The sequence below is a fragment of the Castor canadensis genome, chromosome 11 (genome assembly GCF_047511655.1).
Source record: "Castor canadensis chromosome 11, mCasCan1.hap1v2, whole genome shotgun sequence".
NCBI classification, from domain to species: Eukaryota; Metazoa; Chordata; class Mammalia; order Rodentia; family Castoridae; genus Castor; species Castor canadensis.
The window spans coordinates 107,421,893-107,493,981 of NC_133396.1; the positions used below are offsets into that span (position 1 = coordinate 107,421,893).

General features: G+C 38.2%; 1 long non-coding RNA gene and 2 pseudogenes across 1 annotated transcript; 1 reads left to right on the top strand and 2 right to left on the bottom strand.

Moving 5' to 3' along the window:
• Positions 1-23,241: 23,241 nt before the first annotated feature.
• Positions 23,242-38,505, bottom strand: LOC141414099 (uncharacterized). Its single transcript, XR_012439190.1, has 3 exons — positions 38,464-38,505; positions 27,738-27,869; positions 23,242-25,552 (listed from the first exon to the last, which is right to left on the bottom strand). It is a non-coding gene; the product is annotated as an uncharacterized lncRNA (long non-coding RNA).
• Positions 38,506-50,207: 11,702 nt separating this feature from the next.
• Positions 50,208-51,545, top strand: LOC109703312 (DNA replication licensing factor MCM4 pseudogene; annotated as a pseudogene).
• A 7,028-nt stretch (positions 51,546-58,573) lies between these two features.
• Positions 58,574-63,144, bottom strand: LOC109703313 (DNA replication licensing factor MCM4-like; annotated as a pseudogene).
• Positions 63,145-72,089: the final 8,945 nt, after the last annotated feature.

Here is a 72,089-nt window from a genome sequence, read left to right on the forward strand (position 1 = left end):
ACCCCTCCCTTGTGTGCTCTCGCTTTTATCATGTGCTCACAGTCCAATACCATTGTTGTGTTTGCCCTTGATCTAATGTCCACATATGAGGGAGAACATACGATTTTTGGTCTTTTGGGCCAGGCTAACCTCACTCAGAATGACGTCCTCCAATTCCATCCATTTATCAGCGAATGATAACATTTCGTTCTTCTTCATGGCTGCATAAAATTCCATTATGTATAGATACCACATTTTCTTAATCCATTCGTCAGTGCTGGGGCATCTTGGCTGTTTCCATAACTTGGCTATTGTGAATAGTGCCACAATAAACATGGATGTGCAGGTGCCTCTGGAGCAACAGTCTTTTGGGTATATCCCCAAGAGTGGTATTGCTGGATCAAATGGTAGATCGATGTCCAGCTTTTTAAGTAGCCTCCAAATTTTTTTCCAGAGTGGTTGTACTAGTCTACATTCCCACCAACAGTGTAAGAGGGTTCCTTTTTCCCCGCATCCTCACCAACACCTGTTATTGGTGGTGTTGCTGATGATGGCTATTCTAACAGGGGTGAGGTGGAATCTTAGCGTGGTTTTAATTTGCATTTCCTTTATTGCTAGAGATGGTGAGCATTTTTTCATGTGTTTTATGGCCATTTGAATTTCTTCTTTTGAGAAAGTTCTGTTTAGTTCACATGCCTATTTCTTTATTGGTTCATTAGTTTTGGGAGAATTTAGTTTTTTAAGTTCCCTGTATATTCTGGTTATCAGTCCTTTGTCTGATGTATAGTTGGCAAATATTTTCTCCCACTCTGTGGGTGTTCTCTTCAGTTTAGAGACCATTTCTTTTGATGAACAGAAGCTTTTTAGTTTTATGAGGTCCCATTTATCTATGCTAGCTCTTAGTTGCTGTGCTGCTGGGGTTTCATTGAGAAAGTTCTTGCCTATACCTACTAACTCCAGAGTATTTCCTACTCTTTCTTGTATCAACTTAAGAGTTTGGGGTCTGATATTAAGATCCTTGATCCATTTTGAGTTAATCTTGGTATAGGGTGATATACATGGGTCTAGTTTCAGTTTTTTGTAGACTGCTAACCAGTTTTCCCAGCTTTTTTTGTTGAAGAGGCTGCTATTTCTCCATCGTATATTTTTAGCTCCTTTGTCAAACATAAGTTGCTCATAGTTGTGTGGCTTCATATCTGGATCCTCTATTCTGTTCCACTGGTCTTCATGTCTGTTTTTGTGCCAGTACCATGCTGTTTTTATTGTTATTGCTTTGTAATATAGTTTGAAGTCAGGTATTGTGATACCTCCTGCATTGTTCTTTTGACTGAGTATTGCCTTGGCTATTCGTGGCCTCTTGTGTTTCCATATAAATTTAACAGTAGATTTTTCAATCTCTTTAATGAATGTCATTGGAATTTTGATGGGAATTGCATTAAACATGTAGATTACTTTTGGGAGTATCGACATTTTTACTATGTTGATTCTACCAATCCATGAGCATCGGAGATCTCTCCACTTTCTATAGTCTTCCTCAATCTCTTTCTTCAGAAGTGTATAGTTTTCCTTGTAGAGGTCTTTCACATCTTTTGTTAGGTTTACACCTAGGTATTTGATTGTTTTTGAGGCTATTGTAAATGGAATTGTTTTCCTACTTTCTTTTTCAGTTTGCTCATTGTTAGTGTATAGAAATGCTAATGATTTTTCTATGTTGATTTTATATCCTGCTACCTTGCTATAGCTATTGATGATGTCTAGAAGCTTCTGAGTAGAGTTTTTTGGGTCTTTAAGGTATAGGATCATGTCGTCTGCAAATAGGGATATTTTGACAGTTTCTTTACCTATTTGTATTCCTTTTATTCCTTCTTCTTGCCTAATTGCTCTGGCTAGGAATTCCAGTACTATGTTGAATAGGAGTGGAGATAGTGGGCATCCTTGTCTGGTTCCTGATTTTAGAGGGAATGGTTTTAGTTTTTCTCTGTTCAGTATAATGCTGGCTGTAGGTTTGTCATATATAGCTTTTATAATGTTGAGGAACTTTCCTTCTATTCCTAGTTTTCTTAGAGCTTTTATCATGAAATGGTGTTGGATCTTATCAAAGGCTTTTTCTGCATCTATTGAGATGATCAATTGGTTTTTGTCTTTGCTTCTGTTAATGTGGTTTATTATGTTTATTGATTTTCGTATGTTGAACCACCCCTGCATCCCTGGGATGAAGCCTACTTGGTCATGGTGAATAATCTTTTTGATGTGTTGCTGAATTCCGTTTGCCATTATTTTGTTGAGGATTTTTGCATCAATGTTCATTAAGGAGATTGGCCTATAGTTCTCCTTTTTGGAGGTGTCTTTGCCTGGTTTTGGGATAAGTGTAATACTGGCTTCATAAAATGTGTTTGGCAGTTTTCCTTCCCTTTCTATTTCGTGGAACAGTTTAAGGAGGGTTGGTATCAGTTCTTCTTTAAAGGCCTGATGGAATTCAGTAGACAATCCATCAGGTCCTGGACTTTTCTTTTGGGGAGACTCTTGATTGCTGCTTCAATTTCATTTTGTGTTATAGGTCTATTCAGGTGATTAATTTCCTCTTGGTTCAGTTTTGGATGATCATATGTATCTAGAAATCTGTCCATTTCTTTTAGATTTTCAAATTTATTTGAATATAGGTTCTCTAAGTAGTCTCAGATGATTTCCTGGACTTCCATGGTGTTTGTTGTTATCTCCCCTTTTGCATTCCTAATTCTACTAATTTAGGTTTTTTCTCTCCTCATTTTAGTCAGGTTTGCCAGGGGTCTATCGATCTTGTTTATTTTTTCAAAGAACCAACTTTTTGTTTCATTAATTCTTTGTATGGTTTTTTTGGTTTCTATTTCGTTGATTTCAGCTCTTATTTTTATTATTTCTCTCCTTCTATTTGTTTTGGGATTTGCTTGTTCTTGTTTTTCTAGGAGTTTGAGATGTAGCATTAGGTCATTGATTTGGGATCTTTCAATCTTTTTAATATATGCACTCATGGCTATAAACTTTCCTCTCAAGACTGCCTTAGCTGTGTCCCATAGGTTCCGGTAGGTTGTGTTTTCATTTTCATTGACTTCTAGGAACTTTTTAATTTCCTCTTTTATTGCATCGATGATCCATTGTTCATTAAGTAATGAGTTATTTAGTTTCCAGCTGTTTGCATGTTTTTTGTCTTTACTTTTGTTGTTGAGTTCTACTTTTACTGCATTGTGGTCAGATAGTATGCATGGTATTATTTCTATTTTCTTATATTTGCTGAGGCTTGCTTTGTGCCCTAGGATATGATCTATTTTGGAGAAGGTTCCATGGGCTGCTGAGAAGAATGTATATTGTGTAGAGGTTGGATGAAATGTTCTGTAGACATCTACTAGGTCCACTTGATCTATTGCATATTTTAGATCTTGGATTTCTTTATTGATTTTTTGTTTGGATGACCTATCTATTGATGATAATGGAGTGTTAAAGTCTCCCACAACCACTGTGTTGGCGTTTATATATGCTTTTAGGTCTTTCAGGGTATGTTTGATGAAATTGGGTGCGTTGACATTGGGTGCGTACAGATTGATGATTATTATTTCCTTTTGGTCTATTTCCCCTTTTATTAGTATGGAATGTCCTTCTTTATCTCGTTTGATCAATGTAGGTTTGAAGTCTACTTTGTCAGAGATAAGTATTGCTACTCCTGCTTGTTTTCAGGGGCCATTGGCTTGGTAAATCTTCTTCCAGCCTTTCATCCTAAGCATATGCTTATTTCTGTCGGTGAGATGAGTCTCCTGTAAGCAACAAATTGTTGGGTCTTCTTTTTTAATCCATTTTGTCAAACGGTGTCTTTTGATGGGTGAATTAAGTCCATTAACATTAAGTGTTAGTACTGATAGGTATGTGGTGATTCCTGCCATTTGTCTTAGTTGTTTGAAGGTTTGATTGTGTGTACCTAACTTGATGTTACTCTCTACTGTCTTGCTTTTTCTTATCCTGTGGTTTGGTGCTGCCTGCCTTTTCATGGTTAAGTTGGGTGTCACTTTCTGTGTGCAGGATCCCTTGCAGAATCTTTTGTAATGGTGGCTTTGTGGTCACATATTGTTTTAGTTTCTGCTTATCATGGAAGACTTTTATTGCTCCATCTATTTTGAATGATAGCTTTGCTGGGTAGAGTATCCTGGGGTTGAAGTTATTTTCATTCAGTGCCCGGAAGATCTCACCCCACGCTCTTCTTGCTTTTAATGTTTCAGTTGAGAAGTCTGCTGTGATTTTGATGGGTTTACCTTTGTATGTTACTTGTTTTTTCTCTCTTACAGCCTTCAATATTCTTTCCTTAGTTTCTGAACTTGTTGTTTTAATGATGCTATGTCGTGGAGTAGTTCTATTTTGATCTGGTCTGTTTGGTGTCCTGGAGGCCTCTTGCATTTGTATGGGAATATCTTTCTCTAGATTTGGGAAATTTTCCATTATTATTTTGTTGAATATATTACGCATTCCCTTCGCTTGCACCTCTTCTCCTTCTTCGATGCCCATGATTCTCAAGTTTGGTCTTTTGATGGAGTCAGTGAGTTCTTGCATTTTCTTTTCACAGGTCTTGAGTTGTTTAATTAATAGTTCTTCGGTTTTTCCTTTAATTACCATTTCATCTTCAAGTTCTGAGATTCTGTCTTCTGTTTGTTCTATTCTGCTGGATTGGCCTTCCGTTTTGTTTTGCAGTTCTGTTTCATTCTTTTTTCTGAGGTTTTCCATATCCTGGCAGTTTTCTTCTTTATTGTTGTCTATTTTTGTCCTGAGTTCATTTATCCATTTATTCACTGTGTTCTCTCTTTCACTTTGGTGTTTATACAGTGCTTCTATGGTTTCCTTTATTTCTTCTTTTGTTTTTTCAAATTCTCTATTTTTATTGTCTTGGAATTTCTTGAGTGTCTCCTGTACATTTTGGTTGACCCTATCCAGTATCATCTCTATAAAATTCTCATTGAGTACTTGTAGTATGTCTTCTTTTAAATTATTCTTGTGTGCTTCATTGGGTCCTTTGGCATAGTTTATCTTCATTTTGTTGGAGTTTGGATCTGAGTTTCTGTTCTCTTCATTCCCCTCTGGTTCCTGTACTAATTTTTTGCTGTGGGGAAACTGGTTTCCCTGTTTTTTCTGTCTTCCCGTCATTGTCCTTGGTGTTGTTACTGTCCCTGTACTGTGTGTAATTAAGTATTTTCTAGCTTGTAATAATAACAATGGTAATATTTAGAATGCAAGAGTGAGCTGAGATGGAAAGCAAGAAGTTAAAGAAAAGGGGAAAACAAATATACAGACAAGAGGGAGAAAGCAGAAGAAGGTATCAGACAAGAGAGTTTCAAAGGTATAAACAGGGAGTGTTAGTGTACTAATCGACAGTAAGCTGAACAGACAATAGAGAGACAGAAAGAGGATTGAAAATCAAAGATAAAAAAAATAAAAAATAAGTAAATGAAAGTAATATCTATATATAAAAATGAATTAAAATAAAATGGACAATAGAAAATTAAAAAAAAAAACCAAAAAACTTCCAAGTTTATATGCAATGCAGTTTCAGTCTTAATAATTTGGATGTCCGTCTCAATCTCCAGTCCTGGAGTTGGTGCCTCAGATGTTGTTCTGTAGTTGTCTCATCAAAGGGGATGCATAAAGTAGAACAAAACTACACACTCACACACACACACACACACACACACACACACACACACACACACACACAAAGCCCCACCAAGTGTCCCCAGTTCAAATGCAATACAGTTTCAGTAAGTTTTTCGGCTTGCAGGTGTAATTCGGTTGTTCTCTCATCAAAGGTAGGGAGAAAAAGAAAAAAAAGCATTGGAGACAGTTCTGAGAGTGGTGTCTGCAACTGTGGCTTGCCTGCCTGCTGCTCTCAGCCTGTAGCTGGTGGCGTTATTTATGCAGATCTCTGGGGTGAGGTAGCACTCACCTGGTCCCACAGGCTTTGTTTGCTCAGAGTTCTCCTGTGCGGGAGCCTCTGCTACAGGCTTTCCCCTTTCCAAGCACTGGGAAAGGTGACAGTGCCCCCGCGTTGTCAGGCCTGTGTGTTTATTTACAGTTCATGTGGGAGGTGGGTCTTCCCCCCTCTCCTCTGAAGTTTTCCTCCCACTGCCACTTTCAGAAGCTTTCCTGCTCCTGCTTACTGGGTGGTGCTGCTGCTCCTGCCGGCCGCCATGTTTGTTTACAGTTCACGTGGGAAGTGGGTCTTCCCTCCTCTCCTGTGGCGTTTTCCTCCCTCCTCCACTCTCACAAGCTTCCCCGCTCCTGGTTGCTGGGTGCGCGCCCAGCTCCTGCCAGAGCCTCTCCGGCCCTCCTGGCTTGTTTATTTATAGTCCCAGGAAGGATTCCCTTCCCCCAATCTTCAGCGCTAAGGGCGCTCCACCCTCTTTCCAGTGTGTCTTAACTGTTCTTATTGCTTATTACTCAGTTTCTCTTTTTTTTTTTTCCCGGGTGGAGGTCAGTCTGTCCAGGGGGCTATGCTGCTCTGGCCCAGGCTTGTCTGTGGGGCTAACGTGGTACCGCAAAGCTCACCTGGTCCGTGTCTTCCCAAGCCGTATGGGCGCCGGCCACTTCGGCCCCGGGGGCCCTCCTCGTTTCTCCGTTTAACGTGAAGTGGAGATTCTCTGCGCCGGCTGGAGATGTGGAGGGATCAAAGTTATGCCTTTTCTCGGTGATTATGCCTGCAAAGTGTGTCTCCAGCATCTCTCCAAGATTTCACTATAGGAGGGTCGCTTTCTGCTTCCTACCTCTAGCCGCCATCTTGGAATTCCTCCACTGTTTACTTCTGTCAATAAGATGGGTCTCTTGTAAACAACAGATTGTCAGATCTCCCTTTTTAATCCAGTTTGCCAAGAAGTGTCTTTTGATGGGGGAGTTGAGTCCATTGACATTCAGTGTTAATATTGATAAGTGTGTGGTGATTCTGCCATTTAGTTGTTTTTGTTGTTTAAGGGTTTGATTGTGGAAATTCCAAGATGGCGGCTAGAGGGAGGAAGCAGAAAGCGACCCTCCTATAGTGAAATCTTGGAGAGACGCTGGAGACACACTTTGCAGGCATAATCACCGAGAAAAGGCATAACTTTGACTCCTCCACATCTCCAGCCGGCACAGAGAATCTCCACTTCACGTTAAACGGAGAACCGAGGAGGCCCCCGGGGCCGCCAGTGGCCGGCGCCCATACAGCTTGGGAAGACGCGGACAAGGTGAGCTTCGCGGTACCGCGGTACCCCCACAGACAAGCCTGGGCCAGAGCAGCATAGCCCCCTGGACAGACTGACGTCCACCCGGGAAAAAAAGAGAAACTGAGTACTGAGCAATAAGAACAGTTAAGACACTCTGGAAAGAGGGTGGGGCGCCCTGAGCGCTGAAGATTGGGGGAAGGGAATCCTTCCCGGGACTGTAAATAAACGAGCCGGGCGGCCGGAGAGGCTCTGGTGGGAGCGGGGCGTGCCCAGCAACCAGGAGCGGGACGCTTGTGAGAGGAGGGAAGACCCACTTCCCACGTGAACTGTAAATAAACACGCAGGCCTGACAATGCCGGCAGTGGCACCTTTCCCAGTGCTTGGAAAGGGAAAAGCCTGTAGCAGAGGCCCCCCTCCCTCGCACAGGAGAACTCTGAGCAAACAAAGCCTGTGGGACCAGGTGAGTGCTAGCTCACCCCAGAGATCTGCATAAATAATGCCACCAGCTACAGGCTGAGAGCAGCAGGCAGGCAAGCCACAGTTGCAGATACCACTCTCAGAACTGCCTCCAGACGTGTTTTTTTCTTTTTCTCCCTACCTTTGATGAGAGAACAACCGAATTACACCTGCAAGCCGAAAAACTTACTGAAACTGTATTGCATTTGAACTGGGGACACTTGGTGGGGCTTTTTTTTTTTTTTTCTTCTGTGTGTGTGTGAGTGTAGTTTTGTTCTACTTTATGCATCCCCTTTGATGAGACAACTACAGAACAACATCTGAGGCACCAACTCCAGGACTGGAGATTGAGACGGACATCCAAATTATTAAGACTGAAACTGCATTGCATATAAACTTGGAAGTTTTTGGGTTTTTGTTTTTTTTTTTTTTTTTAATTTTCTATTTTCCATTTTATTTTAATTCATTTTTATAAATAGATATTACTTTCATATACTTATTTTTTATTTTTTTATCTTTGATTTTCAATCCTCTTTCTGTCTCTCTATTGTCTGTTCAGCTTACTGTCGATTAGTACACTAACATTCCCTGTTTATACCTTTGAAACTCTCTTGTCTGATACCTTCTTCTGCTTTCTCCCTCTTGTCTGTATATTTGTTTTCCCCTTTTCTTTAACTTCTTGCTTTCCATCTCAGCTCACTCTTCCATTCTCAATATTACCATTGTTATTATTACAAGCTAGAAAATACTTAATTGCACACAGTACAGGGACAGTAACAACACCAAGGACAATGACAGGAAGACAGAAAAAACAAGGAAACCAGTTTCCCCACAGCAAAAAATTAGTACAAGAACCAGAGGGGAATGAAGAGAACAGAAACTCAGATCCAGACTCCAACAAAATGAAGATAAACTATGCCAAAGGACCCAATGAAGCCCACAAGAATAATTTAAAAGAAGACATACTACAAGTACTCAATGAGAATTTTATAGAGATGATACTGGATAGGGTCAACCAAAATGTACAGGAGACACTCAAGAAATTCCAAGACAATAAAAATAGAGAATTTGAAAAAGCAAAAGAAGAAATAAAGGAAACCATAGAAGCACTGTATAAACACCAAAGTGAAAGAGAGAACACAATGAATAAATGGATAAATGAACTCAGGACAAAAATAGACAACAATAAAGAAGAAAACTGCCAGGATATGGAAAACCTCAGAAAAAAGAACGAAACAACGACAAAACAAAACGGAAGGCCAATCCAGCAGAATAGAACAAACAGAAGACAGAATCTCAGAACTTGAAGATGAAATGGTAATTAAAGGAAAAACCGAAGAACTATTAATTAAACAACTCAAGACCTGTGAAAAGAAAATGCAAGAACTCACTGACTCCATCAAAAGACCAAACTTGAGAATCATGGGCATCGAAGAAGGAGAAGAGGTGCAAGCGAAGGGAATGCGTAATATATTCAACAAAATAATAATGGAAAATTTCCCAAATCTAGAGAAAGATATTCCCATACAAATGCAAGAGGCCTCCAGGACACCAAACAGACCAGATCAAAATAGAACTACTCCACGACATAGCATCATTAAAACAACAAGTTCAGAAACTAAGGAAAGAATATTGAAGGCTGTAAGAGAGAAAAAACAAGTAACATACAAAGGTAAACCCATCAAAATCACAGCAGACTTCTCAACTGAAACATTAAAAGCAAGAAGAGCGTGGGGTGAGATCTTCCGGGCACTGAATGAAAATAACTTCAACCCCAGGATACTCTACCCAGCAAAGCTATCATTCAAAATAGATGGAGCAATAAAAGTCTTCCATGATAAGCAGAAACTAAAACAATATGTGACCACAAAGCCACCATTACAAAAGATTCTGCAAGGGATCCTGCACACAGAAAGTGACACCCAACTTAACCATGAAAAGGCAGGCAGCACCAAACCACAGGATAAGAAAAAGCAAGACAGTAGAGAGTAACATCAAGTTAGGTACACACAATCAAACCTTCAAACAACTAAGACAAATGGCAGGAATCACCACATACCTATCAGTACTAACACTTAATGTTAATGGACTTAATTCACCCATCAAAAGACACCGTTTGACAAAATGGATTAAAAAAGAAGACCCAACAATTTGTTGCTTACAGGAGACTCATCTCACCGACAGAAATAAGCATATGCTTAGGATGAAAGGCTGGAAGAAGATTTACCAAGCCAATGGCCCCTGAAAACAAGCAGGAGTAGCAATACTTATCTCTGACAAAGTAGACTTCAAACCTACATTGATCAAACGAGATAAAGAAGGACATTCCATACTAATAAAAGGGGAAATAGACCAAAAGGAAATAATAATCATCAATCTGTATGCACCCAATGTCAACGCACCCAATTTCATCAAACATACCCTGAAAGACCTAAAAGCATATATAAACGCCAACACAGTGGTTGTGGGAGACTTTAACACTCCATTAGCATCAATAGATAGGTCATCCAAACAAAAAATCAATAAAGAAATCCAAGATCTAAAATATGCAATAGATCAAGTGGACCTAGTAGATGTCTACAGAACATTTCATCCAACCTCTACACAATATACATTCTTCTCAGCAGCCCATGGAACCTTCTCCAAAATAGATCATATCCTAGGGCACAAAGCAAGCCTCAGCAAATATAAGAAAATAGAAATAATACCATGCATACTATCTGACCACAATGCAGTAAAAGTAGAACTCAACAACAAAAGTAAAGACAAAAAACATGCAAACAGCTGGAAACTAAATAACTCATTACTTAATGAACAATGGATCATCAATGCAATAAAAGAGGAAATTAAAAAGTTCCTAGAAGTCAATGAAAATGAAAACACAACCTACCGGAACCTATGGGACGCAGCTAAGGCAGTCTTGAGAGGAAAGTTTATAGCCATGAGTGCATATATTAAAAAGATTGAAAGATCCCAAATCAATGACCTAATGCTACATCTCAAACTCCTAGAAAAACAAGAACAAGCAAATCCCAAAACAAATAGAAGGAAAGAAATAATAAAAATAAGAGCTGAAATCAACGAAATAGAAACCAAAAAAACCATACAAAGAATTAATGAAACAAAAAGTTGGTTCTTTGAAAAAATAAACAAGATCGATAGACCCCTGGCAAACCTGACTAAAATGAGGAGAGAAAAAACCCAAATTAGTAGAATCAGGAATGCAAAAGGGGAGATAACAACAAACACCATGGAAGTCCAGGAAATCATCAGAGACTACTTTGAGAACCTATATTCAAATAAATTTGAAAATCTAAAAGAAATGGACAGATTTCTAGATACATATGATCATCCAAAACTGAACCAAGAGGAAATTAATCACCTGAATAGACCTATAACACAGAATGAAATTGAAGGAGCAATCAAGAGTCTCCCCAAAAAGAAAAGTCCAGGACCTGATGGATTCTCTGCTGAATTCTATCAGACCTTTAAAGAAGAACTGATACCAACCCTCCTTAAACTGTTCCATGAAATAGAAAGGGAAGGAAAACTGCCAAACACATTTTATGAAGCCAGTATTACACTTATCCCAAAACCAGGCAAGGACACCTCCAAAAAGGAGAACTATAGGCCAATCTCCCTAATGAACATTGATGCAAAAATCCTCAACAAAATAATGGCAAATCGAATTCAGCAATACATCAAAAAGATTATTCACCACGACCAGGTAGGCTTCATCCCAGGGATGCAGGGGTGGTTCAACATACGAAAATCAATAAACGTAATAAACCACATTAACAGAAGCAAAGACAAAAACCACTTGATCATCTCAATAGATGCAGAAAAAGCCTTTGATAAGATCCAACACCATTTCATGATAAAAGCTCTAAGAAAACTAGGAATAGAAGGAAAGTTCCTCAACATTATAAAAGCTATATATGACAAACCTACAGCCAGCATTATACTTAACGGAGAAAAATTAAAACCATTCCCTCTAAAATCAGGAACCAGACAAGGATGCCCACTATCTCCACTCCTATTCAACATAGTACTGGAATTCCTAGCCAGAGCAATTAGGCAAGAAGAAGGAATAAAAGGAATACAAATAGGTAAAGAAACTGTCAAAATATCCCTATTTGCAGACGACATGATCCTATACCTTAAAGACCCAAAAAACTCTACTCAGAAGCTTCTAGACATCATCAATAGCTATAGCAAGGTAGCAGGATATAAAATCAACATAGAAAAATCATTAGCATTTCTATACACTAACAATGAGCAAACGGAAAAAGAATGTATGAAAACAATTCCATTTACAATAGCCTCAAACAAAATCAAATACCTAGGTGTAAACCTAACAAAAGATGTGAAAGACCTCTACAAGGAAAACTATACACTTCTGAAGAAAGAGATTGAGGAAGACTATAGAAAGTGGAGAGATCTCCCATGCTCATGGATTGGTAGAATCAACATAGTAAAAATGTCGATACTCCCAAAAGTAATCTACATGTTTAATGCAATTCCCATCAAAATTCCAATGACATTCATTAAAGAGATTGAAAAATCTACTGTTAAATTTATATGGAAACACAAGAGGCCACGAATAGCCAAGGCAATACTCAGTCAAAAGAACAATGCAGGAGGTATCACAATACCTGACTTCAAACTATATTACAAAGCAATAACAATAAAAACAGCATGGTACTGGCACAAAAACAGACATGAAGACCAGTGGAACAGAATAGAGGATCCAGATATGAAGCCACACAACTATGAGCAACTTATGTTTGACAAAGGAGCTAAAAATATACGATGGAGAAATAGCAGCCTCTTCAACAAAAACTGCTGGGAAAACTGGTTAGCAGTCTGCAAAAAACTGAAACTAGATCCATGTATATCACCCTATACCAAGATTAACTCAAAATGGATCAAGGATCTTAATATCAGACCCCAAACTCTTAAGTTGATACAAGAAAGAGTAGGAAATACTCTGGAGTTAGTAGGTATAGGTAAGAACTTTCTCAATGAAACTCCAGCAGCACAGCAACTAAGAGATAGCATAGATAAATGGGACCTCATAAAACTAAAAAGCTTCTGTTCATCAAAAGAAATGGTCTCTAAACTGAAGAGAACACCCACAGAGTGGGAGAAAATATTTGCCAATTATACATCAGACAAAGGACTGATAACCAGAATATACAGGGAACTTAAAAAACTAAATTCTCCCAAAACTAATGAACCAATAAAGAAATGGGCAAGTGAACTAAACAGAACTTTCTCAAAAGAAGAAATTCAAATGGCCAGAAAACACATGAAAAAATGCTCACCATCTCTAGCAATAAAGGAAATGCAAATTAAAACCACGCTAAGATTCCACCTCACCCCTGTTAGAATAGCCATCATCAGCAACACCGCCAACAACAGGTGTTGGCGAGCATGCGGGGAAAAAGGAACCCTCTTACACTGTTGGTGGGAATGTAAACAAGTACAACCACTCTGGAAAAAAATTTGGAGGCTACTTAAAAAGCTGGACATCGATCTACCATTTGATCCAGTAATACCACTCTTGGGGATATACCCAAAAGACTGTTACTCCAGAGGCACCTGCACATCCATGTTTATTGCGGCACTATTCACAATAGCCAAGTTATGGAAACAGCCAAGATGCCCCAGCACAGACGAATGGATTAAGAAAATGTGGTATCTATACACAATGGAATTCTATGCAGCCATGAAGAAGAACGAAATGTTATCATTCGCTGGTAAATGGATGGAACTGGAGAACATCATTCTGAGTGAGGTTAGCCTGGCCCAAAAGACCAAAAATCGTATGTTCTCCCTCATATGTGGACATTAGATCAAGGGCAAACACAACAAGTGGATTGGACTATGAGCACATGATAAACACGAGAGCACACAAGGGAGGGGTGAGGATAGGTAAGACACCTAAAAAACTAGCTAGCATTTGTTGCCCTTAATGCAGAGAAACTAAAGCAGATACCTTAAAAGCAACTGAGGCCAATAGGAAAAGGGGAACAGGTACTAGAGAAAAGGTTAGATCAAAAAGAATTAACCTAGAAGGTAACACCCACGCACAGGAAATCAATGTGAGTCAATGCCCTGTATAGCTATCCTTATCTCAACCAGCAAAACCCCTTGTTCCTTCCTATTAATGCTTATACTGTCTCTACAACAAAATTAGAGATAAGGGGAAAATAGTTTCTGCTGGGTATTGGGGGGGGGGATCGGGAGGGGGTGGAGTGGGTGGTAAGGGAGGGGGTGGGGGCAGGGGGGAGAAATGAACCAAGCCTTGTATGCACATATGAATAATAAAAGAAAAAAAAAAATAAAAATAATAAAATAAAAATGTTAGCTATAATTACCACATAAAAAAAAAATAAAGGTGTACTGGCTATGAGTTTAAAAAAAAATAAAAATAAAAATAAAAATTTTAAGTTAAAAAAAAAAAAGGGTTTGATTGTGTGCAGTCATATCAATGTATTTTTTATTTTTCTTCTCTTGTGGTTTGATACTTCCCATCCTCTCATGGTTTTGTTTGCTTTCATCTTCTGTGTGCAGAATTCCTTGTAGAATCTTCTATAGTGGTGGCTTGATGGTCATGTATTGTTTTAGTTTGTGTTTATCATGGAAGATTTTTATTACTCCATAATTTTGAATGATTGTTTTGTTGGGTAGAGTATCCTAGGGCTGAAATTATTTTCATTCAGTGTCCAAAATACCTCACTCCATCCATGCCCTTGCTTTTAAGGTTTCTGTTGAGAAATCTGCTGTTACTTGAATGGGTTTACCTTTATACATTATTTGCTTCTTTTCTCTCATAGGCTTCAATATTCTTTTTCTGTTCTCTGTGCTTGTTGTTTTAATGGTAATATGCCATGTAGGTTCTATTTTGATGAAGTTTGTTGGTACCCTGAAGGCTTCCTGTACCTGAATGGGCAAAACTTTCTTGAGATTTGGGAAAATTTCTGTTATTATTTTATTGAATATATTACATATCCCTTTGACTTGCACCTCTGCTCCTTCAATGCCCGTGATTCTCACATTTGGTCTTTTGAGGGAGAGCTGATTTCTTGCATATTCTTTTTATAGCTCTTGAATTATTTGACTAAAATTTCTTTTATTTTTTCTTTAATTTCTAGTTTATCTTCAAGCTCTGAGATTCTGTTTTCCACTTGTTCTAGTCTGCTGGAGTGGCCTTCCACTGTGTTTTTTGTTTGACTAATGGGACTATTTATTTCTAGGATTTCTGTTTGATTCTTTTTTCTGAGGTTTTTCATATCTTTGTTCAACTCCTCTTTTATGTTTTGTCTTGTTATCTTTAATTCATATATCTCCCTTTTTATAGTAACTTTTGTTTCACTTTGATGTTTGTTGAATTCCTCTCTGAGTTCCTTTATTTGTTTCTGTGTCTTCTCACGTTCTTTATTTTTGGTGTCTTGAAATTTCTTGAGTGCATCCTGTACATTCTGGTTAAGCATGTCTAGTATCTTCTCCATGAATTTCTTGGTGATATCTTCCAAAATTTCTCCTTTGAGTTTTTTATGTGGGTGTCACTGAGCTCCTTATCATTGTTTTGTTGGGGTCAGGAACTGGGTATCTATTTTCTTCATTGCCCACTGAATCCTGTATTGAATTGTTTTTTTGAGGAGAGTGGTTTCCATTCCTTTCTCTTCCCACACTCCATTTGCTGCTGTGCAACTATGTTTTTGACAGGCTAGTTGGTGGCTTTGATTGCCTGATTTCTTTCTCTGATTTAATTTTTGTGTTGTGACTGACTTGGTTGTTAGTTAGGTTGATGTGCTCTTTCTGGCCCTGGCCTGGAGGTATAATATAGCAATAAAAAATTCACAAGTTCCATGCCAGACCAATTGTTTACATATTTATAGAAAATCCTTTGATGATAATATTTATAAACAATGGGAATTGGGGTGGGTGATGATTATTAGGCTAGTTATAGATCTTTGGGAATTGGTAAAGGTGGCACTAAAAGGGGGGGTGGGAAAAGGTTGGGTAGGTGGGGATAGAGGTATGGGGGCTGCTAGGTTTTGTGGCCTTTGTGTGTGTTTGGGTGTATTTCTGATGTTGTAGTGGAGGGTGCTTGTGTCAGGGATTGGAGGGGGCTGGGATTGTGTATAGTTGGTACAGTAGGTTAGTCAGAAGGTGGTGAATATGTAGGAGGGTGGGGTAGTGTGGTGACAGGTTGGGGGAGTATAGGAGGGAGAGGAAAAAATGGGAAAAAGTAAATGAGAAGGGGCAGAAAGAGTAGTTGAGAGGGAGAACAATGGATTGTAGCACAGGAGAAGGAGGGAAAGTGAAGAGAATAGGAATAGGGGTAAGAGAATGGTGATGGTGACGTTAATAATACAGGAATAATAAAAATTAAAATTAAAAAGAAAAAGAAACAAAATAAAAAACACCAGGTTCAGGAACCACAGAAAGTTCAGTAGAGACACTGTGTCTCTACAATATTTGAAGTGTTTAGCGAGGTACAGCAGGAGGTGTAAACAGTGGACTCCAGGATAGGTCCCCACATGGTCCTGGCTGACTCAGTGATCCCAGATGCCCTTGATGTAAAAATTCCAGGACAGATTGAGTTTGAGGTCCCTCAGCATTAGTACTAAATGGAACATGTGCAGAAGACTTCCTCACTGTGTGTGGTTTTCCTGAGGCTTGTGGGAGTGGCTTGCCCTGAGTCTGAGTCTTCTGTTGTCTCAGAACAATTTTTGAGTAGCAAAATTGTTTCACCTTTACTTGTGTGGTGTCCTGTCTTACTGGAATCTTGCAAGTGATAAAGTAATCAGTGATTTACCCTAGTCCAAGTCCAGGGAGTGTGAGGGAAGGTATAGAAGTAATGGAGTTTCCTTTTCTTTTTTGAAAACCTTGTGATCTGTTCTGAAAAACTGATCCTCTGCCCCAATTTTGCATCCCAGAACAACTTAAGGAGAATTCTCCCTTCCTTTCCCCCTGGCTTCATTACCTCCAGAGACATAAGGGATCTTTAAGGTGGCATCCAGTTTGCCAATACTGAGGAGTTGATAACCTATTCCCAAACATCAAGCAGTACTGCCTCTGCTTCTCTGGCACTTCTTCCTTCATCACCCCCTCTCCCTTTTATATCTTGGATCAGGAATCCTTCCCAGTGGCCCACATGTTGGAGGCTTGGTTCTATTTGAGAGGTGGAGCCTAGTGAGAGGTCCTTAGGCCATGAGGATATAAGGCAGAGGGGAATTTTAGGCTTAGTCCTTTTCTGTCTCTTTATTCCATGGTTCTTGATATGAATGGTTTTGCTCTGCCACACACTATCTCTATGATGTGCTGTCTCACCACGGGCCCGAAGCAATAAGACCAATTGATCATGGACTAGAACCTCCAAAGCCATGAGTGAAATGAATCTTTTCTCTTCATAAGTCAATTTTCTCAGGTATTTCTTTATGGTGACAGAACCTAACACAGCACCTCTTACCAAGAGCAAGTCTTCCCCAGGCTATACTATCAGTGAGGGAAGGGACAGTGTCTGCCTTGTCCTTGGTTTTCTCTCCCATTAGCTGCCCAAGCAGTGACTCGCAGGTAACAAAGGGCCAGAGTGAATTTGCTACATGAAAGGGCATGTCCTTCTTTCTTCTATGACTGCTCAGCTGTGAGAGTTGATTTTTTTTTGTGGGACTGAGGTTTGAATTCAAGGCTTTGCATTTGCAAAGCAGGTGATCTACCTCATGGAACATAACTATAGTCCATTTTTGCTGAAGTTTATTTTGGAGATGGCATCTCTTGAACTATTTTCCAGGGCTGACCTTGAACTTGCTTTTGATCTCGGCCACACAAGTAGCAAGGATTAGAGGTGCATACCACTGGCACTCAGTCAGAGGTGACTTGATGCTGCTGTAATAAGTTCTCCCACATTCATTTATACACAGAGTCTCACAGTCTTTAAAATGACTGTATTCTCTTTTTCTCTCTCCCCATATACTGGGTATTGTTTTTCCCTCTTGGACATGGATCCTTTAGAGATGTCTCCATGAAGGAATGTCCTCATATTTATTTAGTGTCTTCCTAGAGCTCACCTCTGGGTTATGTTAGAGAATCAACAGAGACTGTCTTTCCTCCATTGTGTTCTTTGGGGTTCTTTGTCAAAAGTCAGTTAGCTATAGCTGCATGGGTTTATTTCTGTGTCTTCTTCTATTCCATTGGTCTTGTCCATTTTTGTGTCAAAACCATGCTATTTTTTGATATGGCTCTGTAGCATAGTTTGAAATCAAGTGTTGTGACACATCTAGAATTGGACTTTTTGCTCAGAATTGCTTTGACTATTCGAGATCTTTTGTGATTCCATATGAATTTTAGGATTTATTTCTTTATCTGTGAAGAATGTCATTGGAATTTTGATAGGAATTGCATTGAACATGTAGGTTGCTTTTGGTAACATTTCACAATGTTGATTCTGCCAATCCATGAACTTGGGAAATCTTTCCATCTTCTGAGGTCTTCCTTGATTTCTCTCTTCAGCAATTTATAGTTTTCTTTGACTGACTTCATTAAATTAATTCCTACATATTTCCTTTTTTGAGGGTATTATAAATGGTATTGCTTTCCTGATTCCTTTCTTAGTTGTTCATTGTTGGTATATAGGAATACTACTGATTTCTGTATATTAATTTCGTGTCCTACTACTACTCCAAAAAAGTCCATGATTTCTGAGTTTTTTGGTGGAGTTTTTAGGGTCTTTTTGGTATAGGAGCATATCACGTGCAAATAAGGATAGTTCGACTTCTTCTTTCCTTATTTGAATCCCTTTTATTTCTTGCTCTTGTCTTATTGCTCTGAGTAGGATTTCCAACACTATATTGAATAACATGGGGAAAGTGGACATCCTGTCTCCTTTCCAGACTTTTAAGGAAAGTATTTCAATTTTGCTCCATTAAGAACAATGTTGGTTATAGGTTTGTCATATATAACCTTTATTATGTTGAGGAAATTCCTTCTATTTCTACTTTCTTCCATCCTTTTGTCATGAGAAGATGCTGAATTTTTTCAAAGGATTTTTTGCATTTATTGAGATGATCATATGATGTTTGTCTTTGCTTCAGTTTATATGCTGTATTACATTTATAGATTTGCATATGTTAAACAACCCTTGCATCCCCGGAATGAAACTAACTTGGTCATGGTGTATGATCATTTTGATGTGTTTTTGAATGTGGTTTGCCATTATTTTGCTGAGAATTTTGGTGTATATATTCATTAAATATATTGACCTATAATTCTCTTCATTTGTTGCTTCTTTTTGGGACTTAGAATGAGTATCACACTGGCATCATAAAATGAGTTTGGCAGTATTCCTTCCCTTTCACTTTCCTGGAAAATTTGAGCAGAATTGGTATTTGTTCTTCTTTAAAATCTCATAGAATCCAGCCATCTTAAGTGGCTTTTTTTTCTTTTTTTTTTTTTCATTTTTCTTTTATTATTCATATGTGCATACAAGGCTTGGTTCATTTCTCCCCCCTGCCCCCACCCCCTCCCTTACCACCCACTCCGCCCCCTCCCTCTCCCCCCCCTCAATACCCAGCAGAATTAAGTGGCTTTTTTTTCCCAAATGTACTAAGTTTCCAGCCTTTTCATAGTTTTTGATTAATTTTCCAAAGGAATTAGTGAAAGTGAATTCCTGTCATTTTGACAACTCTTGTTGTGCTGTAGCCCATTAGTTTTTGTACATAGCCAGTTTATATGTGGCAGTTTGTTTTCAATATTAAGCAACTATTTTGGGGGAGGGTGCAGTTTTAGCTTAGAGAAGAATTGGGCAGAAAGTACAGAGAATTCCCATATATCCTCCTCAGACTTCTCCCTCTGAGTTCTCTATTATCATCCTGATTAGAATAAGAATAGAGTAGAACCCTATTCTTATTTTTAAGGGAAAATCTATCCAATACAAATGTTTTCCTTTATCTTCTGCTCCATTTCCAGAACAGTTTCACAGGTCTTATTTTTCCATTTTCATACATGAGTATGAGTATCCTTTCTCTACCACCTCTCCCCCACTGGTGCCAGCTCCTCAGACAGGAGCTGTTTCACCTTCCTGTTCTCTGTTTTTGAAAAAAGACATATTTGTTTGTTTAAAATAGCTATACATGGTGTTTCATTGTGAGATTTCCATGTACATTTGCTCTATGAACCAAATTAATTCATCCCCTCTATTTTGTCCTTTCTAACTTAGTCCCCTTATTTCAACAGCTTTAAAAATTATATATTAGGATTTTCCAAGATGGTGGCTAGAAGGAGGAAGCGGAAAGCGTGTCTCCTATAGTGAAATCTTGGAGAGACGCTGGAGACACACCTGGCAGGCAAGGCCACAGAGAAGAGGCAAAACTTTGACCCCTCCACACCTCCAGCCTGCGCAGAGCATCTCACTTCACATTGAACGGAGAAACCAGGAGGGCCCCCGGGCTGCTGCCAGATGCCGGTGCCCAGACGGCTTGGGAAGATGTGGACCACAGGTGAGCTAAGTGGTACACAGTACTCCCACAGACAACCCTGGGCCAGATCGGCATAGCCCCCTGGACAGACAACCCCCACCCGGGGAAAAAAGAGAAACTGAGTAATAAGCAATAAGAACAATAAAAACACGTAGCAAAGAGGGTGGGGCGCCCTGAGTGCCAAAGAGGGGGGGAGGGGAATCCCGCCCTGAACTGTAAATAAACAAGCTGGGCATGGCCGGAGATGGCGGGAGTGCCCAGCAAACAGGAGCAGGAAAGCTTGTGAGAGTGGTGGAGGGAGGAAAACTCTAGAGGAGAGGAGGTAAGACCCACTTCCCACGTGAGCTGTAAATAAACACACAGGCCAGAGAAAGCGGGTGCAGTGTCACCTCCCCCAGTGTGCTTGGAAAGGGGAAAGCTTGTAGCAGTGGCATTGTGCACAGAACTCTGAATAAACAAAGCCTGCTGGGCCAGGTGAGTGCTAAGCTCACTCCAGAGATCTGCATAAATAATGCCTCCAGCTGCCATCTTGGAATCCCCCCAGTATTTCATCTTTTAGATTATTCTTGTGGGCTTCATTGGGTTCTTTGGCGTAGTTTATCTTCATTTTCTTGGAGTCTGGATCTGAGTATCTGTTTTCTTCATTTCCGTCTGGTTCCTGTACTAATTTTTTGCTGTGGGGAAACTTGTTTCCCTGTTTTTTCTGTCTTCCCGTCATTGCCCTTGGTGTTGTTATTGTCCTTGTGCTGTGTGCAATTAAGTATTTTCTAGCTTGTAATATTAGCACTAGTGATATTTAGAATGGAAGGGTGAGAGGGGATGGAAAGCAAAGAAGTTAAAGGAAAAGGGAAAAACACATAAACATGTAGATAAAAAACAAAACAAAGAAACAAACAAACAAACACAAAAAGTTTCAAAGATATTAACAGGAAGAGACAGTGTACTAATCAACTGTAAGCTGAAAAGGCATTAGCGAGACAGAGGATTGAAAATAAAAAATAAAAAGAATAAAGATAAGAATAAAAATAAAAAATAAGTAAATGTAAGAAAAAAAAATCTCCAAGTTTAAATGCAATGAAGTTTCAGTCTTAATAATTTTGATGTTTGTCCCTCAGCCTCCAATCCTGGAGATGGTGCCTCAGATGTTATTCTTAATTGTCTCATCAAAGGGGAAAAATAAAAAAGAACAAAATTGCACACACATACACAAAAACCCACAAAGTGTCCCAAGTTCAAATGCAATACAGTTTCAGTAAGTTTTTCAGCATGCAGGTGTAGTTCAGTTGTTTTCTCATCAAAGGTAGGGAGAGAGAAAAAAAAAGAATCTGGAGACAGGTCTGTGAATGGCTATCTGCGGCTGTGTCTTGCCTGCCCACTGCTGTCAGTCTGCTGTTGCTGGAGGCTTTATTTATGCAGATCTCTGGGGTGAGCTTAGCACTCACCTGGCCCTGCAGGCTTTGTTTACCTAGAGTTCTGTGTGCAATACTGCTGCTACAAGCTTTCCCCTTTCCAAGCATACTGGGGGAGGTGACACTGCACCCGCTTTCTCAGGCCTGCATGTTTGTTTATAGCTCACATGGGAAGTGGGTCTTCCCCCCTCTCCTATGGAGATTTCCTCCCTCCTCCACTCTCAAAAGCTTTCCCGCTTCTGGTTGAGCACTGCCGGTCCCACCGTCTCTGGCCAGGCCTGGCTTGTTTATTTACAGTTCTGTGTGGGATTCCCCTCCCCCCTTTGACGTTCAGGGCACCCCACTCTCTTTGTTATGTGTCTTTATTGTTCTTATTGATTATTACTCAGTTTCTCTTTTTTTCCCTGGGTGGGGGCCGGTCTGTCCAGGGGGCTATGCTGATCTGGCCCAGGGTTGTCTGTTGGAGTACTGTGTACCACTTAGCTCACCTTGTCATCTGCGTCTTCTCAAGTCGTCTGGGCGCTGGCATGTGGCGGTGGCCTGGGGCCCTCCTGGTTTCTCCATTCAATGTGAAGTGGAGATGCTCTGCACAGGCTGGAGGTGTGGGGGGTCAAAGTTTTGCCTCTTCTCTGTGGCCTTGCCTGCAAGGTGTGTCTCCAGCATCTCTCCAAGATTTCACTTTAGGAGGCATGCTTTCTGCTTCCTCCCTCTAGCCGCCATCTTCAACATATTTGTTTTGTTAAGATAGCTATCCAGGGTGTTTCATTGTTACATTGCCACATACTTATATATTATAACCCTTATTGGTTCATCCCCTCTATTTTTTGCTTTTCTATCTATTCCCCTTCTTATGATGATTTCAACAGGTTTAAAAATACTATAATCATTCTTGTACAGAAAGTACATCAACTATATTAATCTACTGTTCTTAAGGATATATTTGTTGTACTGGGGGAATGATTGTGACAATTCCTAATAGGCTTACATTGTACATTGGGTAGATCACCCCTACCATTCTGCCCCCTGACCCCCTCCCATCCCACTTAAAACAGTTGCAAGAGGCTTCATTGTTCTATTTCATATATGAAGTCCATCAGTCATATTCTGTCACCTTCATCTCTTTCATTCACCCTTCCCTCCTACAAGTACTCCCTGCCCCCCACTTTACCTATTTTACAGTCCTGTCTTTCATTTTTAATTTCTAAGTCAATGTTCACAGGGGTTTCTTGATATATCCCTGCCGCAGTACTCTACTTTGGTCAGTTCAACTCCTTCCATTACTCTCCCTTAACCCTTCCTTCCCATCTCCCCCATTTTATAACAGCTTTCAATTCATATCCTTCTATCCTTTACCTTCACAGATGTTATGTTTTACAATATTGTTGACGCTCCATTATTCCCTTTTCCTTTCCCTTCTTTCCCGAGTTTCATAGTGTAGTTCCACTATTACAAACATGTTCTACATGTTTGTTTTTGTGTATATATTTATCTTTTGGATCTATCTTCCACTTATGAGAGAAAACATATGGCCTTTATTTTTCTGAACCTGACTTAACTTCACTAAACATGATATCCACCAATTGCATACACTTAACTTCAAACCACATGGCATTCTTCCATATGGCTGAGTAAAACTCCATTTTATATGTATACCACATGTTCATTTTAAAAATATTTATTTATTTTTTATTATTGCTGTGCTGTGGGTACATTGACATTTATAAAAGTTCTTACAATATCTCATAATTGAATTCACCCTATACCACATTTTCTTGATCCTTTCATCAGTTGTAGGACATCTGGGTTGTTTCCATAGCTTGGATACTGGGAACTGTGCTGCAAAAAACATTGGTGTGCAATTGTCTCTATTGTATCCTGATTTATGTTCCTTTGGATATAAGCCCAGGAGCAGTATCACTGGATCATATGGCAGTTCTATTTTTAGCTTTTTGAGGAATTTCCATACTGCTTTTCATAATGGTTGTACTAACTTGAATTCCCACTGACAGTGTATAAGGATTCCTGTTTCACTGCATCCTTTCCAACATTTGACGCTGTTTTTGCTCTTGAAGATGGTCATTCTAATTGGGGTGAGATGAAATCTTAATGTAGTATTGATTTGCATTTCTTTTATAGCCAAGGAAGTTGAGCAATTCTTCATGTATTTATTGGCCATTTGTACTTCTTATTTTGAAAATTCCCTACTTAATTCATGTGCCCATTTCATTGGGATGTTGATTTGAGTGTTGAGATTTTGAGCTCCATGTAGATTCTGGATATTAGTCCCTTATTGGATGAATAGTTGGCAAAATTTTCTCCCATTCTATAGGCAGTCTCTTCAGTCTAGTGACTGTTTCTTTTGCTGTTCAGAACCTCTTTAGTTAGATGCAATCTCATTTGTTTATGTTTTCTTTTAGATGCCGAGCTATTGGGTCTACTTATGAAGTAATTCCCTATGCCTATATGTTTCAGTGTATTTCCTACTACTTCCTGTAGTTGTTTCAAAGTTGAAGACCTCATGCTAAGGTCTTTGATCCACTTTGAGTTGATATTGGTATAGAATGAGAGACAGGGATCCAGTTTCATTCTTATATATGTAGCTATCCAGTTTTCCCAACAACAGTTGTTGAAGAATCTGTCTTTTCTCTTTGGTATGCTTTAGGAATCTCTGTCAAAAATCTGTTGACTATAGCTGGGTGACTTTCTTAACTTCCTTCTTTTATCTTCCCTCTCCCACTGGTTATCTACCCTTAGTGTGACCTGTTTTTGTATTGGGCTTATATTGCATATATGAGAGAAAACATGTGGCCTTTGACTTTCTGAACCTTTCTAACTTTACTTAAGGTGATGGTCTCCATTTTTATCCATTTACCTGCAAATGACAAAATTTCATTCTTATTTATGGATGAATATAATTCCATTGTATATAGATGCCACATTCTTTTAAGCCATTTATTTGTCAGTTGTGGGGAATTTTGGAAATTTCCATAGCTTAGCTATTGTGAATAATGCTGCAATAAACATGGATGTGCAGTTGTCTTTATTGTAACCTGACTTACATTCCTTTGGGTATATCCCTAGGAATGATATTGATGGATCATACAGCAGTTTTATTTTTAGTTTTTTGAGTGACCTCCATACTGTTTTTCACAGTGGTTGTACTAATTTACATTCCCATCAACAGTATATGATTATTCCTTTTTCCCCCACATCCTCACCAACATTTGTTGCTGTTTGTGTTCTTGATGATAGCCATCTAACAGGAGTGAGATGGAGTCTTAACATGGTTTTGATTTGCATTTCCTTTATGGCCAGGGATTTTTAGAACTTCTTCATGTGTCTTTTTGCCATTTGGATCTTTTTCTTTCAAAAATCTCTGTGCAGTTCGTTTGCTCATTTCTTCATTAGGTCATTGATTTTCTGAAGTTCAGTTTTTTCAGTTCCCTGAATATTCTGGTTATTAATTTCTAATGTCAATGTGAGTTTTGTAGACAGGCTGCATGTTATTCATTCTTAGATTGACTTGAATAGACACTGCTCTATAAATGCTGTGACATTCACTCTGTCCCTAGGTTGAACCTTGTTCACAAGATACTTGTGATCAAAGAGGAAAACAGTGTGAGGTATCAGTCAGCCAGGCATGTCTTCATGAGATTCTTGCTTGTTGGAGAAGAGGAGTAGCTGTGAATTAGTGTGATGCTGTGAGTAGTGTGGAAGCACCCACAAAACAGGACTCAACAATGCAGTCATGGTCCATCTCCATCTGAGTGGTGTGGGCACACACTTTTCCCTGGAGGAAGGCCTTCTGCATCCCAAGTATAAGCTGGGACATTCTGCTGATCATGCCGCTGATGGTGATGAGCTGGTCAATGTCTTCTGCATTCACGTTTCTCATGTTCATTGTCTTCAATGCATTGAATGGTCTTATTTGAATTTGGTGTTCTAAGATGGAGTCAGGATAATGGTCAAAGATGATTTCATTGATAGCCATGTCAGAAGATGTGATAACCTCCTGTAGGTAGAAAATGAGCTGTTTGTACAAAAGTTTTTATAGTTTACATTTAAAAATGGATTCCCAAAGAATGGAAGGGGTTAAATGGAATAAAGTACTTACAGTGGGGATACATTAATAAACCCCTTTGAACATTGACTTGATACTTAATAAGGAATGACAGGACTGTAAAATAGGTGCAGTGTGTATGTGTGTGTGTGTGTGTGTGTGTGTGTGTGTGTGTGTGTGATACTTGTGGGAGGGGAGAGGGTAAATGAAGGAGTTTAAGGTGAGGGAATATGGTTGATGGACATCCTACACCTATAAGAAAAACCCAATGAAACCTCTTGTAATTGCTTGAAGTGGATGAGGGATGGGGTCAAGGGGAAGAGATGGTAGGGGTAACTTAACCAATATATGATATAAGCCTATTTGGAATTGTCACAATGAATCCTTCCTGTACAACACATTTATTGTAATAAATAAATAAATTAAAAAATGGCTCCCCAATAATATTAATCTCTTCTGAAATCTCAAATTCCCAGCAGGAACTCTAATGATTAAGCTGGAATCTTCTTGTAAGATCAGGGGTCCTCTACACTGACTAGAGTCACAACTCTGTTAGCTCAGTGGCATTTTTTCCAGATTCACAATGAGTTTTTGTCCCTGGACTTCAATGAATGCAATTCTGGGCCAATGTACCAAATATGAAATGGGAGATTAGTGTAGGACTGAGAGCCTTAACTCAACTTTGGTGGCTTAGGTGTTTAGCCAGAGTGAGAGTTGGAGTTCCAGGTTTTTGTCTCATGAAGCCAAAGAATGAACTTTGCTGACAAGAGTGAGATAAAGCAGGAGAGTTAATTGAGATAGAAAAGTGTATTGTGTGAGAATTTATAGAGATAGGAAAGGGTAAAGTGGGGCAGAAGAGTCTTAGTTTGTTGTAGTCCTATTTGTCAATCTTTTTTCTTATTTGCTAAGCCATTTGAGTTCTATTTAGGAAGTTATTGCCCATGCCTGCAGGTTGTAGTCTATTCTCTTCTCTTTCCTGCACTAGCTTCAAAGTTTCAGGTCTTATATTAGGGACCTGAATATAGTTTGAGTTGAGTTGAACTTGTACAGGGTGAAAGACATTAATGTGGTTTTAGTTTTCTGCATGGAGATACCCAGTTTTCCAGTAACATTTGATGAAGAGGCTATATTTTCTTCAAGGTATGTTTTGGGAGCTTTTGTCTAAAATCTGGTGGGCATAGATGTGTGGATTCATATCTAGGTCTTCTATTGTGTTCCATTGGTCTTCATGTCTGTTTTTTGTGTTGGTACCTTGTTGTTTTTATTGCTGTAGCTCTGTAGTATAGTTTTTTTCCTTTTATATTATTATTATCATTGTGCTGGGGGTACATTGTGACATTTACAAAAGTTCTTACAATATATCATAGTTGATTCACCCCTCTATTATTCTCCTTTACATCCCCATCACCACATTCTTGGAATAGTTTCAACAAGCCTCATTTTCCCATTTTCATACATGTGTACACAATATTTACACCATTTTTGCCCTCTTACAGCATCTCCGCACATTCACACCCTGCAACTAGTAACAACCCCACATATAGGACATGTTCTGGCCTCCTGTTCTCCATTTTTCTAAAAAAATTGACATTTTTGTTTGTTTAAGATAAATATACATAAGTTTCTTTGTGACGTTTCCATGTATATAGATATTAAAACACAAATTAGTTCATTTCCTCTATTTTCTCTTTCTACTTTAGTCCCCTTCTCATGGGTTAAAAGTTCTATATTCATTGTTGTATAGGACATACATCAGTCATATTCACCTTCTTAACTTTCTTCTTTACCCTCCTGCTCTCACATGTGACCTCCCCTTAGTGTGATAAATTTTTCATTATATTGCCTATATTTGTATTAGGTATATATTCCATATATGAGATAAAACATGTGGCCTTTGGCTTTCTGAACCTCACTTAGTTAAGATGATGTTCTCCAGTTCCATCCATTGACCTGCAAATGACAATATCTCATTCTTCTTTATGACTGAATGTAATTCCATTGCATATAAATACCACATTTTCTTAATCTACCTATCTATCAGTTGTGGGACATCTTGACTATTTCCATAACTTAGCTATTGTGAATAATGCTGAAATATTTATGCCTGTACAGGTGCCTCCATTGTAGATTGACTTACATTCCTTCAGATCATGGACATTGAAGAAGGAGAAGAGGTGCTAGTCAAAGGTACAGGTAATATGTGCAACACAATAGCAGAAACTTTTCCAAATCTTGAGATAGAGATGCCCATTCAGTTACAGGAAACTTCCTAGACAACAAACACACATGATCAAAGTAGAAGCTCTCTGTGGTATAGTATGGCTAAACAATTTGCACAGAGAACAAGGAAATAATATTGAAAGCTGTACAAGACAAAAATCAAATAACATATAAAGGTAATTCCATCAAAACAATAGCAAGTTTCTCATTAGTTATCTTAAAAGCAAAAAGGGCATGGAGTGAGATATTTCAAACACTGAAAGAGAACATTTTCAATCCTGGAATACTCTACCCAATAAAGCAATCATTTAAAATTTAAGAAGAAATAAAAATACTTCATGTTAAACAGAAACTAAAATAATACATGACCACTAAACCAGCCCGATAGAAGATTCTGGTCCCTGCTGTCCACCCACCCCTCCCCCACTTCCTCATATACACACTAGGAGAGGCACACTGCAAACCTGAAAATAGCTTTACTACTATTAAGGAGGAATAGCTTTGCCTTGTGGAGTTGATACTGGATTCTACCTTCAAATAGTTGCGGCTAGAGAATTCCAAGATGGCGGCTAGAGGTAGGAAGCAGAAAGCGACCCTCCTATAGTGAAATCTTGGAGAGACGCTGGAGACACACTTTGCAGGCATAATCACCGAGAAAAGGCGTAACTTTGACTCCTCCACATCTCCAGCCGGCGCAGAGAATCTCCACTTCACGTTAAATAGAGAAACGAGGAGGACCACGGGGCCGCCAGTGGCTGGCGCCCATATGGTTTGGGAAGACGTGGACCAGGTGAGCTTCGCGGTACCGCAGTAGCCCCACAGACAAGCCTGGGCCAGAGCAGTATAGCCCCCTGGAAAGACTGACCTCCACCCGGGAAAAAAAGAGAAACTGAGTACTAAGCAATAAGAACAGTTAAGACACGCTGGAAAGAGGGTGGGGCGCCCAGAGCGCTGAAGATTGGGGGAAGGGAATCCTTCCCGGGAATGTAAATAAACAAACCGGGCTGGCCGGAGAGGCTCTGGCGGGAGCGGGGCGCGCCCAGCAACCAGGAGCGGGGACGCTTGTGAGAGGAGGGAAGACCCACTTCCCACGTGAACTGTAAATAAACACACAGGCCTGACAACGTGGGGCAGTGTCACCTTTCCCAGTGCTTGGAAAGGGGAAAGGCTGTAGCAGAGGCCCCCCGCACAGGAGAACTCTGAGCAAACAAAGCCTGTGTGACCAGGTGAGTGCTAGCTCACCCTCGAGATCTGCATAAATAACGCTGCCAGCTACAGGCTGAGAGCAGCAGGTAGGCAAGCCACAGTTGCAGATACCACTCTCAGAACTGCCTCCAGACGCTTTTTTTTCTTTTTCTCCCTACCTTTGATGAGAGAACAACCGAATTACACCTGCAAGCCGAAAAACTTACTGAAACTGTATTGCATTTGAACTGGGGACACTTGGTGGGGCTTTTTTTTTTTTCTTTCTTTTTTTTCTTGTGTGTGTGTGTGTGTGTGTGTGTGTAGTTTTGTTCTACTTTATGCATCCCCTTTGATGAGACAACTACAGAAAAACATCTGAGGCACCAACTCCAGGACTGGAGATTGAGACGGACATCCAAATTATTAAGACTGAAACTGCATTGCATATAAACTTGGAAGTTTTTTGGTTTTTTTTTTAATTTTCTATTTTCCATTTTATTTTAATTCATTTTTATATATAGATATTACTTTCATTTACTTATTGTTTATTTTTTTATCTTTGATTTTCAATCCTCTCTCTGTCTCTCTATTGTCTGTTCAGCTTACTGTCGATTAGTACACTAACACTCCCTGTTTATACCTTTGAAACTCTCTTGTCTGATACCTTCTTCTGCTTTCTCCCTCTTGTCTGTATATTTGTTTTCCCCTTTTCTTTAACTTCTTGCTTTCCATCTCAGCTCACTCTTCCATTCTCAATATTACCATTGTTATTATTACAAGCTAGAAAATACTTAATTACACACAGTACAGGGACAGTAACAACACCAAGGACAATGACGGGAAGACAGAAAAAACAGGGAAACCAGTTTCCCCACAGCAAAAAATTAGTACAGGAACCAGAGGGGAATGAAGAGAACAGAAACTCAGATCCAGACTCCAACAAAATGAAGATAAACTATGCCAAAGGACCCAATGAAGCCCACAAGAATAATTTAAAAGAAGACATACTACAAGTACTCAATGAGAATTTTATAGAGATGATACTGGATAGGGTCAACCAAAATGTACAGGAGACACTCAAGAAATTCCAAGACAATAAAAATAGAGAATTTGAAAAAACAAAAGAAGAAATAAAGGAAACCATAGAAGCACTGTATAAACACCAAAGTGAAAGAGAGAACACAGTGAATAAATGGATAAATGAACTCAGGACAAAAATAGACAACAATAAAGAAGAAAACTGCCAGGATATGGAAAACCTCAGAAAAAAGAACGAAACAGAACTGCAAAACAAAACGGAAGACCAATCCAGCAGAATAGAACAAACAGAAGACAGAATCTCAGAACTTGAAGATGAAATGGTAATTAAAGGAAAAACTGAAGAACTATTAATTAAACAACTCAAGACCTGTGAAAAGAAAATGCAAGAACTCACTGACTCCATCAAAAGACCAAACTTGAGTTTGGTATTTGGAGAAGAGGGGCAAGTGAAGGGAATGCGTAATATATTCAACAAAATAATAACGGAAAATTTCCCAAATCTAGAGAAAGATATTCCCATACAAATGCAAGAGGCCTCCAGGACACCAAACAGACTAGATCAAAATAGAACTACTCCATGACATATCATCATTAAAACAACAAATTCAGAAACTAAGGAAAGAATATTGAAGGCTGTAAGAGAGAAAAAACAAGTAACATACAAAGGTAAACCCATCAAAATCACAGCAGACTTCTCAACTGAAGCATTAAAAGCAAGAAGAGCATGGGGTGAGATCTTCCGGGCACTGAATGAAAATAACTTCAACCCCAGGATACTCTACCCAGCAAAGCTATCATTCAAAATAGATGGAGCAATAAAAGTCTTCCATGATAAGCAGAAACTAAAACAATATGGGACCACAAAGCCACCATTACAAAAGATTCTGCAAGAGATCCTGCACACAGAAAGTGACACCCAACTTAACCATGAAAAGGCAGGCAGCACCAAACCACAGGATAAGAAAAAGCAAGACAGTAGAGAGTAACATCAAGTTAGGTACACACAATCAAACCTTCAAACAACTAAGACAAATGGCAGGAATCACCACATACCTATCAGTACTAACACTTAATGTTAATGGACTTAATTCACCCATCAAAAGACACCGTTTGACAAAATGGATTAAAAAAGAAGATCCAACAATTTGTTGCTTACAGGAGACTCATCTCACCGACAGAAATAAGCATATGCTTAGGATGAAAGGCTGGAAGAAGATTTACCAAGCCAATGGCCCCTGAAAACAAGCAGGAGTAGCAATACTTATCTCTGACAAAGTAGACTTCAAACCTACATTGATCAAACGAGATAAAGAAGGACATTCCATACTAATAAAAGGGGAAATAGACCAAAAGTAAATAATAATCATCAATCTGTACGCACCCAATGTCAACGCACCCAATTTCATCAAACATACCCTGAAAGACCTAAAAGCATATATAAACGCCAACACAGTGGTTGTGGGAGACTTTAACACTCCATTATCATCAATAGATAGGTCATCCAAACAAAAAATCAATAAAGAAATCCAAGATCTAAAATATGCAATAGATCAAGTGGACCTAGTAGATGTCTACAGAACATTTCATCCAACCTCTACACAAAATACATTCTTCTCAGCAGCCCATGGAACCTTCTCCAAAATAGATCATATCCTAGGGCACAAAGCAAGCCTCAGCAAATATAAGAAAATAGAAATAATACAGTGCATACTATCTGACCACAATGCAGTAAAAGTAGAACTCAACAACAAAAGTAAAGACAAAAAACATGCAAACAGCTGGAAACTAAATAACTCATTACTTAATGAAGAATGGATCATCGATGCAATAAAAGAGGAAATTAAAAAGTTCCTAGAAGTCAATGAAAATGAAAACACAACCTACCGGAACCTATGGGACGCAGCTAAGGCAGTCCTGAGAGGAAAGTTTATAGCCATGAGTGCATATATTAAAAAGATTGAAAGATCCCAAATCAATGACCTAATGCTACATCTCAAACTCCTAGAAAAATAAGAACAAGCAAATCCCAAAAGAAATAGAAGGAGAGAAATAATAAAAATAAGAGCTGAAATCAATGAAATAGAAACCAAAAAAACCATACAAAGAATTAATGAAACAAAAAGTTGGTTCTTTGAAAAAATAAACAAGATCGATAGACCCCTGGCAAACCTGACTAAAATGAGGAGAGAAAAAACCCAAATTAGTAGAATCAGGAATGCAAAAGGGGAGATAACAACAAACACCATGGAAGTCCAGGAAATCATCAGAGACTACTTTGAGAACCTATATTCAAATAAATTTGAAAATCTAAAAGAAATGGACAGATTTCTAGATACATATGATCATCCAAAACTGAACCAAGAGGAAATTAATCACCTGAATAGATCCATAACACAAAATGAAATTGAAGGAGCAATCAAGAGTCTCCCCAAAAAGAAAAGTCCAGGACCTGATGGATTCTCTGCTGAATTCTATCAGACCTTTAAAGAAGAACTGATACCAACCCTCCTTAAACTGTTCCATGAAATAGAAAGGGAAGGAAAACTGCCAAACACATTTTATGAAGCCAGTATTACACTTATCCCAAATCCAGGCAAAGACACCTCCAAAAAGGAGAACTATAGGCCAATCTCCTTAATGAACATTGATGCAAAAATCCTCAACAAAATAATGGCAAATCGAATTCAGCAACACATCAAAAATATTATTCACCATGACCAGGTAGGCTTCATCCCAGGGATGCAGGGGTGGTTCAACATATGAAAATCAATAAATGTAATAAACCACATTAACACAAGCAAAGACAAAAACCACTTGATCATCTCAATAGATGCAGAAAAAGCCTTTGATAAGATCCAACATCATTTCATGATAAAAGCTCTAAGAAAACTAGGAATAGAAGGAAAGTACCTCAACATTATAAAAGCTATATATGACAAACCTACAGCCAGCATTATACTTAACGGAGAAAAATTAAAACCATTCCCTCTAAAATCAGGAGCCAGACAAGGATGCCCAGTATCTCCACTCCTATTCAACATAGTACTGGAATTCCTAGCCAGAGCAATTAGGCAAGAAGAAGGAATAAAAGGAATACAAATAGGTAAAGAAACTGTCAAAATATCCCTATTTGCAGACGACATGATCCTATACCTTAAAGACCCAAAAAACTCTACTCAGAAGCTTCTAGACATCATCAATAGCTATAGCAAGGTAGCAGGATATAAAACCAACATAGAAAAATCATTAGCATTTCTATACACTAACAATGAGCAAACGGAAAAAGAATGTATGAAAACAATTCCGTTTACAATAGCCTCAAAAACAATCAAATACCTAGGTGTAAACCTAACAAAAGATGTGAAAGACCTCTACAAGGAAAACTATACACTTCTGAAGAAAGAGATTGAGGAAGACTATAGAAAGTGGAGAGATCTCCCATGCTCATGGATTGGTAGAATCAACATAGTAAAAATGTCGATACTCCCCAAAGTAATCTACATGTTTAATGCAATTCCCATCAAAATTCCAATGACATTCATTAAAGAGATTGAAAAATCTACTGTGAAATTTATATGGAAACACAAGAGGCCACGAATAGCCAAGGCAATACTCAGTCAAAAAAACAATGCTGGAGGTATCACGATACATGACTTCAAACTATATTACAAATCAATAACAATAAAAACAGCATGGTACTGGCACAAAAACAGACATGAAGACCAGTGGAACAGAATAGAGGATCCAGATATGATGCCACACAACTATGAGCAACTTATCTTTGACAAAGGAGCTAAAAATATACGATGGAGAAATAGCAGCCTCTTCAACAAAAACTGCTGGGAAAACTGGTTAGCAGTCTGCAAAAAACTGAAACTAGATCCATGTATATCACCCTATACCAAGATTAACTCAAAATGGATCAAGGATCTTAATATCAGACCCCAAACTCTTAAGTTGATCCAAGAAAGAGTAGGAAATACTCTGGAGTTAGTAGGTATAGGCAAGAACTTTCTCAATGAAACCCCAGCAGCACAGCAACTAAGAGCTAGCATAGATAAATGGGACCCCATAAAACTAAAAAGCTTCTGTTCATCAAAAGAAATGGTCTCTAAACTGAAGAGAACACCCACAGAGTGGGAGAAAATATTTGCCAATTATACATCAGACAAAGGACTGATAACCAGAATATACAGGGAACTTAAAAAACTAAATTCTCCCAAAACTAAGGAACCAATAAAGAAATGGGCATGTGAACTAAACAGAACTTTCTCAAAAGAAGAAATTCAAATGGTCAGAAAACACATGAAAAAATGCTCACCATCTCTAGCAATAAAGGAAATGCAAATTAAAACCACACTAAGATTCCACCTCACCCCTGTTAGAATAGCCATCATCAGCAACACCACCAACAACAGGTGTTGGCGAGCATGCGGGGAAAAAGGAACCCTCTTACACTGTTGGTGGGAATGTAGACTAGTACAACCACTCTGGAAAAAAATTTGGAGGCTACTTAAAAAGCTGGACATTGATCTACCATTTGATCCAGCAATACCACTCTTGGGGATATACCCAAAAGACTGTTACTCCAGAGGCACCTGCACATCCATGTTTATTGCGGCACTATTCACAATAGCCAAGTTATGGAAACAGCCAAGATGCCCCAGCACTGACGAATGGATTAAGAAAATGTGGTATCTATACACAATGGAATTTTATGCAGCCATGAAGAAGAACGAAATGTTATCATTCGCTGGTAAATGGATGGAATTGGAGAACATCATTCTGAGTGAGGTTAGCCTGGCTCAAAAGACCAAAAATTGTATGTTCTCCCTCATATGTGGACATTAGATCAAGGGCAAACACAACAATGGGATTGGACTATGAGCACATGATAAAAGCGAGAGCACACAAGGGAGGGGTGAGGATAGGTAAGACACCTAAAAAACTAGCTAGCATTTGTTGCCCTTAACGCAGAGAAACTAAAGCAGATACTTTAAAAGCAACTGAGGCCAATAGGAAAAGTTAACCAGGTACTAGAGAAAAGGTGAGATCAAAAAGAATTAACCTAGAAGGTAACACACACTCACAGGAAATCAATGTGAGTCAATGCCCTGTATAGCTATCCTTATCTCAACCAGCAAAACCCCTTGTTCCTTCCTATTATTGCTTATACTCTCTCTACAACAAAATTGGAAATAAGGGCAAAATAGTTTCTGCTGGGTATTGATGGGGGGGAGCGGCAGGGGGTGGAGTGGGTGGTAAGGGAGGGGGTGAGGGCAGGGGGGAGAAATGAACCAAGCCTTGTATGCACATATGAATAATAAAAGAAAAATGAAAAAAAAAAAGAAGATTCTGAAAGGAATCCTACACACAGAAGATGAAAACAAACATAGCCATCCATAAAAGAATGGGAATGATTAAACCTCAAGAGAAGAGAAGACAAGTAATAAGAGAGTATCATTGAATTAGTTGAACACACACAAACACACATTAAAAACAGCTACATGGCAGGAATCATCACATACCTCTCAATATTAAAACCTAATGTTGATGGCCTCAATTCCCCTATCAAAAGTCATTAACTGGGAAACTGGATTAAAATGGAAGACTTGACAGTTTGTTGATTATAAGAAAACAACCTTACACTCAGAAAAAAACCCCATGACTTATGGTGAAAGAGTAGAAAAAGATTTACCCCAAAGAGCCAAGACTAACAATACTTACCTAAGATAAAGGAGACTTCAAACTTAAATTAGTTAGAAGAGACAAAGAAAGTCACTTCATACTAATGAAAGGAGCAAAACATCAAGAGGAAGTAACAATTGTTAACTTACAGCATTTGGTGTCAGTGCACCCAACTTCGTTAAACATAACACTGCTGAACTTAAAAACATGAATAGACCCCAAACATTGGTAGTGGAGCCTTTAATACTTCTCTAACACCAATGGATATGTCATCCAGAAAAAAAAAATCAACAAAGAAGCACTAGACTTGAATGGCAGCATGGATCAAATGGACCTGGCAGATGTGTACAGAGTATTCATTTTGGAACAGGACAATCAATGTACATTATGCTCTGCAGTCCATGGAACCTTCTCCAAAATAGAACATATTTTAGATCACAAAGTAAGTCTTAACAAATGTAAGAAAATTGAAATACTCCATGCATAATATCTGACCACAAAGCAATAAAATTAGAACTCAACAACAAAAGAAACAGTAGAAAATAATCAACACCTGCAGAGTGAACAACACATTGCTTCATGATCAGTATGTCATCAGATAAATAAGGGAGTAACTAAAAAATTCCTGAAATTTAATGAGAATGAAAGCACAACCTATCAGAACCTATTAGACACAGCAAAGCCAGTGCTAACGGAAAAGTTTGTAGTCATGAATGCATATATTAACCATACAGAAAGATTCCAAATAAAGAACATAATGCTGAATCTCAAATTCTTAGAAAAAAATGCTAAACACAAAACTAGCAGGAGTGAAATAATAAAAATAAGGAACACAATCAACAAGATAGAGACTAAAAAAAAAGAATAAATGAAATAAAAATCTAGTTCTTTGAAAAGATAAACAAGATAAATAAATCCCTGGAAAGTCTGACTAAAATGAGGAGGGAAAAGACCCAAAATAAGAAAATTATAAATGAAAAAAGGAGCCCACAACAAACATGAAGGAAATCCAGGGAATTATTAGGGACTACTTTGAGAACCTATATTCAAATAAATTGGAAAATCTAGGAGAAATGGAAAAATTTCTAGACACATATGACCATCTAAAATGGGACTAAGAAGATATAAGTCAACTAAATAGATCTATAACAAGAATTGAAATTGAAGCAGTAGTAAAGAGTCTCTAAAAAAAGAAAAGTCCAGTACCTGATGGATTCACTGGTGAATTCTACCAGACTTTTAATAAGAACTAACGCCAATAGTACTCAAACTTTTCCACAAAATACAGAGTGATAGAACACTGCCAAATTCATTCTATTAAGCCAGTATCACACTCATCCCAAAACCAAACAGGACACAGCAAAAAGGAGAGTTATAGGAGAGTCTTTTTAATGAACATAGACACAAAATTCCCCAATAAAATATCAGCAAGCTGAATTCAGCAGCCTATCAAAAAGATCATACACGGTGATCAAGTTGGTTTCATCACAATGATGCAGGGATGGTTCAACATATGCAAATCATTAACTGTAATACAGCACATTAACAGGAGCAAAGACAAAAACCACATGATCATCTCAATAGATGTAGAAAAAGCCTTCAACAAAATTCAACATCCTTTCCATGACAAAAGCTCTGATAAAACTAGGAATAGAATAGATGTACCTCAGCATTATAAAGGCTACATCTGACAAGCTTATAGCCAACATCATAGTAAATGGGGAAAAATTGAAAACATTTCCTCTAAAGTTGGGAACAACACAAGGGTGTCCACTTTCTCCAATCTCATTCAACATAGCCTTGGAATTCATAACCAGAACAAGATAGGAAGAAGAAATAAAAGAAATATAAATAGGAAAGGATGAAATTAGAATATTCCCCTTTGTGATGACATGATCTTATACCTAAATGACACAAAAAAACTCCACCAAAAGACTCTTAGACATAATAAACACCATCAGCAAAGTGGCAGAATAAAAAATCAATTTATAAAAATCAGTAGCCTTCCTATATACCAGCAATGAATTGATTGAGAAAGAATATTGGGAAACAATTCCATTTACAATAGCCTCAAAAAATACCTATGAATAAACTTAACCAAGGAAGTGAATGAGCTCTAGAGTGAAAATTATAAACCACTGAAGAATGAAACCAAAGGAGACTACTGAAGATGGAAGGATATCCCATGCTCATGGATTGGCAGAATCAATATTGTGATAATATTGTCAAGAGAAATCTACATGTTCAATGGAATTCCCAACAAAATTTCAATAAAATTCACCACAGAAATTGAAAACTTAACTTCAAAGTTCATTTGGAAACACAAAAACTCAGAATAGCCAAGGCAATACTTACCAAAAAAAAAAAAAAAAGCAACACTGGGGGTGTCACAATACTCAACTTCTAACTATACTAAAGAGCCATAGCAATAAAAACAGAAAGGTACTGGCAAAACAAAAGAAATGGTTAGCAGATTGAAGAGGCAGCCTATAGAATGGGAGAAAATCTTTGGCAGCTATACATCTGAAGAAGGATTAATAACTAGAAAATACAGGGAGCTCAAAAAACTAAACTCTCAAAACATCAATGACCCAATGAAGATATAGGCAAAAGTACTGAACAGAGCTTTTTCAAAGGAGGAAGTCCAAATGGCCAAAAGACACATGAAGAAATGTTCAGTATCTCTGGCAATAAAGGAAATGCAAGTCAAAACCACATTGAGATTCTACCTTTCTCCTGTTAGAATGGCTATCATCAAGAACATAAACAGCAACAAATGTTGGTGAGGATGTGGGGAAAAAGGAATACTTATATACTGTTGGTGGGAATGTAAAGTAGTACAACCACTATGGAAAATAGTATGGAGACTTGTCAAAAACTAAAAATAGAACTGCCGTATGATCAAGCAATACCAGTCCTATGGATAAACCCAAAGGAATGTAATGTTACAATAAAGGCACCTAAACACTCATTATTCATAATAACTAAGCTATGAAAATAGCCAATATGTCCCACTATTGATGAATGGATTAAAGAAAATGTGGCATTTCTATATATTGGAATTTTATTTAGCCATAAAGAAGAATGAAATTTGTCATTTGCAGGTAAAAGATGGAACTGGAGAACACCATCTTGAGTGAAGTTAGCCAGGTTCAAAAATCCAAAAGTTGCATGTTTTCTTTCACATGTGGAATGTAGACCTAATACAAATACAAGCAATATTATGAAAAGTAGATCAAGTTAGGAGGAGGTCACATATGGAAGACAGAGGGTAAAAGAAGGAAGTTAAGAAGGTGAATATGGTTGATGTACTTTCTACACAAAATTGATTATGTATTTTTAAACCTGTTGAAATCACAAGAAAGGGACTAAGGTAGAAAGCAGAAAAATAGAGAAGAACCAATTCAGGTTATAATACATATATACATGGAAATATCACGAGAAAGCCATGGTATAGTTATCTTGAACAAAGAAAAATGTCATTTTTTTCTTTTATAAAAACAAAGAACAGGAGTGCAAAACAGTTTTGTCTGTGTTGTTAGTACAATCAGGAATGAATGATGTGAGGAGTGGGTGTACAAGGGTGAATATGGTGTAAATATTTTGTACACATGAATGTAAATGTAAAAATAAGACCTGTTGAAACTATTCCAGGGATGTGGGTAGGGAGATAAAGGAGAATGTTGGAAGTAGTTCAACTATGATGTATCAACTATGATGTATCATAAGAACTTTTAAAAATGTCAAAATGTATCCCAGTACAACAATAATAAAAAAAATTAAAAATGAACAATTACAAGAAAAAGAAAGAATTAATACAAAGAAAAAACATCAACATTAAGAAAAATAAAAATTAGGTTATTTTTCTTTGAAAATGAAGATGAATATGGTTGTTATACTTTCCATACAAGAATGAATATGGAATTTTTAAGCTTGTTGAAATCATCATAAAAAGGGGAATAAGGGCAAAAGGAGAAAAAAAGAGGATATGAACCACTTGGGATAAAATACATATATACATGGAAATGTCACAATGAAACTCCCTGTAGAGGTATTTTATTTATTTAATTATTAAAAAAAATTTATTCATATGTGCATACATTCTTTGGGCCATTTCTCCCCCTGCGTCCCCCCACCCACTCCCTGCCCCCTCCTTCTCCCTCCTAGCCCCCTTGCTTCCAGGCAGAACCTGTTCTGCCCTCTTTTCCAATTTTGTTGAAGAGAAGATAAGCAATTATAAGAAAGACGTAACATTTTTGCTAGTTTGACATAAGGATAACTATACAGAAAGGTTCTTAGCATTGCTTCCATGCACATGTGTATTACAACCTGAATTGATTCATCTCTACTAGACCTCTTCACTACTTCCCAGTCACCTTCCCATAGTGACATCTGTCGTTTTAAGGTTACTATAGTAACTCCTCTACAGTGGACACATCAAACACTTACAAGTTTTGGGTTTCCTCCTTTTCCTATTTCTCATGTATGTGTTCTCCCTTTAGCGTGTGACCTATGCCCAATATTACTGCATTTGTTTTAGGTCTAAAATCCACATATGAGGGAGAAAATATGATTTTTCATCTTTTGAGCCTGGCTGATTTCACTTAAAATTATGTTCTCCAGTTCCATCCATTTAATTGGGAATGAAAAGATTTCATTCTTCTTCATGACTGAGTAAAATTCCATTGTGTATAAATACCACATTTTTGTAATCCATTCATCAGTAGTGGGGCATCTTGATTTCCATAACTTGGCTATTGTGAATAGTGCTGCAATAAACATGGGTGTGCAGGTGCCTCTGGAGTAACCTGAGTCGCATTCCTTGGGTATATCCCTGGGAGTGGGATTGGTGGATCATATGGCAGATCTATGTTTAATTTTTTAAGAAGCCTCCATATTGTTTTCCAGAGTGGTTGTACTAGCTTGCATTCCCACCAGCAATGTATGAGGGTTCCTTTTTCCCCACATCCTTGCCAACATTTGTTGTTGGTGTTTTTGAAAGTAGCTATTCTAACAGGGGTGAGCTGGAATTTTAGAGGGGTTTTGATTTGCATTTCCTTTATGGCCAGAGATGGTGAGAATTTTTTCATGTGTTTTTTGGCCATTTGAATTTCATCTTTTGAAAAAGTTCTGTTTAGTTCAGTTCCCCATTTCTTTATTTGTTCATTTACTTGGTGGGGGTTAGTTTTTTTGAGCTCCCTGTATATTTTAATTATCAGTCCTTTGTCTGCTATGTAGCTAGCAAATATTTTTTCCCACTCTGTGTGTGTTCTCTTCAGTTTAGAGACATTTCTTTTGTTGTGCAGAAGATTTTTAATTTCATGTAGTCCCATTTGTCCATCCTTTCTCTTAGTTTTTGAGCTGGTGGGGTTCTATTGAGGAAGTCCTTGCCTATACCTATTGCTTCCAGAGCATTCCCTGCTCTTTTCTGTACTAGCTTCAAAGTTTTGGGTCTGATATTAAGGTCCTTGATCCATTTTGAGTTGATACTAGTACAGGGTAATAAACACGGATCGAGTTTCTGTTTATTGCAGGCAGATAACCACGTTTGCCAGCAACATTTGTTGTAGAGGCTGTCTATTTTCCATCATATGTTTTTGGCGCCTTTGTCAGAAATAAGTGGGCATAGCTGTGTGGACTCATATCCTGGTTCTCTATTCTGTTCCACTGGTCTTCACATCTGTTTTTGTGCCAGTAGCATGCTATTTTTATTGCTATTGCTCAGTAATATAGTTTAAAGTCGGGTATTGTGATACCTCCAGCATTGCTCTTTTTACTGAGTATTGCCTTGACTATTCAGTCTCTTGTATTTCCAAATGAACTTTAGGGTAGATTTTTCAATCTCTGTGATGAATGTCATTGGGATTTTCATGGGAATTGCATTAAATATGTAGGTTGCTTTTAGTAGTATAGCCATTTTTACTATGCTGATTCTATCAATCCATGAGCATGGGAGATCTTTCCACCTTCTGTAGTCTTCCTCTATCTCTTTCTTCAGACGTTTGTAGTTCTTCTTGTAGAGGTCATTCAGGTCCTTTGTTAAACTTACTCCCAGGTATTTGATTTTCTTTTAGGCTATTGCAAATGGAATTGTTTTCATATATTCTTTCTCAATTTGTTCATTTTTGGTGTAAGAAAAGCTAATGAGGGGAATTCCAAGATGGCGGCTAGAGGTAGGAAGCAGAAAGTGACCCTCCTATAGTGAAATCTTGGAGAGATGCTGGAGACACACTTTGCAGGCATAATCACCGAGAAAAGGCGTAACTTTGACCCCTCCACATCTCCAGCCGGCGCAGAGAATCTCCACTTCATGTTAAATGGAGAAACGAGGAGGGCCCCCGGGGCCGCCAGTGGCCGGTGCCCATACGGCTTGGGAAGACGCAGACCAGGTGAGCTTCACGGTACCGCGGTAGCCCCACAGACAAGCCTGGGCCAGAGCAGCATAGCCCCCTGGACAGACTGACCTCCACCCGGGAAAAAAAGAGAAACTGAGTAATAAGCAATAAGAACAGTTAAGACACGCTGGAAAGAGGGTGGGGTGCCCTGAGCGCTGAAGATTGGGGGAAGGGAAGCCTTCCCAGGACTGTAAATAAACAAGCCAGGTGGGCCGGAGAGCCTCTGGCGGGAGTGGGGCGCGCGCCTAGCAACCAGGAGCGGGGACGCTTGTGAGAGGAGGGAAGACCCACTTCCCACGTGAACTGTAAACAAACATGGCAGCCGGCAGGAGCAGCAGCACCACCCAGTAAGCAGGAGCAGGAAAGCTTCTGAAAGTGGCAGTGGGAGGAAAACTTCAGAGGAGAGGGGGGAAGACCCACCTCCCACATGAACTGTAAATAAACACGCAGGCCTGACAATGCGGGGGCAGTGTCACCTTTCCCAGTGCTTGGAAAGGGGAAAGCCTGTAGCAGAGGATCCCGCACAGGAGAACTCTGAACAAACAAAGCCTGTGTGACCAGGTGAGTGCTAGCTCACCCCAGAGATCTGCATAAATAACGCTGCCAGCTACAGGCTGAGAGCAGCAGGCAGGCAAGCCACAGTTGCAGATACCACTCTCAGAACTGTCTCCAGACTCTTTTTTTTTCTTTTTCTCCCTACCTTTGATGAGAGAACAACCGAATTACACCTGCAAGCCGAAAAACTTACTGAAACTGTATTGCATTTGAACTGGGGACACTTGGTGGGGCTTTTTTTTTTCTTTCTTTTTTTTCTTGTGTGTGTGTGTGTGTGTAGTTTCGTTCTACTTTATGCATCCCCTTTGATGAGACAACTACAGAAAAACATCTGAGGCACCAACTCCAGGACTGGAGATTGAGACGGACATCCAAATTATTAAGACTGAAACTGCATTGCATATAAACTTGGAAGTTTTTTGGTTTTTTTTTTAATTTTCTATTTTCCATTTTATTTTAATTCATTTTTATATATAGATATTACTTTCATTTACTTATTTTTTATTTTTTTATCTTTGATTTTCAATCCTCTCTCTGTCTCTCTATTGTCTGTTCAGCTTACTGTCGATTAGTACACTAACACTCCCTGTTTATACCTTTGAAACTCTCTTGTCTGATACCTTGTTCTGCTTTCTCCCTCTTGTCTGTATATTTGTTTTCCCCTTTTCTTTAACTTCTTGCTTTCCATCTCAGCTCACTCTTGCATTCTAAATATTACCATTGTTATTATTACAAGCTAGAAAATACTTAATTACACACAGTACAGGGACAGTAACAACACCAAGGACAATGACGGGAAGACAGAAAAAACAGGGAAACCAGTTTCCCCACAGCAAAAAATTAGTACAGGAACCAGAGGGGAATGAAGAGAACAGAAACTCAGAGCCAGACTCCAACAAAATGAAGATAAACTATGCCAAAGGACCCAATGAAGCCCACAAGAATAATTTAAAAGAAGACATACTACAAGTACTCAATGAGAATTTTATAGAGATGATACTGGATAGGGTCAACCAAAATGTACAGGAGACACTCAAGAAATTCCAAGACAATAAAAATAGAGAATTTGAAAAAACAAAAGAAGAAATAAAGGAAACCATAGAAGCACTGTATAAACACCAAAGTGAAAGAGAGAACACAGTGAATAAATGGATAAATGAACTCAGGACAAAAATAGACAACAATAAAGAAGAAAACTGCCAGGATATGGAAAACCTCAGAAAAAAGAACGAAACAGAACTGCAAAACAAAACGGAAGACCAATCCAGCAGAATAGAACAAACAGAAGACAGAATCTCAGAACTTGAAGATGAAATGGTAATTAAAGGAAAAACTGAAGAACTATTAATTAAACAACTCAAGACCTGTGAAAAGAAAATGCAAGAACTCACTGACTCCATCAAAAGACCAAACTTGAGTTTGGTATTTGGAGAAGAGGGGCAAGTGAAGGGAATGCGTAATATATTCAACAAAATAATAACGGAAAATTTCCCAAATCTAGAGAAAGATATTCCCATACAAATGCAAGAGGCCTCCAGGACACCAAACAGACCAGATCAAAATAGAACTACTCCATGACATATCATCATTAAAACAACAAATTCAGAAACTAAGGAAAGAATATTGAAGGCTGTAAGAGAGAAAAAACAAGTAACATACAAAGGTAAACCCATCAAAATCACAGCAGACTTCTCAACAGAAACATTAAAAGCAAGAAGAGTGTGGGGTGAGATCTTCTGGGCACTGAATGAAAATAACTTCAACCCCAGGATAGTCTACCCAGCAAAGCTATCATTCAAAATAGATGGAGCAATAAAAGTCTTCCATGATAAGCAGAAACTAAAACAATATGTGACCACAAAGCCACCATTACAAAAGATTCTGCAAGGGATCCTGCACACAGAAACTGACACCCAACTTAACCATGAAAAGGCAGGCAGCACCAAACCACAGGATAAGAAAAAGCAAGACAGTAGAGAGTAACATCAAGTTAGGTACACACAATCAAACCTTCAAACAACTAAGACAACTAAATGGCAGGAATCACCACATACCTATCAGTATTAACGCTTAATGTTAATGGACTTAATTCACCCATCAAAAGACACCGTTTGACAAAATGGATTAAAAAAGAAGATCCAACAATTTGTTGCTTACAGGAGACTCATCTCACCGACAGAAATAAACATATGCTTAGGATGAAAGGCTGGAAGAAGATTTACCAAGCCAATGGCCCCCGAAAACAAGCAGGAGTAGCAATACTTATCTCTGACAAAGTAGACTTCAAACCTACATTGATCAAACGAGATAAAGAAGGACATTCCATACTAATAAAAGGGGAAATAGACCAAAAGGAAATAATAATCATCAATCTGTACGCACCCAATGTCAACGCACCCAATTTCATCAAACATACCCTGAAAGACCTAAAAGCATATATAAACGCCAACACAGTGGTTGTGGGAGACTTTAACACTCCATTATCATCAATAGATAGGTCATCCAAACAAAAAATCAATAAAGAAATCCAAGATCTAAAATATGCAATAGATCAAGTGGACCTAGTAGATGTCTACAGAACATTTCATCCAACCTCTACACAATATACATTCTTCTCAGCAGCCCATGGAACCTTCTCCAAAATAGATCATATCCTAGGGCACAAAGCAAGCCTCAGCAAATATAAGAAAATAGAAATAATACCGTGCATACTATCTGACCACAATGCAGTAAAAGTAGAACTCAACAACAAAAGTAAAGACAAAAAACATGCAAACAGCTGGAAACTAAATAACTCATTACTTAATGAAGAGTGGATCATCGATGCAATAAAAGAGGAAATTAAAAAGTTCCTAGAAGTCAATGAAAATGAAAACAAAACCCACCGGAACCTATGGGACATAGCTAACTCAGTCTTGAGAGGAAAGTTTATAGCCATGAGTGCACATATTAAAAAGATTGAAAGATCCCAAATCAATGACCTAATGCTACATCTCAAACTCCTAGAAAAACAAGAACAAGCAAACCCCAAAACAAATAGAAGGAGAGAAATAATAAAAATAAGAGCTGAAATCAATGAAATAGAAACCAAAAAAACCATACAAAGAATTAATGAAACAAAAAGTTGGTTCTTTGAAAAAATAAACAAGATCGATAGACCCCTGGCAAACCTGACTAAAATGATGAGAGTAAAAACCCAAATTAGTAGAATTAGGAATGCAAAAGGGGAGATAACAACAAACACCATGGAAGTCCAGGAAATCATCTGAGACTACTTTGAGAACCTATATTCAAAGAAATTTGAAAATCTAAAAGAAATGGACAGATTTCTAGATACATATGATCATCCAAAACTGAACCAAGAGGAAATTAATCACCTGAATAGATCCATAACACAAAATGAAATTGAAGCAGCAATCAAGAGTCTCCCCAAAAAGAAAAGTCCACGACCTGATGGATTCTCTGCTTAATTCTATCAGACCTTTAAAGAAGAACTGATACCAACCCTCCTTAAACTGTTCCACGAAATAGAAAGGGAAGGAAAACCGCCAAACACATTTTATGAAGCCAGTATTACACTTATCCCAAAACCAGGCAAAGACACCTCCAAAAAGGAGAACTATAGGCCAATCTCCTTAATGAACATTGATGCAAAAATCCTCAACAAAATAATGGCAAACCGAATTCAGCAACACATCAAAAAGATTATTCACCACGACCAAGTAGGCTTCATCCCAGGGATGCAGGGGTGGTTCAACATATGAAAATCAATAAACGTAATAAACCACATTAACAGAAGCAAAGACAAAAACCACTTGATCATCTCAATAGATGCAGAAAAAGCCTTTGATAAGATCCAACATCATTTCATGATAAAAGCTCTAAGAAAACTAGGAATAGAAGGAAAGTTCCTCAACATTATAAAAGCTATATATGACAAACCTATAGCCAGCATTATACTTAATGGAGAAAAATTAAAACCATTCCCTCTAAAATCAGGAGCCAGACAAGGATGCCCAGTATCTCCACTCCTATTCAACATAGTACTGGAATTCCTAGCCAGAGCAATTAGGCAAGAAGAAGGAATAAAAGGAATACAAATAGGTAAAGAAACTGTCAAAATATCCCTATTTGCAGACGACATGATCCTATACCTTAAAGATCTAAAAAACTCTACTCAGAAGCTTCTAGACATCATCACTAGCTATAGCAAGGTAGCAGGATATAAAATCAACATAGAAAAATCATTAGCATTTCTATACACTAACAATGAGCAAACGGAAAAAGAATGTATGAAAACAATTCCATTTACAAGAGCCTCAAACAAAATCAAATACCTAGGTGTAAACCTAACAAAAGATGTGAAAGACCTCTACAAGGAAAACTATACACTTCTGAAGAAAGAGATTGAGGAAGACTATAGAAAGTGGAGAGATCTCCCATGCTCATGGATTGGTAGAATCAACATAGTAAAAATGTCAATACTCCCCAAAGTAATCTACATGTTTAATGCAATTCCCATCAAAATTCCAATGACATTCATTAAAGAGATTGAAAAATCTACTGTGAAATTTATATGGAAACACAAGAGGCCACGAATAGCCAAGGCAATACTCAGTCAAAAGAACAATGCAGGAGGTATCACAATACCTGACTTCAAACTATATTACAAAGCAATAACAATAAAAACAGCATGGTACTGGCACAAAAACAGACATGAAGACCAGTGGAACAGAATAGAGGATCCAGATATGATGCCACACAACTATGAGCAACTTATCTTTGACAAAGGAGCTAAAAATATACGATGGAGAAATAGCAGCCTCTTCAACAAAAACTGCTGGGAAAACTGGTTAGCAGTCTGCAAAAAACTGAAACTAGACCCATGTATATCACCCTATACCAAGATTAACTCAAAATGGATCAAGGATCTTAATATCAGACTCCAAACTCTTAAGTTGATACAAGAAAGAGTAGGAAATACTCTGGAGTTAGTAGGTATAGGCAAGAACTTTCTCCATGAAACCCCAGCAGCACAGCAACTAAGAGATAGCATAGATAAATGGGACCTCATAAAACTAAAAAGCTTCTGTTCATCAAAAGAAATGGTCTCTAAACTGAAGAGAACACCCACAGAGTGGGAGAAAATATTTGCCAACTATACATCAGACAAAGGACTGATAACCAGAATATACAGGGAACTTAAAAAACTAAATTCTCCCAAAACTAATGAACCAATAAAGAAATGATCATGTGAACTAAACAGAACTTTCTCAAAAGAAGAAATTCAAATGGTCAGAAAACACATGAAAAAATGCTCACCATCTCTAGCAATAAAGGAAATGCAAATTAAAACCACACTAAGATTCCACCTCACCCCTGTTAGAATAGCCATCATCAGCAACACCACCAACAACAGGTGTTGGCAAGGATGCGGGGAAAAAGGAACCCTCTTACACTGTTGGTGGGAATGTAGACTAGTACAACCACTCTGGAAAAATATTTGGAGGCTACTTAAAAAGCTGGACATCGATCTACCATTTGATCCAGCAATACCACTCTTGGGGATATACCCAAAAGACTGTTACTCCAGAGGCACCTGCCCATCCATGTTTATTGCGGCACTATTCACAATAGCCAAGCTATGGAAACAGCCAAGATGCTCCAGCACTGACGAATGGATTAAGAAAATGTGGTATCTATACACAATGGAATTTTATGCAGCCATGAAGAAGAACGAAATGTTATCATTCGCTGGTAAGTGGATGGAATTGGAGAACATCATTCTGCGTGAGGTTAGCCTGGCTCAAAAAACCAAAAATCGTATGTTCTCCCTCATATGTGGACATTAGATCAAGGGCAAACACAACAATGGGATTGCACTATGAGCACATGATAAAAGCGAGAGCACACAAGGGAGGGTAGAGGATAGGTAAGACACCTAAAAAACTAGCTAGCATTTGTTGCCCTTAACGCAGAGAAACTAAAGCAGATACCTTAAAGCAACTGAGGCCGATAGGAAAAGGGGAACAGGTACTAGAGAAAAGGTTAGATCAAAAAGAATTAACCTAGAAGGTAACACCCACGCACAGGAAATCAATGTGAGTCAATGCCCTGTATAGCTATCCTTATCTCAACCAGCAAAACCCCTTGTTCCTTCCTATTATTGCTTATACTCTCTCTACAACAAAATTAGAGATAAGGGCAAAATAGTTTCTTTTGGGTATTGAGGGGGGGGAGCGGGAGGGGGCGGAGCGGGTGGTAAGGGAGGGGGTGTGGGCAGGGGGGAGAAATGAACCAAGCCTTGTATGCACATATGAATAATAAAAGAAAAATGAAAAGAAAAAAGAAAAAAAAAGCTAATGATTTTTGTAAGTTGATTTTGTATCCTGCCACATTACTGAAGCTGTTTATGGTACCTAGGAGTTTTTGGGTAGAGTTTTTTTGGTCTTTAAGGTATAGGATTATATCATCTGCAAATAGAGATATTTTGACAGTTTCTTTACCTATTTGTATTCCTTTTATTTCTTCTTCTTGCCTTATTTCTCTGGCTAGGAATTCCAGGATTATGTTGAATAGGAGTGGGGAGAGTGGGCACCCTTGCCTTGTTCCTGATTTTATTGGAAATAGTTTCAGTTTTTCTCTATTAAGTATGATTATTTTTTCAAAGAACCAGCTTTTTGTTTTGTTGATTCTTTGTATGTTTTTTGGTCTCTATTTCATTAATTTTGGTCCTTATTTGTATTATTTCTCTCTTGTTTGTTTTGGGTTTTGCCTATTCTTGTTTTTCTAGGAGTTTGAGATGTAGCATTAGGTCATTGATTTGAGATCTTTCTGTCCTTTTAATATATGCACTCATGGCTATAAACTTTCCTCTTAGGACTGCCTTTGCTGTGTTCCATAGGTTCTGGTAGGTCATGTTTTCATTGTCATTAACTTCCAGGAACCTTTTAACTTCCTCTTTTATTTCATCAATGACCCATTGTTCGTTAAGCAATGAGTTATTCAGTTTCCAGCTGTTTGCATATTTTCTGCTGTTGTTTTTGTTGTTGAGTTCTAGTTTTAATGTATTGTGATTAGATAAAATGCACGGGATTATTTCTATTTTCTTATATTTGCTGAGGCTTGCTTTGTGCCCTAAGATATGGTCTATTTTGGAGAAAGTTCCATGGGTTGCTGAGAAGAATGTATATTGTGTGAATGTTGGATGAAGTATTTTAAACAAACAAAAATGTCTTCTTTTTAAATTTTTTTTAAAATGAAGGACAAGAAGGTAAAACAGGTCCTGTCTGGGAGTTGGTTTTAGTGGGGTGAGGAGTTTATAAGTAAATAGGGGGGGTATATGTTGTGGAAATTTTATGTATTTGTGTGAATGGGAAAATGTGATCAGTTGAAACTATTCCAAGACTGGGTGAAGGGAATAAAGTGTGTGGACGAGGGTGGAGTTAAACTATGATATATTGTGAGAACTTTTATAAATATCACAATGTATTCCAAGTACAACAATAACATGATAATAAAAAAAACACATTGATGTTATTCATTACCAGAAAACAGATACAAAAATGCCAGCACGACCTTGATAAAGAAGCAAAACAAAAGTTTTTCATAGAGAAATGATTGGAATTGCTTAAGGAACTTTCCAGGAAACCAGATATTTACAAGAGCCTAGCTTTGGCCTTGTCTCCCAGCATTTATTAACACAAACATATAAAGAAGGGAATCTTACTTCAACTCTTTGGTGGAAGAAGGAAGGAATTCAGTCACACAGGAAGGGGTAACCTTCAAGCTGAAACCAACATGATTCTGTGTGGCAGCCCTGGTACCAGCAAGTCCCAGATGCTGCAGCATGTGTACAACTTGGTATCCAGGTGTTAGTAACACTTGGAAAGGATTCTAGAACAGATGGCCTCGCAGCCTATGTGATGAAAGATCCTGAGACCAGACACCTGGTCCTGCAGACAGGTGCCCTTGTCCTGAGTGACAACAGCATTTGCTACATCGATGAGTTTGACAAGATGAAAGTACAATATCAGTTCTGCACAAGGTGATGGAGCAGCAGACTCTCCATCAAAACTGGGATGATTTCTCAGCTCAACACGTTAACCTGTATACTGGCAGCAACAACACCCATCAAATCTCAGTGGATTCTTAAACAACCATTGAAAACATCCAGCTACCTCACAGGTTGTTGTCAAGGTTTGATTTGATCTTCCTTATACAGGAATCTCGGGAGGAGTCATATGATAGGCATCAGGGCCATCACCTGGATGCACTGCACTATCATAGTGAGGAGCAGATGTTGAAGTAGTTCCTGGGCGTGGCAGTGCTGAAGGACTACATCAAGTATGCTCACAGCACCATCGTGCCCCAGCTGAGTGAAGAGGTCAGCCAGTTTCTCACTGAGGCTTAGGTAGACACGAGGAAGATTGGTAGCAGCCTAGGAGTGGTTTCTGCACACCTTAGACAGCTGGAGTCATTAATTTGCTTAGCAGAAGCTCATGATAAATTGAGATTTTCAAACAAAGTTGAAGCAATTGATATAGAAGAGACAAACATCTCCACTGGGAGGCTCTGAAGCAAGCAGTCTGCAACTGATCTCCTGTCTGGCATTGTGGACATATGTATTCTTACTACAGGAACAAGTGCCACTTCTCACACATGTAATGAGGAATTAGCCAAAGCATTGAGAAAAACTTTTATCTAAGAGCAAAACACCAGCTCTAAAATACCAGAAACTTTTAGAAGATATTCGTGGACAAGCTGACATAATTAGCAAAAGTATGTTTGAAGAAGCCCCATATGCCTTGGCTGATGATGGCTTCTTTATAGTGACTGGAAAAACTGTTCACTTGCTTTGAGGTCTGATTTAAACCATGCTTCTTGTGTGCTGATACTGTATGTGTGCTACCTGCAGGCCAGCCACTTCCTGCTGGCATCAGTTGCAAAAATATTCTGAAAGTGATTATTTAGCTACATAAAATTTTCTAATCTGGGTTCAATTTTCTAATATTCGTGTATTTTCTTTTTTTCAATATTTTGAATAATACAGTATGCCAATTATTGAACAAAAACAGGTCATATTCAAGAAGTAGGAGGAACACACCAACAGTTTAAGGCAGGGTGAAGAGAACAGTAGGGCAGGTATAGCCAACTGGCTTGGTACTCCAACTTAACCCAGAGCCTGGATCTGGGAATACAATAACTATGAGGACCATCCCTAATGGAGACATCTCTGAACTACCATGTCCAAGAGGGAAATGATAGCCCTGGCTTGCAAAGAGAGTTTAAAAGAGGGTAGTTACTTTAAACGACGTGAGGCTGTGGGACTAAAGGATTGTGCAGAGACCTTATTACAGTAGCATCAAATCAGCTCTTATGGTGTACTGGTGGCTCATACCTCTAATCCTAGCTGCTGAGGAGGTTAAGATCAGAGGATGGCAAGTTTGAGGTCAGCCCTGGTAAATAGTTCACGAACCCTATCTCTAAAGTAACCAGAACAAAAATGAATTGGGGAATTGGTTCAAGTGGTAGAAAGCCTGCTTTGCAAACAAGAAGCCCTGAGTTCAGATTGAAGGCACACACATATACACACAAAAAATCAGCTCTACAGTTGAGCAGTCACAAGAGAAGGAGAGACATGTACTCTCATTTACCAAATGCATACTCACACTTTGTTACCCATGAGTCACTGCCTGGGCAGCCAATGGGAGAAAGAGCCATGCATAGGACAGACATTTCCCTGCCCTTGCTGAGTTTATAGTCTGGGGAAGATTTGCTCCTGGTAGGAGGTGGTAATCAGGTTTCCATCATTGTGTACAAACACCTGAGGAGATTAACTCAAAGAGAAAAGGTTGGATCTGTTAGTAATCATGGAAGATAAGGTCCATGAGCAGTTAGCCCTATTGCTTTGGGCCTGTGGCGAGACAACACATCCTAGTGAGAATGTGTGCAGGAGCTAAACCATTCACATCAGGAGGAGCAAAGAGAGGTAAAAAGGCACGAGGGTCCAAAATCCCCTTCTAAGTTATATCCTCAATGGCTTAAGGACCTCTGACTAGGCTCTGCCTGCCAAAGTTCCCTCTACTCCCAATAGCACCACCCTGTGGACCCTGCTCCAAGCATGTAGGCCACTAGGGAAGATTCCATTTCTAAGCTACAGTGAAAATGAAGGTAGAACCAGAGAAGCAGAGGCATGATGTTTTAAGAGAATGTTATCCACGTCTCAGTCTTGTCAAACAGGGTATCAACGTAAGGAGTCTTTATATCTGTGGAGGCAGTGAGTCCAAGGAGACAGGAAGGGAGAATTCATTGTAAGTTGTTCTGGGATGCCAAGCTGGAGCAGAGGATCTGTTTTCAGAACAGATCCCAGGGTTTTCAGGAAAGCAGAGATGAATACTTCTACACCTTCCCTCATACTCCCTGGACTTGGTTGAGGGTAAATTACTGATTACTTACCATAAGCAAGGTTCCAGTAAGAAGGGACACGCACTGGCAGAGCTACTAGCAAGCCCTAGGCCATGTGATCAAACCCCAGTACGAGAATGAGAGAGAGAGAGAGAGAGAGAGAGAGAGAGAGAGAGAGAGAGAGAGAGAGAAGAGAGAGAGAGACAGAGAGACACAGAGAGAGAGAGAGAGACAGAGAGAGAGAGAAGACACTTATATAAATTAAACTAATTTTAATACACACAAATTGGCAATCAGAAGCCAACCCGGTCCCCTGCATCTTAGGAAAACCACCAAGGGTGGATGAAACATTGACACTACATGTTCTTTTTGTACTAAAGTTGAGGAATATTGCTTCTCAGCTTTTAGATTAAGATCAAGTGTCTACAATGGAATTTTATGAAGCCATGAAGAAGAACGAAATGTTATCATTTGCTGGTAAATGGATGGAATTGGAGAACATTATTCTGAGTGAGGTTAGCCTGGCCCAAAAGACCAAAAATTGTATGTTCTCCCTCATATGCTGACATTAGATCAAGGGCAAACACAACAAGGTGATTGGACTTTGTGCACATGATAAAAGCGAGAGCACACAAGGGAGGGGTGAGGATAGGTAAGCACCTAAAAAATTAGCTAGCATTTGTTGTCCTCAACGCAGAGAAACTAAAGCAGATACCTTAAAAGCAACTGAGGCCAATAGGAGAAGGGGACCAGGAACTAGAGAAAAGGTTAGAACAAAAAAGATTAACCTAGAAGGTAACACACATGCATAGGAAATTAATGTGAGTCAACTCCCTGTATAGCTATCCTTACCTCAACCAGCAAAAACCCTTGTTCCTTCTTGTTATTGCTTATACTCTCTTCAACAAAATTAGAGATAAGGGCAAAATAGTTTCTGCTGGGTAGCGAGGGGGTGGGGGGAGAGGGAGGGAGCAGAGTGGGTGGTAAGGGAGGGGGTGGGGGCAAGGGGGAGAAATGACCCAAGCGTTGTATGCACATTTGAATAATAAAAAAATAAAAAAAATCAAGTGTCTAAAGCTGAGGGACTCAAAAATCTATCTGTCCTTGGATTTTTACACTAAGGAAAACTTGGATTACTGAGTTAGCTATAACCATGTAGGGACCAGTCCTGTGGTCTGACCCTCAACCAAGGTATCATCCTATGCAAAGCTAGTTCACTTCATATACCCTCAGAGCTCCCTGGATCTGGTGGCCAAGTTTTATCTCTCAGATTCATGTGACACTGTGACTGACACAATCTTGGTACAACATTGTTGACCTACAAGTTGGAGGACCTGGCCTGAGTCAGTTTCTGCTTCCAGGATCTGAGTTATCCAAAGCAAAAGTTGCTAAAGATGCCAAAGGATACTTCAAATTGCCCCAGTGTTTGTAAACATAGGGGTTACACTGTGTCTCTACAATACCTGAAGTGTTTGCCCAGGTAGAGCAGGAGGTGTTGATAATAACCCAATACCACTGTCGTCTTCTGAGAGGCCAAAGCACCCCACTGGGAGTTTCCTATTTCTATAGTCACCACTAAGGCATGGAGGCTTGGGTATCTCTAAGTACATTGGGATAGAAGGTTGAAAAATGTTCTAAGGAGTGCTTGAACTGCTACTTATTGAACATCTTCCAAGATCTGCTGGTACAAAGCGTCCATTCAAAGTTGGCAAGTTCATTAGTCATCTTAACTAAGGGAACCAAAAAAACATCCAGGAAGGGTACATGTTGTATCTTAGCAGTCAGGATACAATAAAGGCACTTGCATACCCATTTTTATTGCAGCATTATTCACAAGGGCTAAGGTATAGAAACAGCTAAGATGCCCCACTACTGATGAATGGATTAAAAAAATGGAGTATTTGTATTTGATGGAATTTTATTCACACCTAAAGAAGAATGAAATTTTGCCATTTGTAGGTAAATGGATGGAACTGGAGAACTTTTTAAATGAAGTTACCCAGTCCAGAAAGCCAAAGGTCACATCTTTTCTCTCACACGTAGAATATATGCTCAAAACAAACACAAGAAATATTATGGAAAAAGTTCACACTTAGGGAAGCTCGCATACGAGAGATGGAAGTTAAAAAAGTTAAGAAGGTAAATATGATCAACGTGCTTCCTATACAAGAATGAATATAGAAGTTTTAATACTATTGAAATCACCATAAGAAGAGGGCTAATATAGATAGGAGAAAAATAGAGGAGGTGAACTAATTCAAGTTATAATATACATGCATATGGAAATATCTTAAGAAAATCAACATATACCTATCTTAAATGAAAAAAATGTCAGTTTTTTTTAGACAAACGGAGAAAAGGAAGGCAGAACAGGTCCTGTCTGGGGGGTTGTTACCAGAGAGAAGGGGTAGGATGTGAGGAGATTTAGTAGGAGGGGGAATGTGGTGTAAATATTGTGTACACATGTATGTAAATGAAAAAATGAGATGTAACTATTCCCTGAATGGGGAGAGGGGGCGAATTCAACTATGATGTATTGTAAGAACTTTGGTAAAAGTCACAATGTGCCTCCAGCATAATCATCACTGGTGAAGATGGCAAGTTTAAACATTTAGAAATAATAAGTAAACACGACAATCAATATAAATTTATTTTGTAATTATTTTGAAAAAAAGTGTTGCTTTGTAATATCTGAAATGAATAATTCTTAGAGAAGTAAAGGCACCAAATGGAAACAATTAATCAAGAAATAGAACAAAGTTACCTTGAAAAAGACAGATGGAAATGATCAACTGTTGTAAATACCAATGTAGGAATTTATAACTAAGTTAGAAGTTGCCTTAAACTTCCTAAGATTAATTGTATTTCTGTGCAGTGGGAAATGATGAAATGTCTTCCAAAGATAGCACTGATCCTACAGTTCAATAACAATAACAACAAAAACAAAAATTAAAGCCACACTGACTCTTTATACCTTAACATGATGCAACACTTCATCATTTTTCTGTCATTCACTCAAGAGAAGTGAGTCATAAAGCATACAGCACACCCAGGGAAAAGGAACTATACAAGTGATTGAGTGCTAGGAGACTGAATCATCAATTGGACCTCATTTAGAGGTTACCTTCTACTATTTCTCAGTTCCTTCATCCCACCTATACAGGGCTGGTGACTGCTCAGTTGATGCCTTTCCTAGTCCTCATGCCTCGGTTACACTTCACAATTTTAAATAAAATCCATTTGAGTTGCCCAAATAGGAGAGTGTCATCAATTAGAAAATGTGGTATTTCTACACAATGGAATTTTATTCAGCCATAATGAAGAATGAAGTTTTGTCATTTGCAGATAAATGGATGGAACTGGGAAGCATCATCTTAAGTGAAATTATCCAGGTTCAGAAAGTTCTCTCTCCTAGGTGGAATGAAGACCCAATATAAATACAAACAATATTATGAAAAACAATTCTTACTTAGGGGAGGACACTAATGGGAATGGGAAGGTAAAAGAAGGAAGTTAAGAAGGTGAATATCATTTCTGTGCTTTCTATACAGGATTGAATATGGGACTTAAAAACCTGTTGAAATCATCATAAGAAGGGAACTAAGGTAGAAGGAGAAAAATAGAGGGGATGAACCAATTCGGGTTATAATATGTATATGGAAATGTCACATTGAAACTCCCTGTATAGCTATCTTAAATAGCTTTTTTCAAAAACAGAGAACAGGAAGGTAAAACAGGTCTTGTCTGTGAGTTGGTTACACAGTGAGGAGGAGGATATAAGGAAAGGGTGTGAGAGGAAGAACATGACGGAAATATCATGTACTCATATATGAAAATGAGACCTATTGAAAATATTCCAGGAATGGGGTAGGGTGATGAAAGAGAATGATGTAAGGGAAGAATTCACATGTAATACATTGTATGAATTTTTCTAAATGTCACAATGTATCCCCAGTACAATAATAATATGTTAATAAATGTAAAAATGAATAAATTAAAAAGAAAAGTGTAAAGAAGGAGAGCTAATTGAGATAGAAAAGTATAAAGCAAGAGAATAGAGCCCATAGAGATGGGGAGGATCCCAAGAGAGAGTGCCCTGGATATGACTTTAAAAGAGTCCTTTTGATTTCTATGATAAATTTTTTATTAAGTAATTTTTAATTTTATAGAATTTCAATTTGATGTAACTTTGTTGAATACAAATTGAAATTAATAGAATAATTATAAGTATAGTACAAGAAACTTTCATAAACTCTTTACCCAGACTTACCAATTTAAATTTTTTTTTTACCTTTTAGGAGAATTTGAAGTTACCTTGATATGTTTTTCTCAGGATATTTGAAAGGTCACATTCTCTTATCCTTTACATTTTACAATACATATTTTTCAGGTTGAAGTTGGAAGAATTAGAACTACTTATATTTGGTTGTTTTTGGCAGTACTGGGGTTTAAATTCAGGGCTTTACACTTGTGAGGCAAGTGCATCACCACTTGAGCCACTCTTCCAGCTTCAACAAACTGATTATGTTTTGACTAGCTGAATATTTTTCAAATGTTCTTTGTTCCCTTTTTATAGCTATTTTATTAGTTAGTTTTATGGAGGGTATAGCAAAAGTGAATTTATATGAATTTGACCAAAAATTTACTTGAAAAGTTTACTTCTCCTTGTGCAGTATCCCATTACTTTTTGCACATAGTCACTATATGTGGTAGTATTTTTTTAAAAAGTTATTCAACTGCTTTTTGGTGTGGCATATTTAGACTTACAGAAAGATTGGGCAGAAAGTACGGAGAGTTCTGATATATGCTCTTCAGACTTCTCCCTCTGAGTTCCCCTATTATTATTATTATTATTCTCCTTCTGAGATTCCCTGTTGACATTATTGTGGTACATTTGTTATGACTGGTGAGCCAATATTGATATTGATATTGCTAACTGAAGCCCATGATTTACACTAGGGTTCACTCTTGCATATCCTATGGATTTTGACACATGTACAATAAAATGTGTCCCCTATCATTGCATCACAGAGATTGTTTTTATCTCCTTGGCATCCCTGAGCACCAGCCTCCCTGTGTAGGCCAGACTCTGTGGAGTTCCAGCAGAGTGGTGAAGTCAGGGCCAGCCCATGGCAGCCAGGAGCTGTGCTAGGAGCTTGCTGTTTGCTAAGGCCCTTAATCTGCTATAGCTACTATGGGTGGGCACAGATAAGAGTTTGGTGACAGGGTGGGATGGGAGAAGTTTCAGGGAAAGATGGAGTGTATGGCTCACCCACCAGATGGGCATTTGTTAGGACAGAGAAGGGATGATCTCTTTGTCTTTCCAGGAGACTCCTGCTATTCAGGGCTAAGCTCCCTGGAGGTTGGCTCTGGTCTGGATACAGGTGCTCAGGTCTGAGCTGGCTGGACTGCTTCCAAGCACTTGCTTGTATGTTCTCTCAGCTGAACCTCACAACAATAATAGGAACAAACAGGACCAGTGTTATGATGACCTCAAAATCCCTTGTAACAATAGTATATCATGAGCTTCTGCTAAGCAAATGACTGACTCCAGATATCTAGGTATGAAGAAACCTTAACTAGGCTGTTACTGATCCTCCTTATGTCTCTATAAGCCTTAATGAGAACCTGGCTGGCTTCTTCACACAGCTGGGGCACAATTGTGCTGTGAGCATATGCCATGTCCAAGAACTACTCTTCCACATGTTCCTTGCTCTGACAGTGGAATGTGATCAGTTTTTGAGTCAGGCGTCTATCATATGCCTCATACTGAGGGTCCAGCATGAGAAATATCAAATCAAACTTTGACAAAAACATGTACAGTAGCTGGATGTTTGAAATGGTCATTCTTTTTTGGATTCCACTGAGATTTGATGTGATTTGTTGCCACCAGTATAGAGGTTTGTGCATGGAGCTGATAGATGATCCTAGCCTTCAGTGGAGAGAGACTGCTGCTCAATCACCATGTGCGGCACTGACCTTGTACTTTTATTCATCTTGTTGAACTCATTGGTGCATAGATGCTCCTGTCACTCAGGACAAGGGCACCTGTCTACAAGACCATTTGTCTGGTCTCAGGGTCTTTCATCACATATGCCATTAGGGCAACTGTGGTACAACCATTTACGTATGTGTACTGGCCTGTGGAAACCAGGTTGTACACATACTACAGCAGCTGGGGCTTGCTGGTACAAGGGTCACCACAAGAAGGGAGTCAATTTCGGTATGAAATATACCCTTTCCTGTGTGACCTAAACCTTCCTCCTTCCACCAAGTAGCTGAAGTAAGATTACCTTCTTTATATCTCTGTGTTTGTATGGAGTGAGCTTATTCTCACTCCTGTTACTACTGAACCTAACTGGGGCTAACTGGGCAGTGATAGGAGATGCAGAAAGAACAAAGGATGGACAGACAGACAGATAGAAAGTTGGGGCCAGGTGTGTTGGGTGCTCAGGTAGAGACACACAGCCCTCATTGCTTTTTTTTCTCTATTATTCTTTCCATTTACTCTGCTTCTTATCTCTATCTTTATTCTTTAAGGACTTACTCCTTTACAATTCTGTAAAATTTTGCTTCTAAAGTCTTTCCTCAAAACCTTGCATTTAAAGTCTTCTTTAAAACCTTGCTTCACTATTCTTTAAAAACTCTTTCCTTAGACTCACACTGTCCCATGATTTCTCTTAGCTTTTCTTTAGCATATTCTCTCTTAAAGTCTTTCCCCCCAGACTTGCACTGTCTCATGCTCTCTCTTTAGCTTTCTTAAAATCTCAGCCCTCAGACTTGCTAGCAATTCCCCTTTAGCAGTTCTCCTTCAGAAATTCTTTTCACTTCAGCAATTCATTTTCCCCCTTCAGCAATCTCCCTTCAGCAATTTTCCTTCATCCAAAAAGCCTTCCCCCTCAAAAAGCCAAAAGTAAAAAAAAAAACCAACCCAAAAAACAAAAGCCAAAGCAAAAGCCCAAAGCAAAAATCCCCAAAGCAAAACCCTTGTGTCCTCCTTCAGTGAGTCTTTTATATCCAATGGTAAACAGGGTGGAACAGCAGTTCTTGGGGAGGGGTGTGACATTGTAACAGGAGAAACCTGTGTTCCTGCTTCTCTGAACATAAAACTTAGGAAAAGCAGCTGTTCTGCATTTTCATCTTCTGTGGCCGGGGCTGTGCCAATCTCAGCCTACAGATAGACATCTTAGGAAAAGCAGCTGAGCTTCATCTCACCTTGCTTATCTAGTTCTCATAGGCTTCTCATTATCCTCTGTCCACATTTGTAAATGCTGGGAGTCAAAGTTGCAGCTAGTCTCTCATAAATGTCTGGTTTCCTGGAAAGTTCCTTAAGCAATCCCACGTTTCCTTGAAAAAAACCTGTTCTGCCTCCTCATCAAGGCCATGCATGCATTTTTGCATCTGGTTTCCACTAATGAATGACATCAATGTGGGGATTTTTATTTTTATTTATTTATTTATTATCATTATTATTATACTGGGGGTACATTTTGACATTTACAAAGGCTCTTACAATACATCATAGTTGAATTCACTCCACCCATCATTCTCCTTTATCCACCTCCCCCTATTCCTGGAGTAGTATCAGTAGGTCACATTTTCCATTTTCATACATGAGACATAATATTTCCACCACAATCACCCTGCTACACCTTTTTCTTATATCTTCCCACTCCTCTTGGTACCAATCCCAAACAGGACTTGTTACATTCCTGTTTTTGAAAAATACATTTTTGTTTGTTTATAATAAGTATACAAGGTATGTCATTATCACATTTCCATGCATATATGTATTATAACCCAAATTGGCTCATCCCCTCTACTTCTCTCCTTTATATATTAGACTCTGTCTTATGGTGATTTCAACAGCTTTAAAAATTCTGTGTTCATTTTGTATAGAAAGGACATCAACTGTACTCACCTTCTTAATTGCCTTCCCTGTCCTATTAGTGACCTCCCCTTAGCGTGACCTGCTTTTCATAACACTGCTTGCATTTGTACTGGGTCTATAATCCACTTTTGAGAGAAAACATGTAGCCTTTGGCTTTGTGAATCTTGCTAACTTCACATAAGATGATATTCTCTAGATCCATCCATGTATATGCAAACGACAATGATAAAATCTCATTCTTCTTTATGGCTAAGTAAAATTGTAAAAAGTACCGTATTTTTAATCAATTTATCAGTTGCTGAGCATGTTGGGTGTTTCATTAGCTTTGCTATTGTGAATAATGCTGCAATAAACATGGGTATGCAGGTGCCTTTATTGTAACCTGGCTTACAATCCTTTGGATATATTCCTAGTGGTAGAATTGCTGGATTATATGGCATATCTATGTTTAGTTTTTTGAGGCATCTCTATACTGTTTTCCATAGTGGTTGTGCTAACTTACATGCCCACCAACAGTGTGTGAAAGTTCTTTTTTTCCCACATCTTCACCAACATTTTTGTTGTTTGTGTTCTTGATGATAGCTGTTCTAATAGGAGTGAGGTGGAATCTTAATGTGGTTTTGATTTTCGTTTCCTTTATGACCAGAGATATTGAGCATTTCTTCATTTTTTGGTTATTTGGACTTCTGTAAGAAAGCCCTGAAAAGGGGAAAAAAAAAGAAAGGAAGAAAACTAAAAAAACTCTGTTCAGTTCTTTTGCTCATTTCTTCACTGGATCATTGATATTTTTTGTATTTTGATTTTTTTCTGTTTCCTGCATATTATGATTATTAATCCCTTTTCTCAATGTGAGTTTGGTAGACAGGCTGCATGATGCTCACTCTGGGATTGATTCAAATAGGCACTGCTCTACAGATGCCTGTGACACTCACTCTGCTCCCAGGCTGATCTTTGTCCACAAGGACATTGAGAGCAAACAGGAGAACAGTGTGAGGTGTCTGTCCAGCATGCATACCTAGAGGAGATCCTTGAAGTTTGATTATCTGCTTGTCAGAGAAAAGGGAGCAGTAGTGACTCAGTGCTATGCTGTAGGTAGTGTGGCAGTGCCCACAGACACAGGGCTTAGCGATATGGTTCAGTCCATCTCCACAAGGGTGGTGTGAACATACACCTGACAATGGAAGAAGTCCTCCTGCCTCTCAGGCTTCAGCTGGGATGTCCTGATGAACATGCTGCAGATGGTGATGAGCTGGTCAATGACTCCTGGATTTAGGTTTCTCATGTTCTTTGTCCTCAATGTGTTGAATGGTCTTACTTGTATAGGATGTTCTAAGATGGAGTCAGGGAAATGGTTAAAGTCATGTCATTTGATGGGATAATGTCCTGTGGTAAAAGATGAGCTGCCTAAACAAATGTTTGTCAAATGACTTTGTGCTCACAGCTTACATTTAAAATAGCTCCCTTTTCTTTGTTATTTTATTTATTTATTTACTTAGTTACTTACTTATAATTCATGCCTATAATCCTAACTACTCAGTAAGCAGAGATCAGGATTATGGTTTGAAAGCCAGCTTGGGAAAATAGTTCACAAGGCACTATCTTGAAAAAAACCCATCACAAAAAGGGCTGGAGAAGTGACTCAAAGGGTAGGCCCTGAGTTCAGTCCCTAGTACAGCAAAATAAATAATAAATAAAAACAAAAAAATAAATAAAAATGGCTCCCCAGTAACATTAATCCCTTCTAAAGTCTTGAATACCCAATGGAGGTTCCAATGATGATATGAAATCTTCTTGTGATATCTGTGTTCCTCTGTAGTGGCTTTAGTTACAGCTCTTTTAGCTCAGTGGCAGAGAGTCCCATGATTCACATGGAGTTCTTTTTCTCCTGAGTGCACTGAATGCAATTACTGGCCAATGCACCAAATATGAAATGGGAAATTAGTGTAGGACTGACAGCCTCCACTATACCTTGGTGGCTTAGGTCTTTAGCAAGAGGGTCAGCATTCCAAGTTCTTATCTCATGCAAGTGAAGAATGAACTTCAAAGATAAGAACAAGTAAAGCAGGAGAGTTTATTGAGACAGAAAAGTGTAAAGCAGTACACAAGCTTTTTAGTTTCATGTAGTCCCATTTGTCAATCCTTTCCCTTACTGGATGACCCATTTAGGAAGTTATTGCCTGTGCTTATAAGTTCCAGTGTATTCCCTGCCCTTTCCTGCATTAGTTTCAAAGTTTCAGGTCTTATATTAAGGTCCTGAATCCACTTTGAGTTGATACATGGGCAGGGTGAAAGTAGTTTTAGTTTTATGCATGCAGATATCCAGTTTTCTCAGTAACATTTTGTTGAAGAGGCTGCATTTTCTCCATCATATGTTTTGGGCTCCTTTGTCAAAAATCAGGTGGGTGTAGATTTGTGGATTCATACTTGAGCCTTCTCTTCTGTTCCACTAGTCTTCATGTCTGTTTTGGTGCCAGTACCATGCTGTTTTTATTGGTATAGCTCTGTAGTATAGTTTGAAGCCACCTATTGTAATACCTCCAGTGTTGCTCTTTTTGCTACTATTGCTTTGGCTATTCAAAATCTTCTGTTTCCTATTAAATTTTATGGTGATTTTTCAATCTTTGTGATGAACATCATTGAAATTTTGATGAGGATTATATTGAACATGTAGATTGTGCTTGGTAATATAGCTATTTTCACAATATTGATTCTTTCAATCCATGATCATGGGAGATCTTTCTATCTTCTATAGTCTTCTTCAATTTCTTTCTACAATAGTTTATAATTTTCATGTAGAGGTCTTTCACTTCCTTTGTTAAGTTTATTCCTAGGTATTTTTTTTTCCTGAGGCTCACAAATGGAATTGTTTTCCTGTATTCTTTCTGAGTCTGTTCACTGTTGGTTTATAAAAAGGCTATTGATTTTTTCACATTGATTTTGTTTCCTGCTACTTTGCTGAAGATGTTTATAATGTTCAGCAGTTTTTTCATGGAGTTTTCTTATCATCAAAACATAAACAACAACAAATGTTGGCGAGGATGTGAGGAAAGGGAAACTTGATACACTGATGGTGGAATTGTAATTTAGTTCAACCATTACGGAAAACAGAATGGAGGCTCATCAAAAAAGTAAAATTAGAACTGCTGTATCAGTTCTAAATTGGATGCATCAATGCCACTCCTAGGGATATAACCAAAGGAATGTAAGTCAGGTTATAATAAAGACACATGCACTCCTATGTTTATTGCATCCTTATTCACAATAGCTAAGCTATGGAAACAGTCAAGATGCCCCACTATGATGAATGGCTAAGAAAATGTGGTATTCATTTATTAATTTCAAAAGTTTAAACTGATAAAAACCTAATTATTTATTTAGACAGCATTAAGATATAATTCACCATTGGCACAACAAACCTGAGAAGATTGAATGATAACCAAACATGACAACCAATATAAATCTATTTTGCAAGTACTTTGAATAAGTGTTCCTTTGTGATAATTGAAATGAGTAATTTGTAGAGAAGTAAAGACACCAAAATGAAACAACACATCAATAAATAGAACAAAGTTACTCAGAAAAATAAATGGAAATTGCCAACTACTAAAACTGCTAATCTAGGAATTAATAATCAAGTTAGAAATTCTCTTAAATCTTCTAAAAGTAATCATATTTCACAAATCTGATTCTAAACAGAGGGAATGATGAAATATCTTCCAAAGATAGCATTGATCCTAAAGCTTGACTACAATAGCAGCAAAAATAAAATTATACTGCAAAAGTTTTCAGAAGGAAAAGCAGGTATCAGACATTTAAAACCATTACCACAAAGTTTGTGAGTCTACAATTTAGGAATGGTTTAGTTGGGTGTCTTTGGCTCAGAGTCTCTCCTGAGGTTGCAGTCAAGTTATTGCCCAGGGTTTGAACACTCATTGGGGATGAAAAAATCATTCACTCTCATGGTAATTGAAACAATTCAATTCCTTGTAGCCTGCTCAACTGAGGCCATGTGGGCCTCTACATGGGGCTGCTTATAACCTGGCAACTTGCTTATCCCTATTCAAGTGATCATAGACAAGGAGACTGAGTTAGAGAACTATAATGAAAGCCACACAGATTCTTTATATCTGATCTTTGCTGCAACATTTCATCAGTTTTTCTGTCATTCACTCAGGAAAAGTGAGTCACAAAATATAGGGCATACTCAAGGAAAAGGGCGTACACCAGTGAGTGAATACTAGGATGTGGGGATCACCGATTGGGTGTCACAGAGGTTGCCTAATACTCTTTCTTCCTTGTTTCATCTCACCAGAACTGGGCTGGTAACTGCTCAATTGATGTCATAACTGGATTCTGGAACTAGTCCTCATGCCTCAGCTACATTTCACAATTAATATTAAGTTCATTTGCGTTATCCAATAGCAGTGAGTCATCAGTTAGAAATCATGGTGTTTCTCTACAATGGAATTTTATTCAGCCATAGATAAGAATGAAATTTTGACATGTGCATGTAAATGGATGGGACTGGAGAACATCATCTTAAATAAAGTTGGCAAGGTTCAGAAAGCCAAAGTCTATGTGTTTTCTCTCATATGTAGAAGATAGGCCTAATAAAAATACAAGCAATATTATGAAGAATAGGTCATGCTAAGGAGATAGGGTAGAAGAAGGAAGTTTAAAAGGCGAATATGGTTGATGTATTTTCTAAACCTGTTGAAATCATCATAAGAAGGGGAATAAGGTAGAAAGGAGAAAAAAAAGATGGGCTGAACCAATTCAGGTTATAATACATATAGACATGGAACTATTACAATGAAACTCCCTGTAGAGCAATCTTAAACAAACAAAACTGTCTTTTTTAAAAAATGGAGAACAGAAGGGTAAAATAGGTCCTAGCTGGGGGCTGGTACCAGTGGGAGTGGGGAGGATACAAGGAAAAGATATAGGAGGATGAAGGTGGTAGAAATATCACATACTTGTGCATTAAAATGGAAAAATGAGACTTGCTGAAACTATTCCAAGAATGCAGGGAAGGGGATAATAGAGAATGGTGGAGTGGTGAATTGAATTGTGATATATTGTAAGAAATATTGTAAATGTCACAATGTACACTAAGAACAACAATATGACAATAAAAATATAAAAAACAAATAAATAAATGAAAAAAAAACCTGTAAAGCAGGAGGGTAGAGCTTTCAAAGCAAGGTGGGATGTCCCAAGAGAGGGTATCCTTGGATATGACTTTTAAAGGAATCCTTTTGGTTGCTATGATAACTTTTTTGATATGGTAACTTTTAATATCATAAAATATCAATTTGATAAAATTTTGTTTGTTATAAATTTAAACTTATAAAAAATTATAATTGTAGTACAATAGACTTTCTTATACACTTTACTCAGTCTTACTAATTTAATCTGTTGCTTCTTTGCCTTTTAGAAGAATTTAAAATTACCTTGATAAGCTTTCTTCAAGATATTTTTCAACTGAAATTAGATGTCCAATCAACTACAGCCCATAGGGCAACCCTTAGCATAAAGTAAGGTATGTACAAAGCAGGTTTGGTGTGTTGTGACTGTCCAGTACCTCTTTACTTCTTAACAAACAAAGGCTCTTTTTTTCAGAAGAGTTTTTGACTTATAGGAAAAATAAGAAGATAGAATTCATAGTTCCCATATATTTTGGCATGGTTTTTCCTATTTTTAATATTTCACACTACATTTGTTAAAACTAATGAGTAGTTTTGATATATTATTATTTACGAAATTCCATTTATTCAAATTGCCTTATATTTTGAGCAATATCTTTTTTTTCTTTCCAGGATAAAGTGTTCACTTTGTTTATTTTTATTGTCATTTTCATGTTCTTTCCTCTATTTCCTGGTAGTGAAATTTGCTTTTTAAGCCATTTATTGGAAAGAATGGTAGAGGTGAGTTTGAAGACTAGGCCATGGTCTCAGGTTGATTAATGTCTGAGTGTGGGTGGGTTTGTCAGGAGGATGAAATGCAAGATTGAAATCTAAGTGGTGAGGATCAAAGATGGTGACTAGAGGGAGGAAGCAGACAGCGTGAGCTCTGTAAATCAAAAATCTTGCTGAGACACTGGAGCCACACATGGCAGGGAAAAAAACACCAAGAATAAGCAAAACTCTGACACCCCAAACCTCCAGCCAGCACAAAGCTTCTCCATGCCACGTTACACTGAGAAACCAGGAGGGCTCCTCTGCCACCAGACACTGGCTCCAAACCTGTTTGGGAGATGCAACCAACAGGTGAGCAAATAAGCAGCATGCGGTACTCCTGTAGCCACCCTTGGGATAAACCAGCATAGTCCCCTGGACAGACTGACTCCTGCCCTGCAAAAAACCAAAATGAAAACAAAAACTGAATGATAAACCAGGAACTGAAAAAGACTCACAGAAGAGAGGGCAGGGTGCTCTGAGTGCACCAGAGAAGGGGGGAGGAGCAAGAAGATGCTCTCCATGTGAACTTTCAGTAAATAGAGACTGAAAAAGTAGCCAGCTGACAATAGGCAGAGGATGAGCCACTGCTTGAAATAGGGCAGATAGTGGTTCATAAAACTGTCTTTTGACCCAACCACCTGGTGAGACTATGATAGAGCTACTGCTTAAATACCAACACCAGGACTAGATGCTGAAGGAGTAACACCAGAACTACTAAGACTGAAACTTCATTGCTTCTGAACCTGAATTTTTTCTTTCTTTTTTTGCTTTCTCTCTAAATGCTTATCTTGTTTACTGTTGTTTAGTACACCATCTCTTCCTGTTGATTTCTTTGTTTCTTTATTTTTTCTTTCTTTTTCTTCTGTCTCTTTCTTTCTTTGTTTCATTACTTTGACTATTGTAAGTTAGCTAATACTAAATTACACACAGAACAGGTACAGAAACAGCACCAAGTGGAGTGATGGGAAGATGAAAAAGGGATGGAAAGTATTCTCCCCCCCCAAAATAAATTAGTACAGGATTCAGAGGGAAATGAAGAAAATAGATACCCAGTTCCAGACCCCAACAAAACAAAGATAGAATATTCCAAGGAACCCAACAAGGCCCACAAGAGCATCCTGAAAGGAGAAATCCTGCAAGAAATTACTGAGAATTTCGTGGAGATATTACTAGACAAGGTCAACCAAAACGTACAGGAGGCACTCAAGAAATTCCAAAGCAAAAAAAAAAAAAAAAAGAATATGAGAAGACACAAAAACAAATAAATGAAATCATAGGAGCCCTAAATAAATACCAAAGTGAAACAGAGAACACCATAAATAGGGAGATACATGAATTAAGGATGAAAATTGACTATTAAAAAGGAAGTGACCCATGATATGGAAAACATCAGGAAAAAAAATGAAACAGCAATACAAAACACAATGGAAGTCCACTCCATCAGACTAGAACAAGCAGAAGACAGAATTTCAGAACTTGAAGATGAAATGGAAATTAAAGGAAAAACTAAAGAGCTATTACTCAAACAACTTAAAACCTGTGAGAGGAATATGCAAGAACTCACTGACTCCATCAAAATACCAAACCTGAGAATCATGGGTATTGAAGAAGGAGAAGAGATGCAAGCAAAAGGAATTTGTAATATATTCAACAAAATAATAACAGAAAATTCCCCAAATCTAGAGAAAACTATGCCCATTCTGGTACAGGAAGCCTCCAGGACACCAAACAGACTTGACCAAAATAGAACTACCCCTCAACATATTATCATTAAAATAACAAGCACAGAAAATAGAGAAAAACATTGAAGGCTGTAAGAGAGAAAAAGCAAATAACATACAAAGGTAAACCCATCAAAATCACAGCAGATTTCTGAATGGAAACATTAAAAACAAGCAGAGCATGGAACGAGGTATTCTGGGGACTGAATGAAAACAACTTCAACCCTAGGATACTCTACCCAGCAATACTATCATTCAAAATAGATGGAACAATAAAAGCCTACCATGATAAGCAGAAACTAAAAGATATATGATCACCAAGCCACCACTACAAAAGATTCTTCAAAGAACCCTGCACACAGAAAATGAAAGCATACAAAATGATGAACAAAGAGGTAGTACCAAACCATAGGAGAAGAAAAGGCAAGAAAGTAGAGAGTAACATTGATTTAGCTGCACATAATCAAACCCTTAAACAACAAAGACAACTAAATGACAGGAATCACCACATACCTATCAATACTAACACTGAATGTTAACAGACTTAATTCCCCCATCAAAAGACACTGCTTGGCAAACAGGATTAAAAAGGAAGAGCTAACAATCTGTTGTTTACAGGAGACCCATCTCGTTGACAGAAACAAGCATTGGCTTAGGGTGAAAGGCCGGAAGAAGATTTACCAAGCCAATGGCCCCCCAAAACAGGCAGGATTAGCAATACTTATCTCAGAAAAAGTAGACTTCAAACCTTCATTGATCAAATGAGATAAAGAAGGACATTCCATACTAATAAAAGGGGAAATAGACCAAAAGGAAATAACAATTATCAACCTATATGCACCCAATTTCATCAAACATACTATGAAGGACCTAAAAACATATATAAACTCCAACACAGTGGTAGTGGGAGACTTTAATACCCCCCTATCACCAATAGATAGGTCATCCAAACAAAAAATCAATAAAGAAATCCTAGATCTAAATCACCCCGTAGATCAAATGGATCTAGCTGATGTCTACAGAATATTTCATCCAACTTCTGCACAATATACATTCTTTTCAGCAGCCCATGGAACCTTCTTCAAAAATGATCATATCTTAAGGCACAAAGCAAGCCTCAGCAAATATAAAAAATAGAATAATACCATGCATTCCATCTGACCACAATGCATTAAAACTAGAACTCAACAACAAAAACTATAGTAAAAAGCATGCAAACAGTTGGAAGCTAAACAACCCATTGCTCAACAATCAGTGGGTCATTGATGAAATAAAAGAGTAAATTAAAAGTTTACTGGAAGTTAATGAAAATGAAAACACCACCTACCAGAACCTATGGGACACAGCAAAGGCAGTCCTAAGAGGAAAGTTCATAGCCATGAGTGCATATATTAAAAGGACAGAAAGATCTCAAATCAATGACCTAATGCTACACCTCAAACTCCTAGAAAAACAAGAACAAGCAAATCCCAAAACAAACAGAAGGAGAGAAATACACATAAGAGCTGAAATCAATGAAATAAACAACAACAACAAAAACATACAAAAAAATCAATGAAACAAAAAGTTGGTTCTTTGAAATAAATAAATAAGATTGACAGATCCCTGGCAAACCTGACTAAAATAAGGAGAGAAAAAATCCAATCAGTAAAATCAGAAATGCAAAAGGGGTGATAAAACAAACACCACAAAAATCCAGGAAATCATCAGAGACTACTTTCAGAACCTGCATTCTAATAAATTTGAAAATCTTGAAGAAATGGACAGATTTCTAGATACTTATGACTATCCAAAATTGAATCAAAAGAACATTAATCACCTGAATAGACCTATAACACAAAATGAAATTGAAGCATCAATAAAGAGTCTCCCAAAAAAGAAAAGTCCAGGACCTGATGGATTCTCTGCTGAATTCTATCAGACCTGTAAAGAAGAACTAATACCAACCCTCCTTATACTGTTCCACAAAATAGAAAGGGAAGGAACACTGCCTAACTCATTTTATGAAGCCAGTATTACACTCATCCTAACACCAGACAAAGATACCTCCAAAAAGGAGAACTATAGGCCAATCTCCTTAATGAACATCAATGCAAAAATCCTCAATAAAATAATGACAAACCAAATCCAACAACACATCAGAAAGATCATTCACATGACCAATCATCTTCATCCCAGTGATGCAGGGGTGGTTCAACATAGGTAAATCTATAAATGTAATACAGCACATTAATAAAAGCAAAGACAAAATCCACTTGAACATCTCAGTAGATGCAGAAAAAGCCTTCAACAAGATCCAACACCACGTCATGATAAAAGCTCTAAGAAAAAAAACTAGGAATAGGAGGAAAGTACCTCAACATTATAAAGGCTATATATGACAAACTTACAGCCAACATCATACTTAATGGTGAAAAACTGAAACCATTCTCTCTAAAATCAGGAATGAGACAAGGGTGCTCACTATCTCCACTCCTATTCAACATAGTACTGGAATTCCTAGCCAGAGCAATTAGGCAAGAAGAAGGAATAAAAGGAATGCAAATAGGTAAAGAAACTGTTAAAATATCCCTATTTGCAGATGATATGATCTTATATCTTAAAGAGCCAAAAAACTCTGTCCCAAAACTCCTAGATACCATAAACAGCTACAGCAATTGGCAGGATACAAAATCAATTTAGAAAAATCATTAGCTTTTCTATACCCCAATAACGAACAAACTGAGAATTGTAAACAATTCCATTTACAATAGCCTCAAAAAAAATCAAATACCTAGGAGTAAACTTAACAAAGGATGTGAATGACTCTACAAGGAAAACTATAAACCATTGAAGAAAGAGATAGAGGAAGACTACAGAAGGTGGAGAGATCTTCTGTGCTCATGGATTGGTAGAATCAACATAGTAAAAATGTCTATACTCCCAAAAGCAATCTACATGTTTAATGCAATTCCCATCAAAATCCTAATGACATTCATCAAAGAGATTGAAAAATCTACTGTTAAATTTATGTGGAAATGCTAGAGGCCACGAATAGCCAAGGCAATACTCAGTAAAAAGAACACTGGAGGTATCACGATACCCGACTTCAAACTATATTACAAAGCAATAACAATAAAAACAGCATGGTACTGGCACAAAAACAGACATGAAGACCAGTGGAACAGAATAGAGGACCTGGATATGAATCCACACAACTATGCCCACCTTATTTTTGACAAAGTCTCTAAAAATATGTGATGGAGAAAAGACAGCCTCTTCAGCAAATGTTGTTGGGAAAAGTGGTTACCCATCTGCAAAAAACTGAAACTAGATCCATGTTTATCACCCTGTACTAGTATCAACTCAAAATGGATCAAGGACCTTAATACCAGACCTGAAAATATGAAGTTGGTACAGGAAAGAGCAGGAAACACTCTGGAAGTA